The sequence below is a fragment of the Lissotriton vulgaris genome, chromosome 1_1 (assembly GCF_964263255.1).
Source record: "Lissotriton vulgaris chromosome 1_1, aLisVul1.2, whole genome shotgun sequence".
Classification (NCBI taxonomy): domain Eukaryota; kingdom Metazoa; phylum Chordata; class Amphibia; order Caudata; family Salamandridae; genus Lissotriton; species Lissotriton vulgaris.
Window position 1 is genome coordinate 1,714,520,266 of NC_141685.1, and position 72,089 is coordinate 1,714,592,354.

Consider the following 72,089-nt stretch of genomic DNA (forward strand, 5'->3'; position numbering starts at 1 on the left):
ATAACCTTAAAAAGAGAGCAGAACAGTTGCGCACAGAAAAAAAACCCTCCCACCGATACTCGTATTTTACAAAAGTACGCGGAGCCTATCCATAGCTTTTAAGACTTTTATTTGTAGAATTATTCAGTACGTAAAATGTGAGAGCGCAATTCATATTTTGGCCTGACATGTCGTCGATGGAAGCACATACAGTAGGGGGTTATTTTGTAGTACAAGAACATGTAAAAAGGTCTAATTAATTATTTGTAAGTGACCAAAAACATTTCATTGCGTGACGAAGGAATCAGGGGCATTTCAGTTCATAGATGGAAACACAGTCAAGCTCATCGTAATCACATTTCCTAAATGCAAACCGCGGGCGTGCATCATGAGCGACGTTATGTATCAGTTACAACAAATATCAAAAATAAATTGTTCATTGAAATCAACATTTTTACAGAACCCTTCTTAAATGTTTGCCAAGTGAACCCTCCTCCCTTTAACATCGAGTGCGCAATGGTTCATATATATACATATATATCTTAGTACATCAAGTTTCATTAGCTAAGGAACACCACGAGGCACCCGTAAGTTCCATTGATACCAGCGCCATTTTGGGCGAGGCTGGTTTAGTCCGGAAGTAGCATCAGGGGCAAAATATCCCCGACAATTGGCGGTTGGACCAGAGTCCCTTTCGGTAGTCCAAAAGAAAACTGTGCTAACAAAGGGGCTGGTGGTGTGGACCGTCAATCAAGAGAGGGAGGGGGTAAAGTCTCTCTTACCGGGTCATGTTGATGTTCAGCCGGAACTTGCTCGAGTTCGTTAGCCCATAATGTTCCTGGGTGGTTCAGACGGAAGCTGATGCAGACACGAGAGCACCGCCATCTTGTTGCTGTGCCGTGGTTATTTCATTTGAGATCAATGCAGCTGTTCCTCACCGGAAGCCTGAAGGGGCCGAGGGCTCTTGGGACTTTGGTAGAATCTTCAAAGTCGAGGGGATGTTTTGTCGATGGTGGGGGCTTGCGCCCAGGTGGGCAAGCGCCCGAGTTGCGATTTCGGACAAAGTTACTCCAGCGGCCTAGACCCGCCTTTCAAGGGCCCGGACGCCATTTTGAGGCCCTGCAGCAACCTTTGCCGTATCCATCAGGAGCGGAGGAAAACTTCTTGTGATGGCGAAAAACAGAGCATCATGCGGTTGGAGCAGGACATTTTGGTTCGGGGCGCCAGGGTGCAGTAGTGGAGCCTTCATCTGGGGAGGTGAGGGAGGCCCACCGTGCCGTCTTCCTCTCCCGGTGCATCCTACGCCGTCTCTTGGAATCAGGGGCGCACATGATGACCACCCTACACCCCTGATTCCGACTCTTGGGGGACCACTGTACATCCGGTGCTCCGTAAATATGCCCGTCGGACATTGTATGTCCTGTACTACGCAAGTATACCAGCCGGGTCTTGTATGCCCTGTACTGAGAAAATATACGAGTCGGGCATTGTATGTCCTGTGTTGCGGAAATATACCAGCCGGACATTATATTTCCTGTGCAGCGTAGGTATATGGCCGTCGCCCGGCTGGAGGACATCGGCGTCGGGCCAGGGCAGGGGAGCCTCCTACCTGTGGAGGTGGAAGAGGCTCGTCCGCGTCGCCTCTTCCTCCCTGCCCACCCTGCATCCGTTCGATGGAGGAATTCGTGATGGCCGGACCAGGAGATATGAGGGAGGGGGTCATTTTCATCCGCCCCCTCCCTACTCGCGGCCCGGGGGACGCCATCCCTGGAAGGGCAGTATGGGAAGACCATTTCATTGCCTGCTTGGTGGAGTCTCCAGTACCTTCTCGCCAGCGATCTCTTTTTGGCCTATGGTTGCTGGCAGGCCCCGCCCCACACGTGCTATGTGTTTCGGATGGGCGGGACCATCGAACTGTTACGTTTCGAGGACTTCCGGAGTGAGCATAACATGTTTTGTATTTTCCTATTAGTCAAGTTTGCTTTTTAGAGAGTTCTACTAGTTATTCTATTTACTGTTGGTTGTGTGTTTTACCGTAATTAAATCCTAAGTTATATAATAGACGCTTGGCTTTCTTGAATCTTTTCTCTAACGGGGGGTTGTTTACACTGACCTGCAGTTGTGTTTGTTTTTCAGAGTGGGGGAGCAACAGAGAGCAATCAGTCCCAGAACTCTAACATGTCGTTAAAATTGGTCTGACGAAATCTGTGCCACCGAGCATAATCGAACGGGGTGGTCCTGTCTGTTCTGTCTGCACTAGTCTGATTGGTTTTTATCTCACGTCTTTTTCCTTTCAGTCGGTCCGTCCTTTCTGTCACCCCTCCATTCTTACCTATGCTTTGCAGAGTCGGGCATTGGGCTTTCCAGTGTCCAAGACATTTACAGAAAGCACATTGGTTTTGTTTTAAATCTGTCCGTCCTGTGCGTAATGTCGGGGGATTACCTTCAGGTCGTTGTGTTCCGGGGTTGGCTTGTCGGCACGACCCCTTACACCATTCGCTTGTCATGTCTACTCCTCGGGGCTGTGCCATCGCTGGCCCTTCCCTTTGCCTACTAGACGTTTGGAGGTTTGTCCGTCGTGTCCCTTCACCTTTTCTAAATTCGTCGCTTTCCCTTCGTTGCGTGGCTTCTTTGCGCCACATACCGAGACTATCGAGCATAATAGGTGTTGTTTCATTCCTACGGAGGGCTATTTCTACTGTTTCTATTTTGTCGAGATCAAAGGATCCTCTCAGTGGCCACTGTCTTTCTCGATCCTTTTTCGTATATTTATGCCACAGCTCACTATAGGCTATAGCAATTAATCCATGCTTCATGAACATGTCCTTATTAGGGGTGCCTTCCAGCGGAGCCGGATGGTTCATCTCTAATAAGCGGTCCGGGTAAAACAGGCTATTGACCAGTGGGGAGAAGACAGGCATGACGGATCACAATGGGATAATAGTCAGCACTACCTATCTTATCACTGCGCGCAAAGACTAGACAGAATATTTCTATTCTACGTTGTTTGCACGTAGTGAATACCTCATGAACCAATTCTGAGCAATCAATCGATGTTAGGTCAAAAATAAAAAATCAATATGGTCAATGGGGAGAATAAGTAGGCTCGCAAAGGTTCGCGTCACCTACCCTTTCACTATCTGCAAAGAGGGGACCTAATCTTCCCTGTTTGTAGACAGAGAATCTCCAGAAAACAATCTATAACAGTTAATCAATGGGGGGAAGGGGCAATTGTTCAGTGGGGGAGAAAGATAGGTCCGACGGGTGCGTACCTCTCCTTCGCTGTTTATAAAGGGAGAGCCTGTTGTTTCTCCGTTTGTAGACAGTGAATCTCCAATAAATTAACAAAAAGTAATACTAGTATTTTCTCAACAATTATCAATCACTTTCGATTATCTATCACTTTCGCTATTCGTCGTGTTTACACGACCTTACCCGGACCGTATGGACAGTTTCTCGTCTTCCGAATCCAGCGCCCGATCGTCCTCTTCTCTTCGTACTTCTCGTGGCACTCCTGATGGTTCCCAGTCAGGACCGCAGATCACTCGAGAGAGGTCTGTTCGGAACCAGTGAAGTTCGGATGATCGGCTGTCAGACAAGGGTCTATCGGACAGGGTACCTTCCGATCGTTGCAGTCGTTCACTCTGTCGTCGGGACCTCTCCCACTGGATCCACGAGTCGCTGATGGGCCCCACGTTTGGGACGCCAATTGTTAAAAAGGGTTCCAAAGACAACCGGTAACCAAAAACCCTTTTATGTTGCCCGGCGGTATCGCCTCTATGACCCACCAATATTAATCAATGAAGAAGCAGGCGCTGGAGACTGGAAGGCGGGAAACGAGGATTTTATTCTCTCCGGAGGAGAACACATCAATTCAGACAGCAAGTATCGTCACGAGGTGCTCTAACCACATCTCTGAGGCCGGGCCTCTTATACTAGAGTTTACGACCTTTATTGCACATAACACATTCTCGCAATATTTTAATACTTGAAAGAACATCCTCCGAATCTCCCCTCCAGACCCGTTCCCACATACATTTACAGTTGGATTCCCCACCCCGGTCACAACAGGTGATGGTGGTTGCACAGCAGGGCATTCCGCCGATTCACGGAATGCATGGGGTTGATCGGATCTCATGGGGTGGGGGCTTTGATCGGTTCGGGGGTCTTTTGATGGGGAGGGGAAGCTTCCTACTGTACGGGGTAATAAACAGTATCCGCAGGGTCAGGTGGCGGCCTGGGAACGAGGAAGACAAACGGGGACACAGGAAAAGGGGGTTTGCATCAAAAGGGTTTGAGGCCATGAAAGGAATGAAGGGAGGTGTCGCGCTGGGAACAGGATGGGATTCCGTGGTGAAGCTGCGCTGGAGAGGGGTTTATGACCCAAGGCATGAGAGAGCGGGGGTTGTCAGCGTGCGGGGGGGAATGCTTGCGAGGTTAAGAGAGAGAGAGACGCGCTGGCTATTAGTGAGGGGCAGGGAGGCCATGGTGCTCAAAATGGCTGCCGCTTACGCGCACGAATGGGCCTGGAAAGGGGCAAGATGGCGCCGATAATGTTCACCAAGTTTGTATTTATTTTTCACACTCTCATGATGCACTCGGCATCCCATGTTCCTGTAACGGGCCACCTGTGTCTCTCCTCTAGGTGCTTGGTATAATCGGCCCATAAATCTAGGTACAGTATGGCATCTAAGCCATGCTTATGGTACATAAAATTTCCAGGAGTGTCCCTAGGGGGGACAGGAATTTCTTCCTCTAGTATCCCTTTCCTAGTTCCTATCTGTCTTAATTTATTGAAAAACGGCATCTTGTTACTTAGTACTGGATACTCGATACTTGTTACTTACTCTGAACACAGCTAGTTACACAAAAACACAGTAATGTACATCAAACAATCACTCATACCACGACATTAATCACATGAAAACATTTTGAACACATATGACTACCCTTGATACTAGATGTACTGCTAAACAGTACAGATACACTGTTGAGAACAGTGCAAGAACTTGAATGCCTGATGTACTGCTAAACAGTACAGATACACTGTCTAAAACAGTGCAGACCGTGTTTGTGTACCCAAACCCGTCTTTACCGGATACATAATAATGCACCCGTCTAGATGCGTCCCCAGCAATGGTACTCACCGGGAAGCACGGAACAGAAGGCCTCGGAAAACTCGACTGGACTGGACCGGACTGGACTGGACTCGACTCGTTACGTGAATACTTCGGAACTGGTGGGCCTCTTGACACCTCGGACCTTGCTTCTTTCGGCTAGGCTCTGGTCGGGATCCTCCGCACTCCTCACCGCCTCGTCTGGGTGCTGATCGCAGTCTCCGTCACCTCCGTAGGCCTGAGGGAGATACAGGAAATCCTGCGGGTACGCGTAATTGTCCGTCTTGACTTATGGCAGGGGGCAAAGGTTGCAACGCACCAACCGGCGCGTGGGGTGGGGGAGGGGTCCCTGTTCGGGCGCCAAAATAATGTGGTAAATATTTAATTACCGTCCTAATTTCTATGCAGGTAAGTACTAAGAATAAAATAACTCAATCGGAAAGAAAGACGCAGAGTCCGTGGTGTTAGAGTTCTTAGGGGTTTTATTCCTTAAAAAGGAATGGTTCTTGAACCGGATATCGGGTTCCTGACACCACTGGGGTTCAGGAAGGGATAGAGCAATGCTTTATTGACAATACATAACTTTTATACTCAAATCATATAATGAAAACCAATACAGTAGGCGTAACAGCTGAGAGAAACAAGATAAGAGCACACACGTGTTAGCAATACGTAATCAGAAGGCGTGAACTAGGCGTGAACACAGAGGTGTGTGCTAGAAACGTCACATGAAAGTGTCACAAGTGGGTGGGTACATAGCAGAATCTTGCAATGTCAGCAGAAATCTGAGATCTGGATGCGCGAGCAGCTGCATGACGTGTGATTGACGTGAAGCTGGAGGGTGCAGGGGACTTGACATTTATACTAGAGAAAAGAGACAGAAGTCTGGCATGTCAGATCAACTCGTTCCTATATCATATCTGATATCTGATGTTTGGGAACCATATTATCTAGAGGGAAAGGTCTCTTGGGCAGAGGCTATTCTATACTGACTGTGAGTGCGTGTATAAGCGTCTACGTGTCTGCATGAGATGCGAGGGGGCATGGGCCTACCATGGTAACAGGAGCTATGAATTACTTGCACGGAGACAGTGAGGCCGGGCCCTTTGCTCTGCAGCTGGAAGGATGTTTACTTGAACTAGCAGACAGGAATGTATTTTTGAGGAGCGGAGCAGATAATTCGAAGGTTGAATACAGTCTTGGCAGGCAACAGGCTGAGCTAAGCGCCGTTAGCCGCGCAGGGAGTAAGGCAGAGGTCATGGGTACAGAGGCAGGCCCAGGCTGAGGCATTCAGAGTCAGAAGGCAGGAAAAGGCTCAATGGCAGAATTCAGGGCCTACTTCGCCTGGGCTGAAAAACGTGTAAAGTACACCACATAAAGACGTTGGCAAGGCATAATTAGGAACGGAATATTCAACCCGTTCAGGGTGGATCTGAAAGAGGACATGTTAACGTTGGACGCAAATGTATGTGCGTCTTCATAGCTGGCACAGGAGGGAAGTTACATGCACTTTAAGCTCGTACATGGAGACGGTGGGGTACACGTTAGGGAACATTTCTTGACCATAAAATTTATATTTCCTCACAACAGGGGGTGGTGATGGACAGAGTTACTGAATTAAGCAGAATACTCTCACCCAGTCAAGAGATCAGGGCTTAATCCAACACCGTTTTTTAGCTCACTGCACCATCCCAGCTCAGAACCTGGCTATATGCAAATTAGTCTGTCCCTGGCCCAGTGTATCATGGGAACAGGGCAAACCAAACTACCAAGCCAATTCTTTCACTGGGAAGGAAACAAGCTTCCGCGGCCCTCAGCTGGTTCCCCAAGCAAAGCCCCTTAAGATGCATTGCAGCCTCTGTCCATTTGCTTATGGGCTTTGTGCCGGGTTGTGGAATTCCCCATCTAGAATCCTCCTCCTCTGTTAGATTGAGGTCATCGAGTCCTAGTGGCTCGAAAGTTGTATTAAAATCTCCCATGATCAAAGGGAGTACATTGGTTGGCAGGGTCTCAATCAGAACTTCCAAGGATTTTATAACATCAGAGTTTTTCCCTCCTGGCATAGACATTGAAAATATCAATTTTTAGACTATACGGGAAGCTGAATCTTACTGTAAGAATATCACAGTTTGACACCGGGAGAAGATGAGTATTACATTTTAGATTCTGCTTGACCCATATCACCAGTCCTCCTACTGGATGACCCTTTTGCCTTTTCACAACAGGTACATAGAAATTCAAGTAGCTGAAATAAGCAGAGAAGGGGAGAGACGACGATATCCTGGCTGGTTGACAGCGGAAAACCCTGGGCGCCGTGAAAGGAAAGCTAGTTTAAGTCAAGAGGTGCTACAAGGGACTTATTTAAAACAGATTTGCATTCATTAATGAGTCGTACATATGTAACGCACTCTTGTGTATCCACAGGATAACCGTCTTGTATCAGCTATAGCAAATATATTGGTGGAAGGCAAAAAGAAGGAACATATAGAGCAAGAATCGTATTTAGTATTCAAAAAAATTCTTTATACTGCATCAAAAGAAGGGAGACAGATACAAATGAAATAGGGCAGAACGGTCATGAACAGAGATAAATCAAATTTTCACTACAGTTCATAACTATGAGCATCAACTCCAGGTATTCAAAAACACAACCAAAATTAATTAATAAAAAAGGGTTGTGAATTGGTGACAGAGCAACGTAACAGGAGATGATGGGGTGTCGACGTTTCGGTCTAGGTAGCAGTCGTCAGATAGACCATCATCAGGACGGTGTTTTTCTATGCAGGAAAAACTCCCTATGTAAAATGATACAACATAATCAACAAATGTCCTTCAAATTAGAAATACATTAATAAAAAGTACATGCTCTATAAGTCAAAATAAAACTTATATAACCATTTTTTCTCAGTGGTCACTCCTTCCTAGTGACCAATGAGAAATAGTTTCTTCAATAAACATGAGGCAGTATAGCTCAAATGGTCAAACTGCGTGTAATTTACAAGATAAAAATAATCCATTAAAACAGTAGTGAAAACGTATCTAGTTATTCATTCACAAAAGAGGAACAAATGTTCATTAAAAAACTTCATTTGAAATAGGCGAAAGTATTTACAGACATTTAAAGGTTACCTCACATTCAAAATTAACCATTCAAAGTGCATTACAAACATTGGTGCATTCCTCAAAACATAAATCTGAAAAGGTTGGTCTGGTTTGTCACCTTGAATCCTAAAGTGGATCTTTAATGGGCACGGAAGAGCAATGGCGTGTGGCAAAGGTGTCCGACACAGAGCCTTAACTAAAAGAAAAATGTGGAGTCCTATGAGGAGCTAAATTTAAACAACCAAAAGCTAAATTTGTGTGATTAAATAAACAAAACATCATACCTGAGTTTAGGCAGTGCGCGCTATGACTGATAGTCAGATTTCACGTAAGGCTATGACGTCAGAGGTTCCTGAAAGGAGGGGGATCATATTGAGTTGTTTTAGTGGTTTGCACAATATTACGAAAATAGGCATTTTAGCTGTAGTAACGTAGCGCTAGGTACTAATTTGAGTGTGGCTGAAAGGCTCTGCTGGAAACTGACATGCGTTTAAAGTGCACGCATTGTATGGTAAAGACCGCTAGTCAGGATAAGATCTGTTTCAAAGCGTAACAGCGCTAGTGAGTTGCTTGGCTCAAATGGCAAATGAACCATTTTGGATTCAACTGAATGCTAACTCCAGCTATGGAGCAGTGTTAATTTAACATTCTAAATGAAAAATAAAAATAAAGGCTGAATTTAAAAAAAGGGACGAATACCTAAATTCACACGCGTTAATTACATTACTCTCATCACGGACAAGGCTACTTACTTTTAGTAGTATTGTGAACCGACAAAAGGGCGCGTAGTCATCAGATTGTTTGGAAACACTGAGAGGACACCAGTCCGAAAGTTATATGTCCGTGAACCGGAAGTCTTACGGACGGAAACCGGAAGTGATTCATCCTTCGATCATTGCGTTTGTTATTTAAGTCATTAAAAACTTGTATGTTAAACGGAATCAAAAAATTAAAAAACCTATATGTAAGGATTCATTGTGACAGAACAGACAATGTCAGTTATAGTATATATCAGTCTTTGTTGTTGGTACAGAAGTGGCAAAGTCTATTAAATACATATGCATATTTCGCAACTATACCAGTAGTATTTTGATTGAAACACATATATATTTTTTAACCAAATGAATCCGTCATTCTTGGCAGACTTCGAATGCCATCCCTAGTTGACCAAAGATTTATAGTGACTAAAGACATGCCAAGGCATGCCATTCTGTACATGAATTTAGACCATATCTAACTGAGTCTGCCAGGCAGATCCAGCGTTGCTCTTTGAGAGTTAGTAAATGGTCGACATTAGGTTGCCTGATTGTGGGTTTTATCACTTCTACTACATACCAAAGGAGATCCTGTTCATTGTGATTTTTTGACACATAATGGTCAACTAATGGGGCATTTTCCGTCTGGCAGCGAATTCTTGACTGATGTTGTAGAATTCTACAACATCAGTCAAGAATTCCTTTGGTATGTAGTAGAAGTGATAAAACCCACAATCAGGCAACCTAATTGTCTGTTCTGTCACAATGAATCCTTACATATAGGTTTTTTAATTTTTTGATTCCGTTTAACATACATTATTGTGTGTAGCTAACTGCAACCCATGGACAACAGTGACTCGTTTCTTAAATGGTTCCCAATCCAAGATGGCGACCGATATAGTCTCTTCGTACTAACAACACTTCAAAATCTCTAGTAGGTGTACAGATGTACCCAGATATATGCCATTTGCCTGTTTTCAATAATCAGGGCATACAATATCCAGATTCAAGTTTTTAATGACTTAAATAACAAACGCAATGATCGAAGGATGAATCACTTCCGGTTTCCGTCCGTAAGACTTCCGGTTCACGGACATATAACTTTCGGACTGGTGTCCTCTCAGTGTTTCCAAACAATCTGATGACTACGCGCCCTTTTGTCGGTTCACAATACTACTAAAAGTAAGTAGCCTTGTCCGTGATGAGAGTAATGTAATTAACGCGTGTGAATTTAGGTATTCGTCCCTTTTTTTAAATTCAGCCTTTATTTTTATTTTTCATTTAGAATGTTAAATTAACACTGCTCCATAGCTGGAGTTAGCATTCAGTTGAATCCAAAATGGTTCATTTGCCATTTGAGCCAAGCAACTCACTAGCGCTGTTACGCTTTGAAACAGATCGTATCCTGACTAGCGGTCTTTACCATACAATGCGTGCACTTTAAACGCATGTCAGTTTCCAGCAGAGCCTTTCAGCCACACTCAAATTAGTACCTAGCGCTACGTTACTACAGCTAAAATGCCTATTTTCGTAATATTGTGCAAACCACTAAAACAACTCAATATGATCCCCCTCCTTTCAGGAACCTCTGACGTCATAGCCTTACGTGAAATCTGACTATCAGTCATAGCGCGCACTGCCTAAACTCAGGTATGATGTTTTGTTTATTTAATCACACAAATTTAGCTTTTGGTTGTTTAAATTCAGCTCCTCATAGGACTCCACATTTTTCTTTTAGTTAAGGCTCTGTGTCGGACACCTTTGCCACACGCCATTGCTCTTCCGTGCCCATTAAAGATCCACTTTAGGATTCAAGGTGACAAACCAGACCAACCTTTTCAGATTTATGTTTTGAGGAATGCACCAATGCTTGTAATGCACTTTGAATGGTTAATTTTGAATGTGAGGTAACCTTTAAATGTCTGTAAATACTTTCGCCTATTTCAAATGAAGTTTTTTAATGAACATTTGTTCCTCTTTTGTGAATGAATAACTAGATACGTTTTCACTACTGTTTTAATGGATTATTTTTATCTTGTAAATTACACTCAGTTTGACCATTTGAGCTATACTGCCTCATGTTTATTGAAGAAACTATTTCTCATTGGTCACTAGGAAGGAGTGACCACTGAGAAAAAATGGTTATATAAGTTTTATTTTGACTTATAGAGCATGTACTTTTTATTAATGTATTTCTAATTTGAAGGACATTTGTTGATTATGTTGTATCATTTTACATAGGGAGTTTTTCCTGCATAGAAAAACACCGTCCTGATGATGGTCTATCTGACGACTGCTACCTAGACCGAAACGTCGACACCCCATCATCTCCTGTTACGTTGCTCTGTCACCAATTCACAACCCTTTTTTATTAATTAATTTTGGTTGTGTTTTTGAATACCTGGAGTTGATGCTCATAGTTATGAACTGTAGTGAAAATTTGATTTATCTCTGTTCATGACCGTTCTGCCCTATTTCATTTGTATCTGTCTCCCTTCTTTTGATGCAGTATAAAGAATTTTTTTGAATACTAAATACGATTCTTGCTCTATATGTTCCTTCTTTTTGCCTTCCACCAATATATTTGCTATAGCTGATACAAGACGGTTATCCTGTGGATACACAAGAGTGCGTTACATATGTACGACTCATTAATGAATGCAAATCTGTTTTAAATAAGTCCCTTGTAGCACCTCTTGACTTAAACTACCTTGTGCCCAAGCCTACAAGGGTTTATTGGGTTTCCCCTGCCTTTAACAGTGAAAGGAAAGCGTCGCTTGCTGAATTGTAACTGACACGTCTGAACTGAGAGCGAGATACAGTTGCAAGCTCCAGCGGGAAAGCTCTGGGCGCCGTGAAAGGAAAGCGTCGCTTACTGAATTGTAAGTGTAATTGACACGCCTAAACTGGGAGCGAGATATAGTGGCAAAATACACGACTACGTGCTGAAATAAACAAAAGAAGGGGAGAGACGCCGATATCCTGGCATGTTAACCGCAGAAAACCCTGGGCGCAGAGAAAGGAAAGCGCCGTTTACTGAATTGTAATTGACACGTCTAAACTGGGAGCGAGATACAGTTGCAAGCTCCTGTGGCAGCATAATAATCCGATACTGCTACAATGTATTAAAAACCCTCAAACGCTGTGATATACTTGATACACTTACTTTCTGGTGGAACCCGGCTCCTTTACGCGGCGTTTCCAGGGAAACAGTGTATACACAGTCAGCAGCTCTACGGAAGCCGTGTCAGCTTCAGAAATTAACGTGGCAAAACGCCAGCTCCTCTCTGGACGGCTCGGTTTGGCGTTTGGAGAAGGTTTTGCGGAGCGAGACGCCAAGGGGGAAAGACACAGTGATGCCGCCAAAAAGTGCCTCAGCTGCAGCCACCAGAGCCAGGATTGCAAAAGCGGCGAGGGTGTTGCGGAAGGAGGCAGAGAGACAGCAGCGAGAAGGGCTGATGGATGATGAAGACCAGCTACAGGTAAAAATGGCAAAATCTAAAAAGCAAGTAACTGCAACTGGCTCTCCCTTGGGGTCCTCAAGACAGGAAATTTTAGCGACCCGTAGAAGAATAAGCAGCGCAGGAGGGAGGACTGTGCATGAGCTAATGTTTAGAAAGACCCCAAATCAGAACAATTCACAGTTAGAGGCTGATCTTGAAACCGAGACTGTATCTATTCCAATATTGAATGGGGATCAGAGTCCTGCAATTGAGGGACAACAGAATGCTATTTCTGAACCAGAGGAGGGAACATCCAATTCCCTTATTAACCCTGAAAACCCCGAAAACATAGCAATTATCGATGTTTTGAATGTGGAAATTCCCGATACGAATAACATCATAATTGATGAGGTCTTTAAAAACAACTTAACTGATCAACCTAAAGTAATAATGCTGGATGAAGAAAAGCAAGCTGAGGCTGGCCGGGCAATGTCATTCTCGGGACCTGGGGGCAATATTCTAGGAGTGCAAAATGAACAGACTAATCCTGTGCCTGAAGAGTCTCTTCCTACAATAAATAATAACCGGATCGAACCTAACGTAATAGTGACAACTTCAGCGCTAGGTAAGACAACTACTACGGAGGAGGAGATATCTAGTGCACCTAAATCACCCCAACGTGCAATCTCTAACCAAACTATAGCAACAATTTGATTTCAAATATCACTTTACAATTGCCTGCACAACCAGGACAGCTGCAAGAGGGGGAAAAAGACCTTACTGAGTTCTATTCTTTTTCCGATGACACTGAAGAGGTTGGAGCTGACAATTTAGGAGAATGATCTGAGAGCTTTGAATCGTCTGAAGATGAATCAGAAATAAATATATATTCCTCAGAAGACAGTTATGATGAGGGAAGAAAGATATCCAATACTGTGAAAACTAAGCCTAAAGGTAATACAAAAACTATGTTAAAGAAAGTAACAACAGGCCAACTTGAATATAATCAGGCTTCTTCCTCAGACATGCCAGGTGATTCAGAGGTAACCCCCTCTGCGCTAGGGACCATCGTCCAGGTAATAGCAGCTCACAGGGAAGAGACTGCCCAGGACAGCAAAAGATCTCGTATAGCCTTGCGTAAAATGCAGGGGGTTGTAAAGAAACTGTCTAAGACATGCACACGGATTGGAGAGCGTGTAACTGAGATGGAACAAAGGGTAATGGCAGCAGAGAAAGACTCTTCTGAAAATTGTGAGAAAATTAAACTACAGGAAACAGAACTGGTGGATATCAAATGGAAGCTTGAAGAATTCGAAAACAGGCAACGCCGCAATAATCTTCGCATCCTGGGAATTCCAGAGAAAGCTGAGGGAGAGAACATACGAGCTTTCATTATTAAACTTTTCAGTGAAGCTATGCCTGAACTACAGAGCTGGAACTGGGAAGCTGAAATTCAAAGGGTACATCGTTTCCCTTTTAATCCTCCGCCGAAACCAGGACTATATCCAAGAGCTGTTCTAGTGTACTTTGGTAATTTCCTACTAAGGCAGGCGATAGCAGATAAAGCGAGACCAGACCGGAAGATAGCTTGTAATGGTTTTTCTTTTTTTTCGAGACCTGATTTTTGCCACGCAACCGTCGAAAGACGACGGAGGTTACGAATGCTGATTAAATTGTTTCAAGAGAAAGGTGCTCAGGCCTATTTGAACAACCCGTCGACTCTTAAGATTGTCCACCATGGTCAGACTAAGTTTTTTCAGTCAGAGATAAAGGCAAACGCATACTTAGACGAAATTTCATAGAATCTAATTCACTTGGGTCATAATACTCTAATAACCTATAGTGAGATATGCCTTCTTCTTCATGTTTTTGACGGGTGAATTAAAGGTGCTCTTCTTTGTGGAGATAGTATATAAAATAGGGAAGGTTTAACCTAAGGATGTATGATATAGACTATATATAGTTTTTTGAGATATAATATGATATACTTGAATGTGATGTAGAATCCTTGTAAGAATCCTTTGTCCTTTTTTTTCTTTTTTTTCTGCTCTTTTATGTTATATTTTGGTAGCTCAGTAGAAGTGCAGCAACTTCATCACACAGACTCTGGGTGAGTCTGGAAGCCTCAGCAAGAAGGGAGGAAGCGGAGAAGGGGTGGGCAAGAGGGAGGGACGACGTAGAGGGAGGGGGGAAGGGAAAGGAGAAAATGGGAAAAAGGGGAAAAAATCAGGCATAATAGCAGGAATAGAGTTAATTTTGGAAAATATAAAGCAGGGTATGTATATGGAATATGATTTGAGCAACACTAGTCGACAAAACTACCATATCAATAATGGGTAAGCTTAATATACAAACCTGGAATATAGGAGGATTATTGACTAGAGATAAAAGAGTACGACTTGAAGAATTATTAAAACTATACCCGGTAGACATTTTATGTCTACAGGAAACCCATATTCCATGGAGCAAAAGAGCATTATTAAGACTGAGGGGATACAATCTGATAGTAGCTTCAACTCAAACGACAAATATAAGGGGGGTTGCAATATTGGCTAAGAGCTGTCATGGACAAGGAATACGCTGTGCGTCAGATTCATATGGAAGATGGGCAATTGCTAAATTAGCTAATGGAATTACGATATGTACTGTTTATGGATCCAATCAGGATGATCCTACAATTTTTGAAAAATTAGAAGCAGAAATAGCCATTTGGCAAGGTCCATTAATTTTCTGCGGTGATCTTAACATTTCTTTAATACCATCCTTGTCACCGCATGTAATTGGATTAAAATATATTGGTCGGAAACCAAAGGTTTATCAGGCTATTCGTAATTTAATTTGTAGCCTAGGGCTAACTGATATTTGGATGCAAAATAGCCCAACAGATTCTGGCTACACGTATTACTCACACCCCCATCAAAAATATGTACGATAGATTACATTTTTACATCTAAAGATTTAATATCCTCTTCACAAATAAAGAAACTTCCGAAAACACTATCAGATCATAATCCCCTATTATTATCAATTGATTATCAAACTAATTATATTCAAAAAACAACATGGTCCTTCGATAGGAAATTACTATGCGACCAAGAATATATTGATTTTATTAAAGCCTGGACTGAGGAATTTTTTAGCATGAATCGATTTAGTGCTTCAAGGAATATTGTTTGGGATACTTATAAAGCCGCTCTAAGAGGGGAAACTATTAAGTATCAAACTAAAATTAGGAACGGGGAAAAACAAGAATTCGGTGTAAAAATAACTGCTCTAGCTAAAGCCGAAGAAGAACATATCAGTAAAATCAGGCAAAGACAAGATACAAGCCAGGTGATGATGCAGGTAGCTATACTAAAATCTAAACTCTAAACTAAGTCAGAAAGCTGCTGAGACATATCAATCACATAGGAAACAAGTTTATGAAAGCGGAGAGAAAGTGGGCAGACAACTGGCACTTAGTACGCGTCAGAAAATTACAAAAAGGGACATAGCTACTATAATAGAAAATGGGCAGACCTTCACTCATGCAGCTGAAATCAATTCCCAGTTTCAAGGGTATTACCAGAAATTATATACAGAGGATATTAAGAGATCAGAGAAAGAAATAGAAGCTTTTATAAATAATTTTCTTAGTAACTTCGAGGCTATGAAAACATTGGACACTGATACAAGGGAGGACCTTGAAAAAGAAATAACAATTGCAGAAGTCAGGACCGCATTATCATTATTAGCCTCTGGCAAAGCAGCAGGTCTAGACAAGATACCGATTGAGCTATTTAAGATACTTAGCCATCAGTTACTACCGATTCTACATGATTTATTTCTTGGAATACAATATAATGGTGTACCTCCAACTTCTTGGGAGGAAGCTAATATAATCGTCTTTCCAAAAAAGGGAAAATCCCCAGAGCTTCTCACGTCATATCGTCCTATATCCTTTATTAATTCGGACTCCAAATTATATGCAAAGGTCTTAGCACTCAGGCTCAGTGGGGTCATTGAACAGCTCGCTTCCCCATGGCAGCATGGTTTCATCCCTGGAAAGGGAACCACTGAACACATCCGTAGGGCAGTTGCCTTATTTGACGCCACGACAGCTAGGGGGGAGCGAATGTCTATGATTCTACTGGATGCTGAGAAAGCTTTCGATCGTGTCACCTGGAAATTTCTATGAGAAGTTATGGCACACAATAATTTTGGCCCCAAATTTATTAACTCAATAAAATCAATGTATCACCGCCCCAGAGCGAAAGTTCTCGCGGCCGGATTATTCTCTGAATGTATCAATATAACAAGAGGTACTAGACAAGGTTGCCCATGTTCACCCCTGCTATTTGCTCTATATATCAACCCTCTTATCTTGAAACTATTAGAGAGCACTATTATTAAGCCGGTTGTTAGTTATCAGTTTGAAACGAAAGTACTGGCATATGCTGACGACATTGCGATAGTCACACCTGATCCAACAGAAGTTATTCATGAAATAGAGGTAATTACTTCGGAATTTGGGACTTACTCTGGGTACTCTCTTAACAAAGGAAAGACGATTATAATAAGCACACCCGACACAGTTTGTATGGATCCACGAAGAGTTGAAAAAGCTACTTATCTGGGCATTGAACTCTGTGCAAACACTAAAACAATCTCACAAATTAATTTTGATCCATTACTGAAAAAAATTGAGAACGACTTTAAAAGGGTCAATAGCCTTCATCTGTCCATTATAGGGAGAGTTAATTATGTTAAAATGAATACGCTACCCAGATGTCTCTATTTATTTAGAGCAATACCACTAGCCATTAAAAAGGAGACTTTAACAGTGATTAATTCACTTATATCTAAGTTTGTGTGGCAGAATGGGAAAATTAGGAGATCTATTGAACTACTGTCTCTTCCTATTGATAAAGGCGGCCTTACTATACCTAATATGGAACTATATTATTGGGCAGCACAACTAAAACAGCTTATGCCTTTCCTCAGAGGTTATAGCGAAGAGAATTCAGAGGGGCGTGTTGAAATACCGTCAATATATGAACTTATAGTCGGGCGGGAGGAAAAAGGCTTGTTATTGCCAAAAACTGAGACAAGGAACTATAAAGATTTTAAAGGTGAAATTATGATTAATGGTTGGAAAATTTGGAGTAAAATTGCTAAATATAGTCAAGTTGAGAAAATTAATCGCTATACACCACTTCTTTATTCTAACCCTATTCAAGGACAGGATTCAGATGCTTTTTTAAAACATTGGGCTAAGATAGGAATTAAGACAATCGGTGATTTTCTAATAAATGACTATGACACAACTTTTTTAGATCTAAAAATTAAATATAAATTACCGAATGGGGATTTCCTGAAGTTTGCACAGATATTTGCTACACTAAAAGCTAAGGAATCATTAATTTGCTTGCATAAGTATGAAATTATGGATGTAATTTTTAGAACAAATATTAGAATTGGAACCCTATATAATATTCTTTTAAGCATGAAGAAAGATGATCTTGATAAAACGGAAAAAAAGTGGTGCTTAAAATTGAATAATCCAAACGTGGACTTAGACCAGGTGTTAAATATGAGTCAAAAGTTATTGATGGCAAGAAATCTTAAGGAACAATTGTACAAAACTATCTTTGACCTTTACTTTACCCCTGCTAAACTATTCACATGGGGCAAACAAGAGAATGATTTATGCCCAAGATGTAGTCAAGGGCCGGCAACTCTTACTCATATGTTTTATACTTGTCCTAGTTTGACATTAGTGAAAACTATGATAAATTCCTTTTGGGAGGAAATTTTTGGACACATAATACCAGAATCCGAAACCCTATTTCTCTTTGGCCATGACCTTACCTTAAATCTGGGAAAAGCTGAAGAAAGATTAGTTTTTATTGGCATGGCTGTTTTCAGGATACTCCTATCTGCGAGATGGAAAGATGCAGAGCCTCCAAGTTTTCAGATGTGGTTAGCACGCCTTTTGGCAGCTTATAGATATGAATCTGCAATATTTAAAACAAGAGGGATACGATCTAAATTACGAGGAGATGCGCTTTGGTGTCCAATAACTGAATGGAAAAATCGCATTGTCCCTGGTGGTATTGGATGATTCTTGACCATATTTATAATTGACTTAGAGTGTGTTTATACTGTTGTGTAATCTATAACTATCTAAAATGTTATCTATGTTGATTTTTCTTTTTTTTCGGATCTCAAACCCTGCGATTTATTTATTCATAACATTGTATTATTTGAGTTAATTCTGAACTGATGTACTGCTGTAATGATGTCCTACTTATTATGCCTAAATAAAAATATTTAAAAAAAAAAAAAGAAATTCAAGTAGCCCAGTTTAAACAGAGGATCAACAGACCAAGTCTCTTGAAAGAGGCAAATATCGAATTTATCAATAAAATCCGACCAATCTGGCGAAGATAGTTTGGGCCCCACGTCCGCCAAGTTCCAAGATATTAATGTTGTCAAGCTGACTGAACTTGGAGACCTACTGATATTCTCAACCTCCAGTGTAAGAGAATTTTGTGGGCACAATATGATCGAATCGGGTGGAGGCGAAGGAATTGTATTACTCAGTACATTCAACAATAGCTCTTCGCTACTCTTCTGTGCAGTAACTACACTTTCTGTGTTTTGCCTTGGGCAAGCAGCCCCTCCCTCGGAGCATTCATTATCAACCTATAGGCCTGTACTCCTGACTACATCATCATCATTAGATGCAGGTACTGTACTAACTCTGGTACGCCAGTCAAATACTTGCTGTCAATCGCAATCCCCCAACCCTGATAGAACATCAAATCTGTTGAATAGCCTTATATTCCCTATGGCACAATGGTTCACTGTCCCTAGATTAATTTCCCTCCGAAGAAACTGCGCAAATACATAAAAATGAGACAGGGGTAGTGTTTGGATTAAGGATGATAGATCATTTTGGGGGCAGTTACAAATATATTCAACACACCTCCTGTCCCAAAAACTAATAATGATGCAGTCCCTCACCACAGACTTTGGCCTCCTACCCACCCAATTCACTCTCCTAGCGAAAAGAATTTCTGCACGTATGTGGGTTGGTAGTGGTCGGTTAGCATTAAGCCAAAAGATGCACTTATTCTTGAGTTCCATATATGTCTCCCTTTTTCCCTGATCCAGGGGTGGAACTCCCACCAAAACCACCACATAAGGTGCTGATTCAGGGGGAGTTCTATGTTTGGTAAACTGACTGCAGTATGAACAGGAAGCGATTTGGACAGTGCTTGGTTTTTTATTGCAGGTCTACTAACTTCTGCTCGATCAGGCCTGTCCCTCTGATTTATTTGTTCAGCCCCTGTCAGATTGGAAAATGAAGATGCGTCACAGGGCACGGAGGGATCTTTTTGTGTGGTGCTATCACTACCTTTAGATTGAACAGATGGATTAGTGTCAACATCACTTTACCCTGTCACATTTAACTGCATGCAATTCGGACTACTACCCCGATTTCCCACCCGCAGCTGAGCTGAGGCAAGTGAAAGTTCAAGGCACACAAGTCTATTTTTAATAGAGTCCAATCTATCGTATATTGGGTGACATAACATGCATTCCAGTCTTTTCCAAAATGACGGGTCCAGCTCGACCGATGCTTCACCACCCAAACATGACAATGGATTTGCCCCTTCATTAGCTGATAATAATTGTGTAGAGCTAGGGGAAGTCCTTACCGTAGGATCCTCATTAGGCACATGCGTTTTATTCGTTTTTGCTTTTCTTCCTACTGCTTGGGATTGTACCCCCATATATTTCCTTTTTGATGCTAGACCCAGCGATTGCTGTACATTTCCCATTTTGGCATTACTTGCTGATCGAGTCTTAATATTAGGTGAAGGCAAACTCCTCGAGGTGATATTGAGGATACTCGTGTCCTTTAGAGTATTAGGACATGGATCTCTTATCAAATGGAGTTTTGAGAGATAGTCGCTTTTCAGTTAATTCTATATCTTTGGCCAAGGCTGTTGATACTCTAACAAGGAAGTTATCCAAGGCGCCCATTAACGATCCTCCAGTAGATTTTCTATTATTCCCACCTGAAATTAGAGAGGTTACGAGTAGTGGGTCTGCCTCCTATTCCCAAATGATAATTAAGGCTCAAACAAATGTGTCACTCAGGACAAGGGTACAATCACTCACTGACCTTAATTGCAGATGTTAAAGGGGTGGTCCCGTCGTTGACCAAGCTTGAACGGGCTTAAATGGGCCCGCCCATGGCCCGAGCTTCGCCCCGCGCGCCTGCGCGCGTCCCGCACTGCGGTGGGCGTAGATAATTATATACACGTAGAGGGAGGGACGGAAAGAGGCACACAGCTGAGGATTGTGGAGGGTTGCTTGTCCTCGCTGTCCCGTCCCGCAGGAATGGCCCAATCCGCCAAAACGCCAAAGTCCACTGCTGCGAGCGGCTCCCCCGCCAGGGTTCCTTGAACCGGAATCAAGCATACTGGGACCGGTTTCTGGGTGACACCCTTCATCAGCCAGGCTAGCTTGAATCCATTGGCAAAGTGAGCAAGGGATCCACGTCTGGGTATACCCTACCAACTTAGAGTGAACAAAGCAAACACAAAGAGATTATGGATGGAGAGCTTAAACTTTTCTGACACTCCTCCCAGTCACAGATCTGGTTTGAATACATCATCATTCTTTAGCTCACTTCGCCACCTCAGTTCAGGTACAGCTATATGCAAATCAGTCTTGACACTATGCCTCATGGGAACAGTCCAGCCGGATCTGCCATGACAGGTGTTCCCTGAACTGGAAACAAGAATCCTGGGACCGGTTTCTGAGTAACACCCTTCATCAGGCAGGCTAGCTTGAATCCAGTGGCAAAGTGAGCAAGGGGCAAGCCTGGGCATACCCTACCCACTAAGGGTAAACAAAGCAAACACAAGGAGATGATGGATGGAGCTCTGAAACTTTTTAGACACTAGCCTAAAGTCACAGATCTAGGTTGAATCCATCATCATTCTTTAGCTCACTTCACCACCTCATTTCAGTCCCAGCTCTATTCAAATCAGTTTTGATACTGTGCTGCATGGGAACAGGCAAGCCCAAACTGCCAAGCCAGGTGTTCCCTGAACCGTAAACAATCATCCTGGGACCAGTTTCTGGGTGACTCCCATCATCAGCCTGGCTAGCTTGAATCCAGTGGCAAAGTGAGCAAGGGACCTACTTCTGGGCATACCCTGCCAACGTAAAGGCGAACAAAGCATAAAAAAGGAGATAATGGAAGGAGCGCAGATACTTTTCAGACACTCACCCCCAGTCACAGATCTGGGTTGAATCCATCATCATTCTTTAGCTCACTTCGCCACCTCAGTTCAGAATCAGCTATATGTAAATCAGTCTTGACACTGGGCCTGTTGTAAATATGACACATCCTTGCACTTTCCTAATGACGCAGCTCGTGCTGCAGGATGTTTTGCAGTGCCATGATGTGTCATTATCTTGCAAATCTGCTCCAGAATTTCTTACAGCTCTGTGAATTCTTTCACCACGGAACACTATATTGTAAACACAGCGCATTCATGGCATTGTTAGGGCATTTGCGGCAGGCACAGGAAATGTGATGCATTGATGCATCAGTTCTTGTAAATATGCCCTTTTATACCTGGATTAGGAATAATGTGAAGGCAGCCTATACAAACCGACGCAGTGAGCCCAATGTGTCAGTTTGTAAATATGGAGCAGTGTCGAGCACTGATTGCGTTGCTGCTGCATAAAAAAAATAAAGCTGCACCGGGGCTAGCTCCTTGTATATATGCCCCTAGATTCCATATATACCCACTGCATTGAAGAAAATAATTATAGTGACATATAAATATAATAATACAAATTAGGTGATGTGGTAATAATTACAAAGTTGGGCTCAGCTGAATGCCCTTGAAATCACTTGAGTTCAATAGACTCGAGGCTTAAATGTTTCAGGTTAAATACTGTTATTTATGCTGTCGTTTTATCCAATGCGCTCACATACGCCATGTTCATATAAACGTCTTTTTATGCAATAAAAAATGACACTTAGTTGAGGAGTCTGAAAGGAACAGGCTAGTTTGAATGTAAACCTGCAGATCAGAGAAATACCACAGCAGGAAGTACTTAACTCACAGCGCTAACAGTAAGACATCTGAGTTAGTTGCAGTTGCAGAACAAATCCCGAACTTATCTGTCCGATTCAAACGTTGCTGCTTCAAGTTCACATTTTGGTAACACGCGATAGCTTTTCTTGTTCACACTGTCATCAAAACAGCACAGACCAAGACATTCTCATGAAATAAATAGAAATCTCTCAATTTCAAACAAGGGACCCAGTATATATAGATGAAACTTGGATTCAAATTATTGGACAGTATTTTAAATATGGTAAATGCGTTCACTCACGTCTCCGATGTCTGCCTCCACCGACCTGTACTGTTTTCACTGCCTCTAAATTCATGAGTTTATAAACGTTGTCAGGCACGAGGAACACGCTACATTGAAATTTCACTGGAGTTTGACTGACTACTTCGTTAAACTTCCTTAAAATACTAACATTCATTTATAGGGATTAGCAGATTGGGGTGTTCTAACAGCTTCTTGTAGTGAGAAGGGATTTCCCCTCAAAGATGCTCACGATCAGGAGAAAGCTTAGTACTTTTTCGTTTCAGACTGCATTTGTCAGCTTTTCTAACATTGTTACTTTTTAAATTGATTGATAGCTTATGATTTGTCCGTTTTTTTCTCAACGTTCAAAGTAAGTGTACCTACACACAACCTTCAGAATTCTTTCACAGACTGACATCACGCCAAAAAAAACGTATTTGAAATCAAATTATAGCAAACAGATGAACTGATGTAGACGGATGTGTACGCTCTCACAGATTTTAAAATGCATCTACTGCCATCATGTGGATATAAAAGGAACCGCTCGAGCACACATTCTGAGTGAACGTTTTTAGAGATACATTTAAGTTACCGGAGTTGATGCTTGGTAAGGAGCTGAACAAGTTTAGATTGATGACCAACAGAGAGGTCTTACTCCCGTGGCCATTGTTTTGGGGCTAAAATGCTTATAATTAGTTAAACTGGGAAAACACAGAACCTCAGAGCGCTCTCATTGTTAAGGAGCCGCCACTGAATGTACCTTTGAAGTTCAATACTCCCACATCGGAACATATTTTAATCGGGATCAGGATTTGTAGTGACCATTTTTTGTGATACTCCACATCTGAGGAGGGCAGTAGCGGTCGGCAGTAGGTGTTTCTATAGGGCGGTGACGTGGGCAGGAGGAGGGGCAGGGTGGGGGGAAATAATGTATGGATTACGGAGTTTTACAGGTAAGTAAACATTTAAATACATAAAACGAATTTCGTTGCGCGCACTGCATCACATTTGGTGATGCAGTGCGCGCAACGAAATTCGTTTTATGTATTTAAATGTTTACTTACCTGTAAAACTCCGTAATCAGTAGCGGTCGGCAGTAGGTGTTTCTATAGGGCGGTGACGTGGGCAGGAGGAGGGGCAGGGTGGGGGGAAATAATGTATGGATTACGGAGTTTTACAGGTAAGTAAACATTTAAATACATAAAACGAATTTCGTTGCGCGCACTGCATCACCAAATGTGATGCAGTGCGCGCAACGAAATTCGTTTTATGTATTTAAATGTTTACTTACCTGTAAAACTCCGTAATCCATACATTATTTCCCCCCACCCTGCCCCTCCTCCTGCCCACGTCACCGCCCTATAGAAACACCTACTGCCGACCGCTACTGTCCGTAATCCATACATTATTTCCCCCCACCCTGCCCCTCCTCCTGCCCACGTCACCGCCCTATAGAAACACCTACTGCCGACCGCTACTGGAGGAGGGGCAGAGGGCTTGATTTAAATTTGCGTGCGAATTGAAGGAGATGTCCATAGAGATTATGAAATAGTATGGGCCAAACTCCTTCTTAATTGATGGTTTTTTATTTGAAATATACAACCAAATACAATTGATTTAGAGAATTACAATGGTGTGCACAGAAGATAGCTGTCATAGTCATTCCATCTATAGACGGTGCGAATACGGTAAAAATGGCTATTAATGTAAAGTGAGGCCAATATTTTGCCGCAATTAGCAACGTACTAATATTTGATACTTAAATATTTCAAAAACACATGGTAAATATTATCGCCAAAGAATGGATACCAAGCGTGAGAATGTGTGCAACAGTCCTCCAATGTGGAATGTCGCAATGTTTTTGCAGGTACCATGTGGTAGAGTTATCTGTTAAGTGCACGAACTCTTAATCAGTGCATGTGAAATGAGGTAATATAAATAGCAGCAAGACGTTTTAGACTGCAGTGTCAGTTACTTATTTACTTAGCTATGTTTTCTGCTAGCACCGAGTGATGGTTTTCAAATGAACCTAACGGCTAGGGCTGTAGACATCCAATCTGGGGAACTGGGGAGCATATTACCAAGAATAAGCGATAATTATCGCTAAGCTTGGTTAGCGGCTATAATTTTATCGCCGTGCTTCGCCTATTTTTATCTCTTAGAAACCTTGCTATTATCAAGGTTTATCTCCTAAGCGATAAAAATCGTCCGAAATGCATGAATATCGCTGAAAAGTCAGCGATATTCATGTATTACCAAGCTAATGCTCTTAGCCATGTTATCCACCTACCGTTGGATAACATGGCTAGGAACTGCTCTGGGCAGGCGTTAGCTTTTGAAGATAATCGCGCTTAGCGCGAATATTTCCAAAAGTAGGTAATAGGAGATAGCGATGTTAGCGACTGTTTCCAGTGACTAACATCTTGGCACGTCCACTTTGCATGTCTTTAGCAATAATTATCGCTGACATGCAAAGTGGGCCCCAAGATGATCGCTATCTCCTACTAGCTGTCGCTAACTGATGTTAGCGACAGCTAGTTAATAGGGCGATAAAATTATCGCCGCTTTAGCGGGAAAAATTCCAGCTAAAGCGGCGATAAGGCCCTTGGTAATATGCCCATCGGTTCTACTCTCGGCAATGATGCCGAACATTCTGTGATTCTGTACAAATCACAATCTTCCATTGACCCTAACAAAAATGAATGTGTCCTAATGTAATCAACTGCTGCTATGCAAAGCGCTCTGAAACCTGACTCAGGTCAAGTTTACGCTTTATAAAACTCAGTAAAAAAAAAAAAAAGATTTTCTGAGCTGAGAAAGCGTGTTCCTTTTTTGAAAATAAATTAGTCATCATGGAGAAAATAGCTACTGCCATATTCAGTAACCAATGATCAAGCCTTAAAGGAATATTCATCAATAGATCAATGCAGGGCAACAAGCAAACTTGCTACACTATAAAATACAGAATCGGTAAAATTCGGTATTTTAGAATCTGTAAATCTGGATTATCTACTTCTGGCCCTAAATCTACTATGATCTTCAGCTCCCTTCCTATGCTGGCACACGTGTGGCTGCCTAGGTCCAACGTAGGCACCCTTCCACCGTGGTGCCTGGGTCCCTGCGTTACAGGCAGAATTGTTTTTTGTGCAGGCAGGCATACCTTCCTGAACAAAAACAAGCCAAAGAGAAAGTAAAAAGGAGAAATGAACATATTTCTCCTCAATAGGCCTCTCTTTAGTAGCCACACCGATTTCACATAATTCCATCTTTACAAACCTTAGTAAATCTGGAATTTCATGAAATCCATGTGTGGATGGACAGGAACACCCATGCTCCACCCATGGAACACCTACCACCAAAAAATGTAATTTAACGAGGTACAAGCTCTTGTGTCTCATTACATTTTGTAACAGAGCTACCTAACACCACGCAAATCAGGGTTTTTGTGGCTTTATAAATCCAAAATAAGCCTTCTCATTGCCCTGCGTCGCCTTGCATGACACAAGGGTGACTGATGCAAAGGCTTAGTGAATCTAGGCCTTTATTTTTCAAAATATCACTGTATGCTTCTTTCTGCTATATACAATGTAGGGAATATTAGCAGTTTGATGCTGAAAATTAAAGGCACAGCAATAAAAATGTTGACAATATATATAAAAAATGTTTTATTATATTTTCAAGGTATATTAATTTGGCAGAAGCGTAATGTAGTGGCCGTATTCGTACAACCACATGATTTTATTAATAATTTACACTAGTATGTACATTCTGCTATATGTGTTCACTGCAACATTTTTTGACAATGTATTAACCTAGTCAAACAATCATGGTTAAATGGATCAAGAATTTAGGGTAAGGTAAGCAAAGGGTCATAGCAGCAAACCGGCGGTATAACGTTATGGTTGCCTTCAGTTAGGCCTCACTTTTTAGCAAATAGCTGTTAGATTGTGGGATTTATATTTTTCCTTTCCTCAGCATAAGTAGGTGTCTACAAATACTAGCACGCTACATGCTGTTGCATACTTATGGCTACAAACTAATACTGTATTCCTAAAAAGCAACATCCAAATTCAGGTTCCATTTAAATGCATGCATTGACTGGTTCACACAGAGAAAACACACATCTCAAGGTCCTTCCAGAATCTCTCCCTCAAGATATAGAAGACATTCTTAGGCCAAGATGCCTAACATCTGTCAACCGATCCTGATTAATTTGGGTCTAAGTGGACAGGTTGTATGACATTACAATGCATGCTTTTACTACGCATGCCTTTACACCGCAGGTTTTACAACGCATGCTGTTACAACGCATAGTGTTGAGGGGTGCTGGATAGTGAATAGTTTAATTTACTATTCCAACTCCAGTCCCTGTGGATAGTAGGGAAGGTGTTGGATAGTAAATTAAATCTATTCCCTATCCTAAAGCGCCTCCCAGCGCAATGCGTTGTAATAACATGCATTGTAAAACTTGCGATGTAAAGGCATGCTTTGTAAAAGTTGCGTTGAAAAGGATGTTCCTCAAGTGGACATCTTATCACTCCTGGGAGTGCCACAAGGGAAGCTCCATGAGGTGGCATGAGTACACCTGTCATTCTAGCTGCTAGATCAGGGCTATAGGAAACCTTGTTCAACTTCTACCACAAAATGTGAAATGTAATTGAACATTCATCACCAGGCACAGAACAACTGGCATATGTCTTCAAGCGCGCGAGGTTGAAAGCGCGATGCTGGGGTTGCTCTTGGGGAATATTACGGCCCAGAGTTTTGGGCCACACCAGTTGCACACTGCCTCTAACATTGATGCTGGGACGGCCGGCTGATTAATGCAACACCTGAGGCCCGTCCTGCCTGGTGAGGAACTTTCTGACTAACAGCCATTTGGCTCTTCAACCCGCTTGCACAGAACACCAGGCCCACGCAGTTGCCAGCATCCCCTCAACCTTGTTGGGCGCTGTTCACAATATTGTTGGTGTGAGCCTGTACCTGTGTCAATATATTACCTATTTCTGCACCCTAATACCTCGTGGAACTTGACTATCTATAATATGGCAATACAAAACATGTACCCTCTTGTAATACCGAGTAACACCACCCCACCTTGTGGGTCACCCTCCCATGTCCCTCCCATTAATATAGGACATCTACAGTGAGGTGTCAGTTGCCCGGGGATTCTGTTGAAGTGGACACTTCTTGTGACCCGGGTGAGTTACATTTTTGCCACACTTTGGGGTTAATGAATGAATATATCTTTTTATCTCCCTGATTTCAATCCTCAGGCTTTTTAAATATTCTCTCCTTCTTTTAATCTAATTACGTTGGAGAAGATATACTTCTACCCTTTCCATTTGACAGTTGTTATATTCTATGTGAGTATTTCTAGGGTGACAGCACTATTCTATGTTTAGGTCCTCTCCAGGTTTCAGCAAAACAGGACCCGGCAAACACTGAATAAGTACTAGAGCATTAACACCCAGTAGTGTAGATAGCTTCTATTTGGTCCTGAAGAAATGCGTAGTATCACTTTGAACATACCAGCATGAAACATGTTGACCACCATTTTATAGAGTAGGACTTTGCTTTCCCAGACCCTTAAGCCTGAAAAGCAACCACTCTTCTTGTTTTAATGAGGTGGGTTACCACTTCATTAAAGGTTTGTTGTGGATTACCCAACCTCTAAAAGTCACTAGCACACATCTACACCGTTCACAATATTCCCTAGGGCCCTCAAACCCACAACACCATAGGGCAGGAACAAAAGATCCCTGCCAAATAGCCCCTTTATGGGTGCCCGTCGGGTATTGTACCGCCGACCCGATGAGGGGCGAGCTCAAATGATGAAGCATGACACCTAGCTTGCTCAGTGTGTGAGGACTCTAGTTGCGAAAAGGAGGATCCCCTCCTTTGTGCCTTCACTCACTTTTGTTTCCAACTCTCTCCGTTTAACTAGAAATAATTTTACCCTCTAGACCTGCTTAGGGGTCCTAGAAGGATCCCCAGGGCCCATATTTTTTTTTAAACTGGGATGCATGTAGGGTGCGTGGCTGTGCCGTAAAATAAATAAAAGAAATAGTTTTTTTTATAATTTGTCTCCGGGGGAGGGGTAAATTCCGGGGGCAAAATTATTACATTTTATGTGGGGCCCAGAAGGCCCATCCCAGCCTTGGGGATCGACAGCGTACGGGGCTAAAAAGAAAAAAAATGGTGGGGGGAGGGGTTGAAGGTCCTGAAAGCCACAGGGACTATCATCTGTTGGGGGTTTATATATTGTGGGAGGGGGATTACGTTGCTCCCCTCCTGTAGCACTCTAGGGCCCGTTACCCACTGGGGCTACAAAAAAAAGTATGGCTGTAAGGTCTCCAAAGCTCCCGGGACCACCACTCCCCGGGGCTTTATGTATTGTGGGAGGGCCGGTTCCTGCAGTGTTCCGGGGTGTCCATCCCGCCCTCCCATAGCAAGGAAATCTGTTCTCTCTTTGAAATTCAAAATTAGATTGCTTTTCCACATGGGGAGTTGAATGTTAGTAGCTCGTGATGTGGAAAAGTAATGCCGAGTCCCAAACGCATAGAAGTTGTGCATCAAAGGCACTGGAGTCGCGCACCCTACAGATTATGAGTTGGGCATCCAGCGTGTGCACACCAGGGGGAAGCACTGAGCACTGCGCTCGGTGTGCGACTTGTAATTTTAGCCCCTATCAGTAATTTCTAATATCTCTGGTGACCCTATCCCCCAGGTCTTATAAAAAATGTTGCGGACCGTGAAGGGAGCTACAATGCCCCATGGTCCCCCGTTCTTTGGGAGTCTGCATTGCTTTTCTGCAAGGGGAGATGCTAACTTGTAAGTGGAAATGGAATCTGCTTTTTATTTTGAAAAGTGAGAACAGATTTCTCAGCTCTGTCTTTCAAAACGCAAACTTAGTTTGCTATGGGAGGGCAGGAGCCGTAAGACTCTCGCCCTCACAAAGCTAAAAGTAGTGTGCCGGGGGTAGGCACCCCGGGACGCTGCATGAGCTAGCCGTCAGGTGTTGCGGTCTCCAGGGCTCTCGAGGACTTTAGGCATGGGTCTGTCTCTCACAATACACAAATTTCCCGGGGTGGTGGTTACCGTGCTTGAGGGGGTCGTTGAGGCCCACACACCTCTAATTTTGAAGGGGTGGGCCTTGGACGTGAAAGAGGTGCAAGGGGGTTGTAAATCTGGTAAACAGTGTTTTGTTTTACTTTGCTTTCCTCTTTGGTCTAGTAGAGGATCCAGGGTTAATATAACGGTTTTTGTACAGTCAGTACCTTTCAACTCTACCCCAAATGGCTTTCTGCCTGTTACCATAGTAACAGTTCATGGAACACTTAAATGAGCACAGAGGTTAGAAGTTCACAACACTATGTTGTTGGTAATTGAAAAAATTACTGTGCTGGAGTTTTTGAACTTTTCCATAGGAACCGTTAGTTTCAGGTATAGACTCTGGTAAAGATCTGATAAAAAGTTAGCCTCAGAATTATACTTCAAATTATAAATATCATTTCTATTGGGGACCGCTTACCCCCCCCATTATTAAAACAAAAGAAACCTAACTTAAAGAAAACAATACAATAAATAACTAGAAACATAACTTTAACAAAACAATATAATAAACAAAATGTGATATGGAGTCCAATAAAAGTATGGTAGGTCATCTACAAAACAAAAAAGAAAATTTGTGTTTAAAATTAGATCGATGGTACTAAATGAGGTCAAACATTAAAAGTCAAAATAACAGTTGAAGATATTTCCTTCTTTTAAAGTGTGCAGTGTGCCTGATACATTTCACGTGACTTATAGGCTTGCATTCAAGCGGTATCTGTATGGCAAAGCCTACTGAATCAGATTTACATTACAGATCAACAGATCTTTAAAATGATTCAGAGATTAGACAGAATTAGGTGAGAGATCAAGTCACTATGCAGGACAATATTCTGAAGGGCTTATTTACAAGATTGTTGCACCAGTTTTGTGTTACTTTTCTCATGTTGAAAGTGACGCAAAAGCGGTGCAAGGGGCTTGTAAATAAGGTCTTTCATTTCTAATGCATTTAATCGGAGGCATTGTATATCTAGGTAGCTCTGCTTAGCTTGTGTAAACACTGTGGCCAACAGAGTTCACAACTTGAGCTCAGCTTTGGTTGGTCACGGCAGAGTGGACAGCAGCGTCCATAACTTTAAAAGAGAAAGAAAAATTATGTCAGAGCGAGAGAAAGAAAGAGAGAGAAAACAACATTAAAACTGTGAAAGAATGAAAGTTATAGATGCAGCAGTTAATAGCTCACCGTTTGCCTTCGTTGTGCTGGTTCATAGTGCACCCTCCAGTTTAGTGATCTGAAATATAGTATATAGAGTTAGTCATAGTATAGTACATACACAAGTGGCATAAGGGCTTGTAGATTTGCCTCTCAGACTGTTGTAATCTATCTATTGTCACTGCTTGGAGGTAATTGTACATTCATACCAAGTGAGGCTGCTGCACACTACCCACTCTCTCCTTTCACAGATGACTTGTCGTTGTTTCAGAAAGAAGCGTTTTTGCTCACCTTGAGCCATTGGCGTGATTCAAAGAGGGTGCACCACGTGTCGTAGCAGCCTTCTCAAACATTGTTACAATGGCCACGCATCATCGCAGAATCCTCAAATGTTGAGTTTTAGAGGTGGTGGGGGTCGCCGATTTGTGAAACACAACCTGTAAGATAAAAGGGAAGTAATTTTTTTATCAAAGGAGAAAGGAAGTGAGAGAGTGACTGCAAAGAATATTCGCAGCTCAACTTTCTGTCACCAGTGTGTTTTTCACCACGTGCTGGGACATAATGCACCCTGAAGCTCTACATCAAAAAGACAGTAAAAGAAAGATGTTATGTTTGGTAATTGTTACTATCTTAATGTGGTGTTGAATACCATCAGCCTTTCACACACGTTCCCTTTCATATTTAAAAGAACTATTTGTATAGTTTATATTCCGGACGTTTGAGCGATTATACAAAAGTTCCTGCTATTGAAAAAAAAATGTACATGTAATTTGATACACTATATAGGACTGCGTTTGTCTAAATCGCTGCGTTGCTTTTTTGTATCCAGTGTGCTACAGCCCTTCGACTCCCTCCGATGCACACCCCGGCCTCACTGCTCACTTTTTCGTGCACAGGACACTTTCTGCATCTTGTAGTCCCGATCTGCCACTAAGAAGTCTCATATATGGTGCTGAGTCTTAATATGACTATGGCTAACGACAAACTCATGCTCCCATCATTATCGCATGTTCCTCACCCGCTCAGTGCTTCTGATACCACTAACTCAGTGACCAAAGAGGCCACACACGTAGTGGTGAGCCCCCCTACTTGGTGGTTGGGGCCTACATGAGGAGTTTGAATCACTAGGACAGGCCATCACAGCGCTTGCGATGGGAGCAACTAAAAAATGGCGTAGAGCACGTGTGCCCCGTCTTTATTATTGGTATGGTCACGTGTGAAGTGACGGATGCTCTGGATGAGTGTGGTGTGGGTGTTTACCAGCCATGAGGGAGTGTGTGTGTGCCGTTCTGCCAACTAGACCTGGAATTAAGAAATCACTACAATTAAATCTGGGCAATGTTTCCTTGTTGTGTCTTCCTGGAAGCGTAAGTGGAGTGGGCTGGCTTGCCGTATGCCAGTTCTGCGTGAGACTCTGAACCATGATTCCGGAGCTATGGGTGTGGTCCCGTCGTGAGCTATATGAGAAATCAAGTGCGGAGGTGCGCCAGAGGTAAGCCCGTCTGCGCCCGTCCGCGCACTGGCTGGGCGCAGGGCCAAGAACCCTGCTGGAATCAACAACAACGGGAGCTATAGTAGACAGGAACTGCTAGCCCTAAAACCGGATCCCAGTTGCGACCTACACAAATTAGATCCCTCAGATTGGACAGGCCCGGTGAGTTGTCAAAATTGCCACTGTACCTTCTCGTGGTCTCAGGTCTCCACCCTCTTAACATCCTATAATATTCTAAAGGCAGGCTTAATCAATGCCAGATCTTTGCAGAAGCATGCCCAGCATATTCAGGACCTACTAATCGATGACAACTTAGACTGTCTCTTTATCACAGAGACTTGGCTTAAACCTTGGTGCACCCCTGATGTGGTACATACCTTACCTCCAGGATATGGTATCCAAAGGGTTGACAGAGGAAACGAACAATGGGGGGGAGGAGTGGCCATCATATATAGGGACACACTTGGCTGTTCGGTGACAGAACTTCATGAGTTAAAAGATGCGGAAGGGATGGGCTTTTGTTTTAAAATTCATGATAACTTCTCCTTTGCTGGGTCTACCGCCCACCTGAACCATGCACAGGCTTTCTGGGGAGTATCGGAGATGCGCTAAGTCCACTGATACTTAGATACTCTAATTTTACTATGCTGGGGGATATAAACATTCACCTAGAGTCTACAACGGAAGCATCCACTGCCTCCTATAGGGAAACCATGGACGTATTGGGTCTCACCATCTGTGACACTCAAGCCCCCCATGAGGGGGACACACGACAGATTGCATTGCCACTAATCTAGATACTTTAACAACAGACCGCCCTAAACCTCAAACGTGGATGGACTACGCATTGATCCCTTTTATGTTTCCTCTGGAGATTAACAGAAAGAATAAGCACGTGGAAGAATGCAACCAGGCCAGACGAAATGATTGGAAAGCTATAATGATCCATCCAGAATTAAGGGCCAGACAATGCAGACCTAAGCTAGTAGGACCTCCAAATTCAAACACCTTTTGGGCATGGATGAATGAATTGAAAGGCATGGCTGGACAGGGAAGAAGCAAAATTAGACTCAGGAAAAGAAGATGTCCGTCCCTTGGTTCGATCAAGAACTTAAAAACAAACAGGGGGAGCTACGAAGAGCTGAACGTAGCTGGCGGAAAAACTATTGTAGCACAGAGCGCGGTAAATACAAAAAGATTAAGAGTGCGTACCACGCGCAAATCAACCAGGCAAAAAAGAAGTATTTTATGTCAGCAATAGAAACAGCTAACAGCAAACATAAAGCGATTTTTAAAATTGTGAATGATTTTAATAAACCCAAATGTCTAGTGCCGGACGTTCCGCCCTCACAGATGCTCTGTGATTCTATCTTTGAGGAAAGGGTTCAGGGTTTGACGAAGGACTTCGAGATCCCAATACCAGGTTCAAGGAAAGAGGATGACAATACAAGGCAGGAGGTAACTCAGCTAACAGCCTTCCGAGCAATCAGCCTGGAGGAGACTAAGCGAGAAATTTTGGCAACAAAATCAGGATCACCATTTGACCCGTGCCCCATTGGACTCCTGCACCTTATTGCAGAAATTGTCAACCCAGTAATAAATGACATTGTCAATAACTCACTGTCCACGGCCAACGTCCCCTCAGAGTGGAAACTGACAGCAGTGAAACCTCTGCAAAAAAAACAACTTCCCGACCCCACTACACTATCAAACCTACGACCCATCTCACTACTTCCGGCACTGTGTAAAATCACAGAGTCGATGGTAAATAAACAGCTCACACGCTTTCTGGAAGATAGTGAAGCATGGCATCCTAATCAAGCAGGTTTTAGGACTCAACATTCCACAGAATCAGCTCTCCTGTTCACTACTGAAACTATCCGCTCAGCCCTAGACCAAGGCAAGAAGGGCGTCCTGATATTACTAGATCTGTCGGCGGCCTTCGACACGGTCTCACATGTTATCTTTATAGACCGGCTAGTAACATCTGGCATCACAGGCACAGTCCTGGAGTGGATAACGAACTTTCTAAGTGACAGGAGACAAGTGGTGACCTTGGGGGAATTCCGTTCCAGTGAGAAACCACTGTCGACGGGAGTACCTCAAGGTTCCAGCTTGAGTCCGACATTGTTTGATGTCTACACAGCACCCCTGATAAAGTTGATATCGTCATTTGGCATGGATGTAATAGCATATGTCGACGATACACAACTTATCCTGGTAATGGATAAAGATAACCAGGTATGGGAGGAAAAACTCAAATGTTGCCTAACGGCCACTTTTGACTGGATGCAGAGAAATCATTTAAAATGCAACACAGGCAAAACTGAGATCATGCCAATAGGCCCAAAAAATGATTTCATTCCCAGACTATGGTGGCCTGAGAAGGCAGAAATACCGCCTCACACTACCATCTCGGCCCGCAACCTTGGGGTACACTTTGACGCCGACCTGTCCTTCAAACAACAGGCGTCAAAAGTGGCAGGCACTTGTTTTGGGGTAATAAAGGGGCTCAGGAAGTTCTTTGACTTGCTGCCCTTTGAAGCAAGGAAAACAGTCACGGTTGCATTAGTGACATCACGCATCAATTATTGTAACAGCCTGTAAGCCGGCACCAATAAAGTGGTCACCCATAAACTCCAGATGGTGCAACATGCAGCAGAAAGGCTGGTTTTAAAATGGCCGGAAAAATCCTCAGCAACCAAAGCCCTTAACGCACTACACTGGCTACCTATAACAAAAAGGGTCCTGTTCAAAGTGCTGATAATTACCTTTCGAGCTGTCCACGACCTAGGCCCACTATACCTAAGAAAAAAATTTGTGAGAGGCTGTCCAACTTGAGCATTACGATCCTCAAATGCCAAATTACTGACCGTCCGAGGGTTCAGATTCAAAACCCAAGGGGGCAAGTCCCTGGCGGTACTAGGTGCAAAAGCGTGGAATATCCTCCCTCCACACCTGAGAGCATTGGACAGGGAATCAGAATTCCGTAAACAATTAAAAACCTGGATCTATAACCTTCAAGACACAACTGCCAGAGTCCTAGTGTGATTCCGGTCCTGGTTAAGCCAAGCAGTAAGGCAACATGACACCAGGTTGACCATACATGGGCACCGAGATGCTCCTTGGAGCGATTGTTGCGCTGTATAAATGGGCAATTACATTACATTACATTACATGTACTGTTGATGTATTTGGAGTTTTCTGTTTCCCAATCAGGTGAGTTGGTTGTCACAATGATGTTATTTCCAACCTGGCTCGAACAAAGCTGTGTTTCTCAGCTCGATCAAAGCGGGATGTCTTCCCCCTCTAAATCCCTTCCTACACGCGTTCACATTTTCGCGCTAGTGGCATTCCTTGGTAGGCTGAACGAGTGATTGGGTCATGCCCCTCCTTAAAAGTTCACCGCAATTTCTCCAGTTCTGGGACCCCCGACCCTATAGGGCGGCCTCACCAATGGGCACAGAGCGGCCCACCAAATAAACACAGTTCAAAAAACGTAAGGCCCACTAATGAGGACACAGCTTTTATTCAAAGTCCCAGCATCACATTCTTCCTTTTCCTTAAGTTTCGGTACAGATTAGCCTTGGTCACAGGAGGAAGTAGTTACCACCGAGTGATTACAAGCGTGCTTTTAAAGTTCTCATCACGTGACCGGTCATGTTAAAACTACGGCTCCCACAGTGCATTCGAACTGGAGGAATTGCTGTGAAATATATATATATATATATATATATATATATATATATATATATATATTCACTGAAAAAACCATTGGTTATAGACCATATATAGTTAGGGATTAGCCTTTTCAAAACCCAAAACCTTATTTTACTCACACAAAACCATTGAAATTTCATATATAGTTAGTTCCACTAACTATATATCGCGCACCCGCAATCCACTGCTGATGATGTCACATATTACATCATTCATGACATGGTTAGTGACATCACTGATGACATCACTGATGACATCTCAAATGACATCACTGATGACAACATCCAGTTACTGTATGTTTCTGTAAAGTTAAAATATGTCTTACATATTGAAGAATGAGTGGATGTATAAGTGTCTGGATGAAGGATTTAGTAGGTGCATGACTGACTGTATGAGTGAGTGATTAAATGTGTCTCACTGAGTGCATGGGTTAGTGACTAAACTGTTTTAATTTGTGCATCATTATATCTGTTGTTCTACAAACTGCTGCATATGTTGATCAGTAGCTATATGAGTAACTGTATGGGTTATTCATTGGTTGTCCAAGTATTTGTATGGGAAACTGAGTGTGTGTGTATGGGTGGCTGGGAGGTGTGTGACTCTGTACATAGATGTGTGAGTAGTTGATTCACTATATGTATGAGTTCAAAAGTGCATGTGGAAACAGCTGTATGGGCGGTTGACTGTGCATGAGTGTATTAGTGAGTGAATGGATATCTCAGTGCTACATGTCAAAGTAAGTACATATGTAAAACACAGTACATGTGAGAGTTGACATATATAAATAACTGTGCATAAGAGCCAGTGAATGTGTGAGTGGCTGTATGGATCATTGTGAACATGTATCAGGGATTGTATAAGAGAGTAAAGTAAATATGTGTTAGTATATGTTTGAATAAGTAAGGTGTGTATAACTGTATAGTTGAGAAAATGGAGGTGTGATTGATTTTTTGCATAACTGACTAGGTGTGTGAGTAACTCCATGGATGAGTGACAGTCTGTGACTGTCTGTTTACACTGATTGTATCTAAGGTTATATTAGAGTCTGAAGAGGTTCATGGTATTATCACATGAATGATATCATCAGTGATGTGATCAGTCATGTCAAATGAGATGTTATCAGTGATTTTATCAGTGATGTCATTTGAGATGTCATCAGTGATGTCATTTGAGATGTCATCAGTGATGTCATTTGAGATGTCATCAGTGATGTCATCAGTGATGTCACTAACCATGTCATGAATGATGTAATATGTAATATGTGACATCATCAGCAGTGGATTGCGGGTGCGCGATATATAGTTAGTGGAACTAACTATATATGAAATTTCAATGGTTTTGTGTGAGTAAAATAAGGTTTTGAAAAGGCTAATCCCTAACTATATATGGTCTATAACCAATGGTTTTTTCAGTGAATTTTCAAGGTTTTGTAAATGCAAATTCCTAACTATATATGGCCTATAACCTATGGTTTTTTCAGTGAATTTCATTGGTTTTTTAATAGCAAATATCAAAAGCTGTAAAATGTCAAGTACGTGATAGGTAAAAACTTTTTCGTGTTTATGCACGCTGATGTGCTTTGAACGCTGCCCCCCTCCCCTCTTTTCTCTTAGTAGTACTCTTTCTTTGCAGATAGTGAAGAATAGCTAACGCAGGCCTTTACCCCCGTTGTAATCCGTCGTGCCTGATTGTCTCTCCATTTGATTGATTGTTATCCAAGCATTTACTGTTTTACAATTGATTCTCTTTGGTTCATTCTCTATTTACAAACAAGCACAAAGTCGCAATACTCTGTTTAGTCTTTGCAGATAGTGAAAAATCGTGAAAAATCGTGTAAAAAAATAAAATTAATCGAGCAAAATCAGTAGGCCACTAATTGGATCTCTTTTTGACCTCGCTAAAATAGAAATATTAGGAACAACCCTTCATGAGAAATACGAAAATAGTGAGATGAACTGAGCTCCACACCATGAGGGCTGCAAGACAGCTCGGCTCCGTCACCCACCCCGCCCAAAAAAAACGACAAACCCTATGCAAATATTAAAAATATATACAACACACCAGCAAAGAAACAGGGTAAAACATTTTATTAAATAACTATTTACATTACTATTTTATACTTTTTATTGCCCGATCTGGCTAGCTCCATCGATCGAGCATGAAACTCATGCACTCTGATAGCAAGCCTTGCTACTGATGCTATGCAGACCAAAACTGGTTTTCAGTTTGTACATTTTTCTAGATTTTTCCATCCAAGGTTGGTTGAGTTTGTAGAACGATGGCTTCAGATTTTCAACATACGGTGTGGTGGCGCGGACTGGGAGGGGGCGCTTCGCTCCTGCCCCCTCCCCAAGTAAGATTTTCATACGTGAAAGTACGTTAATGGTTTTGGTCCCTGAGTTGCTTCTATGTCACTGCCTTTCTCAAATGGCATAAGTTCTGGATGTTGGGTGCCATAGTTCAGAGTTCTGAGCAGCGCTTGTAACACTGTCTGAAGCTTATTTCCACCTACTGCAGCTTCACTATTCTCAAAGTAAGTGAGTGTCGTTTGTGGACCTGACTGCATTTGAAAACAATGTGATATGGTACCTCCCTAAACCGCTTGACGGAGGCCCCCGAGGGGCGGTGTGATGGCACGGACTCGGAGAAGACGCTTGGCTCCGACCCCCTCCCCAAGTCTTATAGCACCGGTTTAGCCTGAGATCGCCCCCGACATAGGCGGCCGGCTCCCGGGGTCCGGCGGAACTTTTTGCCTTTTGATGACTCTTCTATTCTGGACCTTGTCCCACAATCCGTTTGACCTGAAGACACGCTGTAGTGGGGCGCCCCTTTACCGTTTTAGTTGCCATTCCGCCCGCTTTTGCTACACTGTGCCTCTTCCGCCATTCAGCTGTTTACCGCCCGCTCTTGCGACTACAGCGTCTCGCTCACCATGTAGTTGAGTTGCTCCCGCTCTTGCGATGCAACGATAAGCGACTGCCACAGGACTCTCAAAATGGCGGCCGGCTCTTCAGATTTGGACGTGGTCCACTAAAATGGCCCTGGGACACCTTGGAACTCGGACGCTTCCCTGATAGGGCTTGGGTCCCATTCTCGAAAGCGTCCCCTCAGCCGTGAAGATTCTACAAAAGTCTTGGGGGCCCCCGACTCCCGCAGGCTTCTGGTGGGGAGCGGCTGCCATGTTTGCTCGTGGAATGGCCACGACGGACCTACGAGATGGTAGTGCTCTCATGCTGACGCCAGCTTTAGTCTGAAACATCCAGAAACACTGTAGACTACCAATTCGATCAGTTCCGGTAGCGCCCCAACATGACCCGGTAGAGAAGAACTTGCCCTCCCCTCTTTGACTGATGGTTCTTGTTGCCTGTCCCCTCTGTTGTCATTTTACAGAACTTTTTGGACTGCTGAAAGGGGTTGTGTTCCGAACGCTGGTTGGTGGAGACATTTTGACTATATTCTTGACCTACGTTGTCGCGTAATGCGTTATATGACACGCCGCGTTAGCGCACCCGGAAGTGATCCGGGGCGCGGCGCGCAGCGCGTAACGTAGGCATAACAGGTCATGTGACTTGTTAATAAAACTTTTTATTGGTTCATTTTACTTTTGTTATTTTAATAATGTAAAGCTTGGTCATATGACCTAAAAAATACGCTTTTTATTGATTTCGAACTTTTTTTTTTAAAACATATATGTTATAATATTCCAGGATAATGTACTTTCCCGGAAAATTTACAACTGTCCTGCAAGTAAAATATATTCCTTTTTCGATAAAAAGGGCGTTTCTTCGTTCCATGACGGAACCGTTGAGTAAAAGAGACTCGGCCTGCTGTCTTAGTCGCCGATACGCCTGATTATCAGATTCTTATCGATCACTTTATGTTGCAGGAGTGGAAAACACAACTGCCCTTGACCATTTATCTTTACTGCGTTCCTACATATTATACTTTTATCCGTCATGTAATTGGACTGCTTTATTTCACTTGCCTTTTACTGATTCGAAAACAGTGACTAAAAGTAAAAACTTTACCAATGTAAATACTACTACCATGTTTTGTTTTAAAAACCTTTATTGTGAAAATGTCAGTATACAAATACGGGCCTATAACCACGTGGGCCGGCCACGGAGCAAACTGAAATCGTATATGATGAGGAGACATTTACATTATAGAGGAACGTAACGAGCGAGCCATTAGGTTGCAAGAACTAAGGTGTCTAACAGTTGCGGAATCGGTGGACGTACATTTTGTAATTAAAATACGACAGGGCCACTTACAAAAAAGTTATCTAGATATACATTTGCGTGCAAGTACCATGGGTGACGTTAATTCGAACTTTCAATAGTACAGTAATCAATAACACATCAGAACTTAATATCAATAGGGAAATATTCAATCAATTCTCGTCCCCGCCCGCCATGAGCATCAAAACTGCATTCATATCTCGTGATATCAAGGTTGTTCAACCAGTACACAACAAGGAGTTACGAGTCCCATTTATACCGGCGCCATTTTGGGCGAGGCCGGGCAGGTCCAAGATATAGTCAAAATGTCTCCACCAACCATCGGCCAGACCAGAACCCCTTTCGGCCCTTTATGCTACAAGATGGTGTCTTCCATTCAGAAAATATTGTTGGCAGCATTTTGAAAGGAAAGATAAACAGCCGTTCTTCTAGTGAGTCTCACATTGTTACATTTAGGAAGAATGTTGAAGAGTAATATGTGGAAAATCTGAAGCCATTTTTCTACAAACTCTCAATCAGCCTTGGATGGAAAAAAAAATCCTGAAGAATGTACAAACTGAAAACCATTTTTTGTCTGTATAGCATCAACAGCAACGCTTGAGTCAGTTTTGTGTCAAGCCGCCATTTTCATTCAATCAATAGCGTCCCCCTGCACACATTCAGGGACCTGGTCGTGTCTTCAGGTGAAACGGATTGTGGGACAAGAAGCAGAAAGGAAAAGGAAAAAAGTTCCGCCGGACCTCGGGAGCCGGCCGCCTATGTCATGGGCGATCTTTGGCCACACCAGGGCAATAGTGAAGCTGCAGCAGGTGCAAATAAGCTTCAGACAGTCTTACAAGAACTGCTTTTCTAAACATTTTTTGATTTTTTGTATTTTTGCACAGTTTTATATATTTTTTTGTTTTTGATGGAGGGGAAACAACAAAAAACAGGCATTGAAAAAGGCTCAACAGTGCAGGGCACCTTGTGCTGGTTCCGACCTATTCACACATCGGTCCACTACTGACATCACCTCATAAACCATCGGGGCACCCCACGCCGACTTTCGGCGCAGCATTGTAGGATGGCCACACCAGTGCGGCAACTTGCTGGACACCACCTCGGTGCCATCCGGATCTCGGCTCGTTCGAGTCACTGTACCGCAAGAGTGACCGGAACTCAGCTGGACACGCCGTCTTTCGGCGCAGCATTGTAGGATGGCCACACCAGTGCGGCAATTTGCTGGACACCACCTCGGTGCCATCCGGATCTCTGCGCGTTCGACTCACTGTACCGCAAGAGTGACCGCAACTCAGCTGGACACGCCGTCTTTCGGCGCAGCATTGTAGGATGACCACACGAGTGCGGCAATTTGCTGGACACCACCTCGGTGCCATCCGGATCTCGGCGCGTTGTGCTGCCTTCGGCCTACTGTAGCCGCAAGTGCGGACGCAACTCAGTTGGACGGCGAGTGAAAAGACAAGGGGCGCCCCACTGCAGCCGAGGAGCCTCCATCTTGGGGGAGACGCACAGCCCCCACTGACTGACGCGACCTCACAGGCCAATGGGGCGCCCCACGCCGATTTTCGGCGCGGCATTGTAGGATAGCCACACCAGTGCAGCAACTTGCTGGACACTAACTCGGTGCCATCCGGATCTCGGCGCGTTGTGCTGCCTTCGGCCTATTCGCACATCGGTCCGCTACTGACGCCGCCTCACGTGCCAACGGATTTTCTACGCTTTTTGTAGCCCTATTCCGCATAACAGGTCATGTGACTTGTTTATAAAACTTTTCATTGGTTCATTTTACTTTTGGTTTCCTAAAGATGGAAGGCTTGGTCATAGGACCTAAAAATAACACTTTTCATTGGTTTAGAACATTTTTTTTCCCAAACGATGAAAGCCCCACCTTGTTTCTGGATGTTTCAGACTGAAGCTGGCGTCAGCATGAGAGCATCACCATCTCGTGGCTCCGTCATGGTCATTCCGCGAGCAATCATGGCAGCTGCTCCCCACCGGAAGCCTGCAGGAGTCGAGGGCCCCCAAGACTTTTGTAGAATCTTCACGGCTGAGGGGACGCTTTCGAGAATGGAGCCCAAGCCCTAGCAGGCTAGCGTCCGAGTTCCAAGGTGTCCCAGGGCCATTTTAGTGGACCAGGCCCAAAACCGAAGAGCCGGCCGCCATTTTAAGAGTCCTGTGGCAGCCGCCTATCGCTGCACTGCAAGAGTGGGAGCAACTCAACTACATGGTGAGCGAGACGCTGTAGCCGCAAGAGCGGGCGCAACTCAGCTGGATGGCCGCCACCTGGGGAGGCCCTTTCACGCCGCCTCCCCCACGCCCCCCCGGGCCGCCCCACGCCAATTTTCGGAGCAGCATTGTAGGATACCAAAACCAGTGCAGCAGTTTACTGGACATCACCTGGGTGCCATCCACATCTCAGCGCGTTCTGCTGCCTTGGGACTATTCGCACAACAGACCGCTACTGACGAGGCCTCCCCCCGCACCACCCGGGACGCCCCACGCTGTTTTTCTGAGCTGCATTTTAGGATCCCAAAAACCAGTGCGGCACCCAGGTGACACCACCTGGGTGCCGTCCAGAACTCTGGGACTATTCGCACAAAAGACAGCTTCTGACCATTGTTGCTTTTTTTTGTCAAAAATGTTTAAATGTTTTTACAGTTTTTGTTCCGTTCGTTATATTTAAAAGTTAATAAAGTTTTATAATCCTACTTTGTTGGAGTGCTATATATTTTTAAAAAATCGGGTGAATGGGGCCTTGAATCGGGTTATTGTCATGTGTGGGCTTTGCAAGTGTACTGCTACAGGATCGGACATTTCAAACTCAAATGCACGTTCTTTTTCTTACCTTTCCGAAGCATGGAGCGCAATAGCAGGCAGAGAAAGGGTGATGCAAGTGTTGAACACTGCCTGGCCTGGCAAGTTGCTGGCAGTGCCCCCCCCCCCCCGCCCGCTCCTGAAAGAGGACACACACACACCGCCGCCCCGAGTACTTCACAGATCTTTAAAAGACCATGCGCTTGTTCATGAGGCTTAAATGGTTTATCACCCCTTCTAGAACCCCTGCATCGACCCTCTGACGTTTCCTGGAAGAATTACCACGTAACACAATACCAAGCCTTGTCAGCTGAAACCCCCGAGGAATCGTGGGGCATATTATCAAGGGGGTTTATCTCCGCTTTTTTGGCTTTAAAAGCCAAGAAAGCGGAGATAAAATTATCTCCCTATTACCAAGCTGTCGCTAACACCAGTTAGTGACAGCTAAAAGGAGATAGCGACCATCTTGGGCCCCGCTTTGCATGTCAGTGATATTTATCACTAATGACATGCAAAGTGGGCGTGCCAAGATGTTAGCGACTGGAAACAGTCCCTGACATCGCTATCTCCTATTACCAACTTTTGGAGATATTCGCGCTAAGCGCGAATATCTCCAAAAGCTAACGCCTGCCCTGAGCAGTTCTTAGCCATGTTATCCAATGGGAGGTGGATAACATGGCTAAGAGCATTTGCTCGATAATGCATGAATATCGCTGACTTTTCAGCGATATTCATGCATTGGGCCGTTTTTTATCGCATTTGCAATAAATCTTGCTAATAGCAAGGTTTATCTGCGATAAAAATCGCCGATGTGCGGCGATAATTTTTGTCTCTAAACAAGTTAGAGACAAAAATTATCGCTAGTTGTTGGTAATATGCCCCCGGGTTTTTGCTTGCAGAAATCGGGAGGCGGGAGACTAGCACTGAAATCAGTAGTCTCACGCCTGAATCGGGAGGGTTGGCATGTCTGGATTCTCTACAGCTGGGGCCATAAACTATATCCGCAGGGCTAGGTGATAACCTGGGACCGGCCTGGCATCTAAAATGGCTGCCGTGCACGACAAAATTGTGGCATTGGAAAAAAGGCAAGATGGCGCAGACAATGTTTATCAATAAGGATTCATTTATAACAAAATATTTTATCGCACTGACAAATTGGCGGTCAACACTTCCTGATTTCCATCGAATCGAACGTTAACAGACATCACGCAGCAATAAAAAAAAAAAGCTCACGCACAGCCGCTGGAAGACATGTATCAACATATATGAGCCTCCTCAGCCACCCTCAGAAAACATAAGGGATTAGGATACGTCTCCCGCACCCCCTTATACCTAGTAATTTAATTAAAACGAAGCACAAAATGGCGAATTCCCGTTTCGCTACCAGTTTGCGGCCCCGTTCGCGGCCCGGGAAGCGCTTCTACCATGAAAAATATATATTTTTTTATTTTCCCCATGGGAACCTTTAATAACCCCAACAACATTCCTAGGGGGTCAAGAGGGGTATACCTTGCCCCCTTTCATTAAATTCCCCCTTCGTTTTTCACCTCTTCTTCTCTCTCGATCCTACCGAGAGATAAGATGGCGACCGCTCCGGACTGTTTAGAATGTTGACAGACACCGGGGAGCCAATGAGCTTCGCATCGCAAAGTTCCGTTTCGCGAAAAGTAAGCGGACCGGAGCGCAGCCCGGAGCGCTGTTACAGATATATATCTTGTTTTGAACGTTAATTTCTCAAAATCCACTGGAGCACATATATTGAGACCTAGCAAAGGCACATCGGGCTAACAGTCCCTACAATTTTGCCAAGTTTCGTGCAAATCCATTCAGCCGTTCGAGCTAAAAGTGAGGCCAAAGGCCCTATGGAAATTAACATGGGAAAAACGAGTTTTGGGACCCCCCTTTTTTCTCGGCCCCCCCTTGACGAAACCCCCCCAAATTTTCAGGGGCTGCTCAGAAACAAAATGTGCCATTTTCCTGAACATTTCAGCCGATTCCGTCCACAAACGCCAAAGTTATTAGACATAGAATTTTCAAAAGTCCCATAGACAAAAAATCCTAACTATATATACCTACTGGCGAGACGCCAGTAGGTAATATATATATATATATATACCAGTAGGTAATATATATATATATATATATATATATATATATATATATATAACCTACTGGCGGTCGCCAGTAGGTAGTTATAGTTAGGATTTTTTTCAATGCAAAATCTCAAAATTCTATTTGGAATAACTTTGGCGCCGGTTGATGAATCTGCCTGAACATTTCCTCAAATTTGCCCCGCGGAGCTCCGGTCCTTCCTTGAAAGTTTCGGGGGGATTCGTCAAGCGGGGGCCAAGATAAAAGGGGGTACCAAAACGTGTTTTCCCCATGTTAATTTCCATAGGGCGGTCAAACTCACTTTTAGCCAGAATGGCTGAATAGTTTTCCACCAAACTTGGCAAAATTGTAGGGACTGGTAGCCCGATGTGCCTTTGCTATGTCTTAAGATATGTGCTCCAGTGGATTTTGAGTAATTTAGGTTCTAAAAAATATATATATCTATAGGCGCGCCCCGGTGCGCGCACCGGAAGCGCACCAGGCGCGACACGCGACTTGCACATGGAAAGCTGATTGGCTCACGGGTGTCTGTAAACATTCGAAACAGTCCGGAGCGGCCGCCATCTTGTGTCTCGGTAGGATCGAGACACAAGAGGTGGCCAAAAAAAAGGGGGAAATGACCATAAGGGGGCAGGGTAGACCCCCCTGACCCCCTAGGTTTGATGTGGGGGCTATAATAGGGTCCCGCGGGGCAAAAAAAAATATATATATTTTTCGATTTGCGCGTGGGGAGCGCCCGGTATGCGCTCCGGGGAGCGTAGCATGGGGAAAAACCAGTTTATTCACTGTGTGACCTCTATGACCCTTTCTTGCGTCAATACGTCCCTTTTGCATACATTACACCTGACGTAGGTATAATGTGGCGCAGGGGCTTACAAAGTGACGCATTTACCTAGATGCGTCACTTTGTAAATATGACTGAATAAGGTTCATTATTTACAGCACTGGTGCGTCACAAAAAGTGACGCACCTGTGGCGTTAAAGTGACGCATGGCCTCATAAATGAGGCCTTCAGTCTTCTAGTCATGTGTCATATTAAATATATGACGTATTATGTCGGAAGTTCTTACAGATATGTCAGTATTTCAGACGTATCTGTAAGCGCAAAAGTGATGCATTGCTGGAGTGTGTCTCAAAAATGATGCAACTCCAGCAATGCATCCTTTCACATGGGGCCAGGCCCCATGTGAAAGGGCCTGCACGCCTGCTGTGAAACAGTTGTAAGATTTGGACGCAACAGCGTCATAAAAGTGACGCAGTGATATCTCATAGATTTCACTGCGTCACCTCAACAACCCTTTCTTGCGTCAATACGTCCCTTTTGCATACATTACACCTGACGTAGGTATAATGTGGCGCAGGGGCTAACAAAGTGACACATCTACCTAGATGCGTCACTTTTTAAATATGACTGAATAAGGTGCATTATTTACAGCACTGGTGCGTCACAAAAAATGACGCACCGGTGGCGTTAAAGTGACGCATGGCCTCATTAATGAGGCCTTCAGTCTTCTAGTCATGCGTCATATTAAATATATGACGTATTATGCCGGAAGTTCTTACAGATACGTCAGTATTTCAGACGTATCTGTAAGCGCAAAAGTGATGCATTGCTGGAGTGTGTCTTAAAAATGATGCAACTCCAGCAATTTATCCTTTCACATGGGGCCAGGCCCCATGTGAAAGGGCCTGCACGCCTGCTGTGAAACAGGCGTAAGATTTGGACGCAACAGCGTCATAAAATTGACGCAGTGATATCTCATAGATTTCACTGCGTCACCTCTACGACCCTTTCTTGCGTCAATACGTCCCTTTTGCATACATTACACCTGACGTAGGTATAATGTGGCGCAGGGGCTAACAAAGTGACACATCTACCTAGATGCGTCACTTTGTAAATATGACTGAATAAGGTGAATTATTTACAGCACTGGTGCGTCACAAAAAGTGACGCACCGGTGGCGTTAAAGTGACGCATGGCCTCATAAATGAGGCCTTCAATCTTCTACTCATTTCAGACGTATCTGTAAGCGCAAAAGTGATGCATTGCTGGAGTGTGTCACAAAAATGATGCAACTCCAGCAATGCATCTTTCCTTACCCTTCCACACCCCCGTTCCTTTTCAACATTTTCTTTGAATATCCACATTCCCCATATTCACTTTCCTTCTTCTTACTTTCCTTCCCAACACTCACCTTCTTTCAGTCCCCCTACTTCACTTCCTTTCTCCTCTCATACCTTTCTGTTCTTTCTTACTCATTTTCCTTTCCATTATCAATGCACTCCAATTCACTTACTCTTTTTCATTTTTTTAAGAATATAGCTCTTTGATGAGAATTGGAGGTAGTTCTGAAAAGAACTTTTTTTTCTTCTTTTTTCTTTTTAAAAAACAGAAACAAAAACAGGGAATGGAAACTGCTCAACAGGAGCAAAAAAAACCAAAAAAATTAGGGCTGGGAACGGCAGCGATGGTTCTCCAATGCTGGAACCATGAGCAGGACACTTTGCTCCCCAAAGGTAAGGAGTTGATCGCAGTATCTGTATTTTAGGACACCTTTGTTGAATGCAGGTTGAATATTTGGAACCAGCTCCTGCGATCGCCCCCTCACAGAAGTAGTTGCTCCTCCGGTGGATGTAGAGGCCCCGTCACTGGGAACCTCTTGTGCCAGAGCCCTGACACTTTCCCGGGCAAAATTCTGGGGGTGCCTCCTCTCCACATTGCGTATCATTGTGAAGTCTCGAAAAGAATATTTCTTTTTGGGGTCATCCTGTGACAGGACTTTTTTGCAGATCCTGCACTCCACTTTTGGAGCATTCACCTTTTTCAGTCCTTCTGGTATGGAAAAAAATTTCCAGATGAAATGCTCTTTCACCTTTGGCTCAGGAGGCTCTTCATCGATGAATTCAGGCTCATCTTCACTGCTGGATGGTCTGGCAGCCATGATTAACCAAGAAATATGCAAGAGCAAAAAGTCAGGTCTTTCAGTCACAAAAGTGAAAGAAGAAGTGAAGGAAATGGGTGGGGATTTCATTCTTTGTAAAAAAAACTGTTAGCAACCAATGAAAAGTGTTATTTTAAGGTCACATGACTTGACGCGCTGACGCTGTGCGCACCGGATTGCTTCCAGGGGCGCATACGTGGCGCGAATGTAGGTGCTTCCGGGGGTGCATACGCGGCGCGAACGTAGGCGCTTCCGGGGCGCATACGCGGCGCGAACGTAGGCGCTCCCGGGGCGCATACGCGGCGCGAGCGTAGGCACTTCCGAGGCGCATACGCGGCGCGCCGAAGTGACGTTTTAATAGTTTCACGGAAATGCTAAATTATTTTCATTTCTTTATTAAAAAAAACTGCTTTTATATGTATGGTACTAAATGTCTTGCGTTATTATTTACTTTTCATTCATATTTTTTTACACGAACGCAAGTAGCGCTCTGGGTGCGCTTTCCGGAGAGCTTACCGGTGCGCGGACCCAGAGCGCCCTCAAAAAAAATGCTAAACTTTTTTTTTTTTAAATATTATTACAAAAAAAATAATACTAATTAATACTCACACAAATCAGCAAATTAAAAAATCGTAGGTTACAAACTCGACATAGAAAGGAATTAGCATTTAAAAAACCTATGAAATACACTGAAAAAACCATAGGTTTCACACCAGTTATAGTTAGGAATTAGCATTTAAAAAACCTATTAAATTCACTGAAAAAACCATAGGTTTCACACCAGTTATAGTTACCTGGAAATTTTACTGACATAAAACCATTGAAATTCCCACGTTATAGTTAGTTGGACTCACTATAACTTGCGCGCCTGCAATGCACTGCTGATGATGTCACATATTACATCACTCATGACATGGTCAGAGACATTACTCATGACATCACTGATGACACCATCCTTGTGACAGAGTGACAGACCTCCTTTCAGTGTAATGTAACCCTTAAAATACATATTCAAAAATAGAAATTAACATTTTCAAAAAAATGGAGATACCCATACCAGTTACAACAACCAATTCAGTAATTCCACCATCTATATACACATCCACTCATTCACCAACAGTTCTATATAGTCACTCATACATATACTCACTAATCATATGTAGTGATACACCTATACATCCAGTTACACACCGACAGTCATCAAAAAGTTACTCACACACATACTCACACATGCAAATAAACTATTGAACATCCATTTATTTGCATATAGAACTATACAAACACTACCACTTTACTTCTATGGAAATTTACACATACTTACTCTCTTAAACAATCACTTATAGAAACACATACTTATTTAAACAGGAACTCTTACAATCTCTCAATCTGAATATATACTCACTTATATACATCAAAACTCACATATAATAGATTAAAACATATGTAGTTACTGATAAAGACACTAGTGAGACAGTCATTCACTCACTAACGCACACATATACATACTCATCCACCCATACAGTCCTGCACATATGCTGTCTTCAAAACACATACAAACAGTGAGTCAGTGACCAACCCATGCAGCTACTTATACACAAAGTGAAACACTGATACATATATTTCAATATTTAAAAGTTACTCGCTAATATATGTATTCACTAAGATACACTTAATAAGGCAGTTAACTAATCATTTTTTTTTAAAACATCCATTTACACACTTATTTAACCATTTATTCTTCCATCGACCTTGTTGTTAGAGTTTCCTACCCAACAAGATTTTCAAAAGCACAGGAACATCCTTTGTGATGCACAAGTAAAATAATGAACGCATGCCTTGCCTGACACGTTTCAGAGTCCACACCCTTTCTTCAGAGGCAGCATGCCGAACAGTGTTCTTTCCGGTATTACTCCAACCGGCAAATCCCATCTAATTAATATCCTGCCCACCTGGACCTGAATGCAATGAATCACGGGAGTTGGAGTCTTTGTAAACCCCAAGTGGGATCGGAGACATACAACATGCTTGTAATAAAGTTTGCATATTTTCCTTTTATTTAGCATTGCTTGTACACACACAACAGGTTGCTCCATAAATCAAACGCAGCTTGTTGCTACACAGCGCCACTCACAGTCTGAATGCCACTGGATTTGCATTTGGTATTTGCAAAGGTGCACTCCCCGACCTGGCAGGCCTTCTTAAATACAGTTTCACAAGTTGCCCTTTTGGAGTGCACTCCCAACAAGATTATCAATAGCACAGGAACATCCTTCGTGATGCACAAGTAAAATAATGAACGCATGCCTTGCCTGGCGCGTTTCAGAGTCAACACCCTTTCTTCAGAGGCAGCATGCCAAACAGTGTTCTTTCCGGTATTACTCCAACCGGCAAATCCCATCTAATTAATATCCTGCCCACCTGGGTCTGAATGCAATGAATCATGGGAGTCGGAGTCTTTGTAAACCCCAAGTGGGATCGGAGACATACAACATGCTTGTATTAAAGTTTGCATATTTTCCTTTTATTTAGCATTGCTTGTACACACACAACAGGTTGCTCCATAAATCAAACGCAGCTTGATTACTCCACAGTGTCACTCACAGTTTGAATGCCACAGGATTTGCATTTGCTATTTGCAAAGGTGCACTCCCGACCTGGCAGGCGGTCTTAAATACAGTTTCACAAGTTGCCCTTTTGGAGTGCACTCCCAACAAGATTTTCAAAAGCACAGGAACATCCTTCGTGATGCACAAGTAATGAACGCATGCCTTGCCTGACGCGTTTCAGAGTCAACACCCTTTCTTCAGAAGCAGCATGCCAAACAGTGTTCTTTCCGTTATTACTCCAACCGGCAAATCCCATCTAATTAATATCCTGCCCACCTGGGCCTGAATGCAATGAATCACGGGAGTTGGAGTCTTTGTAAACCCCAAGTGGGATCGGAGCCATACAACATGCTTGTAATAAAGTTTGCATATTTTCAAGGCTCAATTATGGTATGAATTTGTTTGGTAATAACAAAATGAAATTGTGTACAATGACAAATAATATTGCACAAATCAGTATGATTGCAAGTTCCATCATGGCGCCGTAATTGTAAAACATTTTGAGGCGAAGTCCTCTTTCTACAATGATGGACGGACAGGAAACGCTGAGGCGATTTGTAAATAAAAATGCGATTTTGTTTTACACATTCATCACAGCGAGAATAAGGCTTTTACGCCGAAACGCTTTCTGTGTAAATAAATATTTGATTTCACTTTACCCTGAGAGTGCGACCATGCTTTCCGTGATTGGGGAGGAAGTTGGAGCGTATATACTCACTCCTCCATTTTCCCAGGGGCCTCCGGTCCTGCAGGGCGTGACTCAAGCCAGGAATGGAGATCCTGGAAGAAAGCAGTTTTGCCACAACAAACAAAGAGCCCAACAGCTTCTTGGGAGGCAGCAGACTTTATTCATCTTTTACCGAGTGCAACAGAGCTCAGAATGTCCTTACGTGTTTCGGCATTCCCTAACGCCTTGATCACAGGTGAGCTTATTTACAATCCCAGTGATCACGTGCCTGAAGCAGGGATACTACCTCCGGTTCCATAATGCACCATTCCCTTCAATGTCAACGTGCACTGAAAGTTCCATTAGTGCTTAATAGCGTCAATTAATATCATACTGCACTGTTATTCTTGTTTGGTGCTGAGTACATTTGCATAGTGCCAAAATGTTGCTCCACGGTACTTCTGTTAGCGCTGACCTCTGCGTTGTTACCAGAGAGAAGGGTAGTCTTCTCTCATCTCCCTTTCTCATCACAACTGCCAAATCGTTGCGGTTTAGTCAATTTCGCTGGCAGACAGTGACGAGCGGTCCATGCCCCCTCAAGCAATATTCAGACTTACTCCTCTATTTTACTGGGGGCCTCCGGTCCTGCAGGGCGGGACTCAAGCCAGGAATGGAGATCCTGGAAGAAAGCAGTTTTTCCACAACAAACAAAGAACCCAACAGCATCTTGGGAGGCAGCAGAATTTATTCGTCTTTTACAGAGTGCAACAGAGCTCAAAATGTCTTTACGTGTTTCGGCGTTCCCTAACGCCTTGATCACAGGTGAGCTTATTTACAATCCCAGTGGTCACGTGCCTGAAGCAGGGATACTACCTCAGGTTCCATAATACACCATTCCGTTCAATGTCAATGTGCACTGAAAGTTCCATTTGTGCTTAATAGCGTCAATTAATATCATACTGCACTGTTTTTCTTGTTTGGTGCTGAGTACATTTGCATAGTGCCAAAATGTTGCTCCACGGTACTTCTGTTAGCGCTGACCTCTGCGTTGTTATCAGAGAGAAGGGTAGTCTTCTCTCATCTCCCTTTCTCGTCACAACTGCCAAATCGCTGCGGTTTAGTCAATTTCGCTGGCAGACAGTGACGAGCGGTCCATGCCCCCTCAAGCAATATTCAGACTCACTCCTCTATTTTACTGGGGGCCTCCGGTCCTGCAGGGCGGGACTCAAGCCAGGAATGGAGATCCTGGAAGAAAGCGGTTTTGCCACAACAAACAAAGAGCCCAACAGCGTCTTGGGAGGCAGCAGAATTTATTCGTCTTTTACAGAGTGCAACAGAGCTCAAAATGTCTTTACGTGTTTCGGCGTTCCCTGACGCCTTGATCACAGGTGAGCTTATTTACAATCCCAGTGGTCACGTGCCTGAAGCAGGGATACTACCTCAGGTTCCATAATCCACCATTCCGTTGAATGTCAATGTGCACTGAAAGTTCCATTTGTGCTTAATAGCGTCAATTAAAATCATACTGCACTGTTTTTCTTGTTTGGTGCTGAGTACATTTGCATAGTGCCAACATGTTGCTCCAGGGTACTTCTGTTAGCGCTGACCGCTGCGTTGTTACCAGAGAGAAGGGTAGTCTTCTCTCATCTCCCTTTCTCGTCACAACTGCCAAATCGCTGTGGTTTAGTCCATTTCGCTGGCAGACAGTGACGAGCGGTCCATGCCCCCTCAAGCAATATTCAGACTCACTCCTCCATTTTACCGGGGGCCTCCGGTCCTGCAGGGCGGGACACTATATATATATATATATATATATATATATATATATATATATATATATATATATATATATATATATATATATATATATATATATATTTCCACATACAATGTAATAGCAAAATATATTAATTCATTTAGGCAATTAATAAACTATATAAAATGTGAAAACCCCCAAAACAAATTTACTAAATATACTATAAACATTGAAACAAATTTCTAAATATATATATATATATATATACTTTACTTATATTTTGGAATTTGTGTATATATATATATATAATATATATCGATATATATAAAACAACAATCAAATAATACTATAAAATCTATTTAACTACTAATAGGAAAACTATTGACAGCTAAGAATGTTAAATATACTATTTACCCTCCAGTTTATGCAACAGTAGGTAAAGTATTGGACTTCAGGGGGTTTAGTTTGACTATTTGTACTCTAGTCAGTGCAATAGTATGGAAAGTGTTACATTTGGGGGTCGATTCCAATTCGGGAAACTAATCCGTACGACTATTCAAATTTGTAGCCCTTTCCGTACGAATCGTACAAATCCGTCCAAATCGCGTAGTACGATCCGTAGGAAAAAATACGTCCGAATCTTTGAGAACCGTACGAAAAGGAAGGGTAAATCCATACGACAAGGACCCTCACAGTGAACTGTAGGAATCGTAAACATGACGTACGACCCACCAAGCACGATCCGGGGAATGAGTACGCGATTCGTACGGTAAAGATCGCGTATGAGCAATTTGTATGGAGAGCCACACAATCACATACGCACCATACCCCAACGATCATGGGGTGTATGAACCGTACCCCTACGATCATGGGGTGTACGATCGGTACCTCTACGATCATGGGGTGTACGAACCGCACCCAGGGGGGTCCGCCTTGTACGCATTTCGAGTCGAATTCTACTTTTCCAGACGTTTTGAGCTCCCGTAGAAAAAGAGTCATACGGAGTGCTGACTAGACGAATCGTAGTTGCTGGGTCAGAAAATGTTGCTACGATCCGTACGGACATCGCGTACTACGTGTTCCAAATGCCATTCGTACTGGTTATTGAGTCGTACTGGCTTTGGTACGATTTGGACGGAGAACTGCTTTGTGTACGCATCGTACTACATCGTACGTACGGGGAAGTTCAAGGATATGATTCGTATGGGAAAAATGCTCCGTACGGCTATTCGTGAGGGATTTTACCAAATCGGAATCGCCCCTTGGTGTTAGATTAACTTGTCATCTCTCCAGTCCGTGCAGCAGTAAGGAAAGTGTTGGACTTCAGAGGGGTTATATTTACCATTCCCACTCCTGTCTAAGCAACAGTAGGGAAAACACTAAACATTTGAGGGGTTAGATTTTCTATTCCCACTCCAGTCTAAATAACAGTAGGGAAAACGTTGGACTTCAGATTGGATAGATTTACTATTCTTACTCCAGTTAGCTGAAGAGTAGGGAAGTGAGGGACTATGGAGGAGTTATATTTAGTACTCCTACTACAGTCCATGCAACAGTAGGGAAAGCGCTGGAATTTAAAGGGGTTACATTTACTATTACTACTCCAGTCAGTGCAGCAGTAGGGAAAATGTTGCACTTTGGAGGAGTTAAATTATACATAATAATATCAACTTCAATATTAAATCATCATATATCTATTTAATTTAAAATACTGAATAAAACAATAAATCATTTGGAATAAAAAATGTCATCTCAAAAACAAATTCTCACAAAAACCGTTAAATAAAATAAGACTTTTAGAAAATACAATACATATAAAAATAATACACATAGTTAATTTTCCAACTAATAACTTACATAAATACATAAATTAAAAAACACATCATATATATTATTTTCTTACCAACCTACACAGCTAAAAATATAACACATTTAATGAACATATAAAACAAACACACATATTAAAATAAATAAAACATTACAACAGTTACACAATAATGAATACAGTAAATAACATACATAAGTAATAATATATTTAACTTTAAATTAAAACATTAACATTAAATAAAAAAAAATAATTTAACTTAATTCAACTACTCACCATAACCTCCTACAGACCAAGTGACCCACAACCTTAAATATAGCTTTAATATGTCAGCAGTAAACTATTTAGATAATTAACAAGCAATTAAATAACTAATAAAAAATGTAAAACAAATTAATATTAATTAAAACAAATTTAAACTCATTAAAAGACCTACCCTGAACCCATACATATCCAGCTGCCAACTAAAAATGTATATCATAAAGAAAAAGATACTGAAAAATTTAAATAATTAACAATGCATTATATGATAAATTAACAATAAAAAACAGATTACCAATATATTTTAATTGTTTATACCTTAATTAACTTCCCACCCTGTTCCCCTACAAGCCCAACAACACACTCCTAAAATATAACTAAAAATAACTCATAAGACTAAATAAACGTCTTAATTAATAATAAATTAAAAATAGTAAACAAATTTATCAGTTCAAATTGCAAGCTATGAAGCTGATTACATTGTCAGTGAGTATGACAGCGACAGCACGTTGGTGTCGGACCCACCATCATCTGCCCCTACGGTCAGCCCACTGCATTACAATGCGGCGAGCGGAGGCATCGGGAAGAGGGACCATCTGTTGGGTTTCTGATTGGCTCAAGGAGCCCTATGGTGCATCGGAAAGACACCATATTCCCCTAATGATGGTAGCTAAGCAGTTGGGATTATGATGTAATTTTCTAACAGCCTTTCTATTTTGGCCTTTTTGACATGGAAAGGCTGTTGGAAAATTACTTTGGAGTCCCCAGCAGGGCCCCCTCTGCGCCTGGCCATCCGCTATAGGGTCTGGGGGCCACCTATGGTCCCTCTAAACATCCAGTGCCTGCTACATGGCACAGGGATGTTTACAGGTAATTTGTATTTATTGTTTGATTACTTAAAATCATGACAGTTAGGATAAAAAGAGGAGGAGACACAATTCATTTTAAACACAAAAGAAAAAAGGTGAAAAGTAATAAAAGCTAAACATTAATACAAGATGTTTTTGCAAAAAGGTTACTAAAATACATTGGTGCGTAATATCCTTATTGTTGAATATATAACCCAGCCATGACTTTCAGAAAAAACAAACAGGAACAGCATCAGTGAGTGTCTCAGAATGGAATAGAGAACACAAAAGACCAAGTATGTTCGTGGGTGTACAGGTTACGATGCTGATACTTGCAGTCCTTCAGTTGTGATATTTTTTTACCGTTTTATTGACAAATTTAGTAAACCTGATGTTGAGCATTGGGTTTTTAGGATTCATTGCTGCTATTCAGACTTGCTGGCATGAACGGGCTCCATGTTTAATCCATTCGTCCTGCAGCAAGATCCTTCTATCATTAGGAAAGGTGGGACAGACACGCACCACATGCTCAATTGATTCTAAATACTGACCGCACCCCCTACACTTGTTGTCGTCACTTGAGTGGAGCCATGCTGGCAGGTGTTTTACAAAGATCCATTTGCCCATCCTCCATGTCATAAATCTTTTCTTCCAAAAAAGTGCATACATGCTTGAAAAATAAGGAGCCTCTGATCTCGATTTGAGCTCTGCTATTATGGACCAGGCGTGTTTTCTTTTGGAAAATTGTGCCCCGTTAAGACGGAAAGACAGTTTTGATGCCTGCTGGGGTGGGTTAGAACCCCAGTAATCTACAATGTCAAGCAGTTGCAAGGAGTGTTCAATGTAAGGTCGATGTTTTTGACTGGTTTTGCCATCTGATATTCTGTGGCACAACTTTATGAATGCACTGGCTCCGACACCCTGATGAACCAAGAGACCAAAATCGTGGCTGATCTGGGCTGGTGATGCTGATTTCGGCAAGTGTCAGGCTTGTTTAAAAATTCTAGTTGTTATTTTATTCAACATTGTAGAATTGCTCTCCAACATTATCTCTTGACCATAGGTTAAATAGTTTTTGACCTTAGCCTTCATAACTGTCAAAAGGGGAGATAGGCCAGGGCCGAGTAGCTGTCTTGAAAGTTTCTTTAATGCTGCTTTCAGAGATAGTGTTTTTGCTTTAAACACTTCTTTCTGTTTTAGGAGGGAACCCTTAGAGTCCATATAGATGCCCAAGTATTTGTACAATGTCACTGTTTTGATATTTTTGCAATTAAAAAAACACTCACTATTCTGTTGCTTCCAGTTCCCAAAGGTGATGGCTTTAGTTTTTGAAAGATTTAGTTCCAGGGCATTACTCGTTGTATAAGAAAGCAGCTGGTCAAGTAGTGTCTGTAAACCAACCCTTGTATAGCTGAATAGGACGAGGGCGTCTGAGTATAGAAGATTGCTAATTCGGGATCAACCAAGTTGGGGGGAGTGTGAGTTGACATTATACAATAGGTGAGATAAATCTGAAATAAAAAGATAAATAGGGGGGCCAACAGACCTTGTTTAACCCCACAGGAGATCTGTATTTTTCTTGAAACATGTGACCCCTTACCCAGCTTTATGCGGATCCAATTATTTGAGTGAAGTTCGATTATGGACTTTAGCAGGTCACGGGGTACTCCCCATTTATGCAGTTTGTGACATAACGGGCCCCTGGGCACCCGATCGAAGGCTGCTTTAAAATCAACAAAGCAGCAGTGTGGTGACATTTTTGAAACTGCTGCTTTCTCAATAAGTACAGATAGGGTTAGTAAGTTACTCGTGGTGTGGTAAATAAATTTACCGTATACTGAATTTCTATGCGGTATAAGTTCAATAAAATAGCTCAATCAAAATGAGAGGCAGAGTCCGTGGAGGCTGAGTTTATAAGGGTTTTATTCCATGTAATGGAATGGTTCGAACCATGGTATCATGTTCCATCACCACGAGGGTTCAGGAAGGGATAGACAATGCTTTATTAACAGTGCACATTATATATAGTAAATGCATACAATGGTGATGGATACAGAAGGCGTAACAGCTGAAAGAAACGAGATAAGAACACATGTGTGTAACAGGAGGCGTGCACTAGGGCGTACACGGAGGTGTGTGCTAGAAACGTCACAGGAAAGTGTCACAAGTGGGTGGATTCATAGAGGAATCCTGCAGTGTCAGCAGAAATATATGGCTGGATGCGCGCGCAGGCAACATGACGTGTGATTGACGTGGAACTAGAGGGTGAAGGGGACTTGACATTTAGCACTATATGGGGAGACAGAAGTCTGGCGTGTCAGAACAACCTAAACCCAATCATATCTGATATCTTGTGTTTGAGGAACTGTTTTATCTAGAAGGAAAGGTCTTTCGGGCAGAGGCTATTCTATACTGACTGCTAGTGCGTGCATATGTGTCTACGTGTCTACGTGTAATGCGAGGGGCCATGGGCCTACCATGGTAACAGGAGCAATGAATTTCCTGCACGTAGACAGAAAGGCCGGGCCCTTTGCTCTGCAGCTGGGGAGATGTTTACCTAAATCACTAGACAGGAATGTATTTTCGAGGAGCGGAGCAGATAACTTGAAGGCTGAATTGTCTTGGCAGGCAAGCAGGCCGAGCCGGGCACCGCTCGCCGCGCAGGGAGTAAGGCAAGGGTCATGGATGCAGATCCAGGCTGCAGCTTTCTGAGGCAGAAGACAGGAAGGCAGAAAGGGCTCGATGGCAGAAATCAGGGCCTAACTCAACAGAGCTAGAAAAACGTGAAAGTGCACCATGTAAAGACGGTGGCACGGCATACTTAGGAACAGAATCATCGATCCATTCATGGTGGATCTGAAAGAAGACATGTTAACGTTGGACGCAAATGTATTTGCGTATTCATATCTGGTCATGGAGGGAAATTACATGTACTTGAAGCACGTACATGGAGCCGTTGGGGTCTACGTTAGGGGACATAATTGACCATAAAAAATTCCAATTACCTCATTCCCTCCTTGTCCCCTACGGACCCTTCATGATATATCAATCTTTATTAATCCATCTATTTGTTCATATAACATCATTTGCTCTTCCTTTTTCAGGCGGGATTTAGAACGTGGACTTGGATGGGGAATACATGATGTGGCGCACAAGCCGCAAATCGCCGGCCCACATTGTAAACATAGGCAACAACTGAATACTATGAGAAGGGCTATTCCGAGGAAGGATAGGACCTTCCATCCCCAGGCTGATAACACGCTCCAGAGCCAACCGGACCAAGTCCAGGAGCCTGGATTCTGGTGTATCTGACTGGCAATCTTGTGGAGACGGGTTATGGCTCTATATACAGATGGTGCATTTTCTGGAATGAAAACACAGCAACTCGATCCGATGACTCTACAAGCTCCGCCCCTATCGGCCAGGATGACGTCAAGAACAAGACGATTCTGAAGAACAACAAGTCTCATAGCAGACTGTTCCTCTGTTAGGTTGCCTAGGGCGGAAGTAGTTTCATTCACTACTGCTTCAAGGGTTCTTGTTAATTTACGTATCAGCTTACTATTCGAGACAGTGCCTAAATAGGGAAAGAAACCTTTATTAAAGTCTGTGTATTGCTCCCATGCTGTTTCAGTATAGTCGACAATTGGGAGATCTCTCTTGGGTCTATTGTGTACTAGATGGGAGTCCCTATGATAATCAGGTGGGGCTAGGAAAACAGGTGGCAGAAGGAAGGCAAGGTAACAAGTACCATCCCAGTCTAGAGGTAAGCGAACATAAGCTGTATGACCACAAATGAAATAGGAATGACGGGAAGCTTTGAATGTAGACTTGCCTTTATCACTGAATTCAATCACAGTAGTACATTTACTATGACCTAGATGAACTGAACCATTCTTTCTAACACATAATTCACCTTTGACTGGTAACACTGACATAGCGGGCAAGTCTGGTTTTGTATCGGACTGGACATTCAGAATCATGAGGTTAAGTGTAAAATTACCTAATCCATACACTTCGTTTTCTAGATCGGTCCCTGTCCTTTGTGGCAGACCCTCCTTGTCAGGGAAACATACTTTATGCATAACTGTGTTCAGATTTCCCCATACCCAATTGCCCTGGTAAACTATGGAATCAGAATTTAAAGAATTCATTAAACTAAACCATGCACCACAGGTACCGTTGTGTGTAAACGGGTACGGGAAGAGGGGCAGAACTCCCTTGTATTTCTGATAGGGAGGGAGTCGGCCACATATCCAACAATTTGTAGCGTTGCTGGTCTGATGAGAATGATGTAACATACTGATGAAAGTATTGTTGCGCAGCGCAAGTCGGTAAGATAACTCGTGAGGGGGCAATTCACTGAAAGTATGCTCGACAGTGTCGTTTGAGGAAGAATGTGCACGTACGGAGATAGGAAAGTACATGTGTAATAATATGCTTGCAGCAATAATCGTAAGACTCAGAAAAAACATAATCAATAATGTAACAATACAATGGCTACGGAGAGATTTACAATATTTCTCTTTCTTGATATGTTTCTGTCTATCTCTCTCTCTATTGGGGTCTAACTGATACATGTCAGGAACCTGTCTAACCGCTTCACCTAGGGGAGGACTTAAACAATTAAACTGTCTGACTTGCTAGACCTCAATTTCAGTTTGTACTCCTGCTGAGGAGTTTTTTCTACCAGGGGGAGTTTAGTATCAGTCTCTGGAATGGGGCAGGGCTGGGAGTCTGTTTTTGGCGGCAGTCCATGGTATTTCTTAATATGACTCGAGTGGAGCCAGCCTTTGCGGCCCTCCACCTTAACAGCGGTCCTTGTTGTGAGAAGAACAAGCTTCGGCTCCTGCCAGCGGGGCTCCAGCGGATTCCTCCGATCAAAATTCCGGATAAGCACTAGATCTCCAGGGACGATCTCGTGTGGCTTCACCTCGGTGTTGTCGGGAAAGGCTGCGGCTACCTGTGAACGACATGATTGTAGTGCAGACATCAAGGAGGCAAGGTAATCTGTCAGCATATTACAGTCAACATCTGTGATCTTACGAGGCAGAGGCGTCCCCCACATATTCGGTGGCCTACCAAAGACCACCTCGTACGGGGATAGCCCTGTTCTTGAATGGGCTACCATTCTCATGTAGAAAAGTGCAACTGGTAAGGCTATAATCCAATCTACGACTTTCTCTTTACATACTTTGGCGAGACGTGTTTTCAGGGTCTGATTGTGTCTCTCTACGAGACCTGCTGCCTCGGGATGTCGGACACAGTGGAACTTCCACTGATATCCTAGCAGGAGTGATACCTGCTTCATAAGCTCGGACGAGAATGGCTGACCATTGTCTGAGTACACGATACGGGGCAAACCATACCTGGGGAAAAATTCACGTACCAGCTGCTTGGCAGTGGTCGGAGCAGTGTAATCTGGGACTGGATATGCTTCTGTCCATCGGGAGAGTGCACATACAACTACGAGGACATATTTGAATCCTCGACAACGTTCCATCTGGATATAATCCATCTGGAGGACTTCAAAAGGGTGTTCGGGAGGATGAAATCCGCCTTGCTCTACGGGAATGCCTTTACCTGGGTTGAACTGACAACAGATCATGCAAGTACGCACTTTCTGTTTTGCTGCTGCTCGTAAATGCTTATTGAACCAAAGGTTTTGAATACTGTCTAGCATGGCTTTTTCTCCTAAATGTGCAGGACTATGTGCTGTGTTAATGATAACTTGAACCATAGAGTCGGGGAGAAACCATGTGGCTTTTCCCTTCGTCATCCATCCCTGTTCTGTCTGTATCCCTCCTAGTTCAGTCCATTTCTTGATTTCGTCTGGTGTAGCATGTGTCTGTATGTCAATTACATCTAGGGCGGGATCCCTAACTGTCATGCAATGTGTCGGTGTCGGGACTACTGTCTTTGTCATATCAATTGTGTGAGTATGAGTCTGAGCTGTATGTTTGGCTGTTCGATCTGCCAGGTCATTACCCTGGGAAATGGTATCTGTGACTTTCGTATGTGCTTTGCACTTCATGATGGATATCGCTGTAGGCAAATGTATTGCGTCTAACAGAGCTTGAATGAGGGGACCGTGCTGGATCTTGGCTCCGTGAGAGGTCAAGAAACCTCTCTCTCGCCAGAGTACACCGAAGTCGTGTACAACTCCGAATGCATAACGTGAATCCGTGTATATGTTAACTCTCTTGTTCTTTGCTTGTATACAGGCTTGGGTCAGAGCAATGAGCTCTGCTGCTTGGGCTGACAGTGTGTCAATGCGATGTGTTTCTATGACTTCAGTTTCCGTTGTGACTGCATATGCGGCCACTAACTCTCCTGTAGTTGTTCTCATACATGAACCATCCACATAAAGTGTCAGGTCTGGATCTGGTAATACGGTGTCTGTTAAGTCTTGTCTGGGTTTCGTCGTAATGGTAATGACTTCAACACAATCATGTGCCAAAGGGTCTGTCTCGCTTATTGGTAAAAGTGTAGCAGGATTCAATGTATTGCAGCGTCTGATATCTATATGTGGCTGAAACAATGTCAATTCATAACCTGTCAGTCGTGCTATAGTCAAATGTTGAGTCTGTGTTCTGTTCAAAAGAACTTCCACGGAATGTGGAACTTGTACTGTCAATTGGTGTCCTAACACTATGGAATCACTTTGTCTGATCGCTAGAGCTGTTGCTGCTACAGATTTCAAGCACGCAGGCAGAGCCTGGGCTACTGGATCCAATGTACTAGAAAAATAAGCACACGGTTTGTGTGAACCTGCTTGATCCTGGGTGAGTACTGACAACGCAGTACCTCCACGTTCGGTGACAAAAAGTGTAAAAGGCTTGCTGTAACATGGTGTTGCTAAAACTGGTGCTTGACATAAGGCTTTCTTTAATTCGTCAAAAGCTTGTGTATGTTCCTGAGTCCAAGGGAGGACAGTCGAAGACGCTGCCTCCTGAGTTGTCAACTGTATGAGTGGTTTAGCTAGGAATGCATATTGTGGAATCCATTGTCTGCAATAGGAAGTGAGTCCAATAAAGGCTCGTACTTCTTTCTGTGTCTTGGGTTGCGGAAGATGTGCAATTAACTGTATTCGTTCAGGTGTAAGCTGCCTACCCCACTTGGTCAGCAAGTGCCCAAGGTACACCACTTGCTGGGCACAGTATTGTAGCTTCGAAGGAGACACCTTGTGTCCCTTGTCCGCCAGGAAAAGCAAAACTGTCAATGATGCTTGTTCACATTCTGGTTCACTACGGGTGGTAATCAGTAGATCATCGACATACTGGAGTAGGGCAGTGTTGTCAGGCATGTGGATACTGTCAAGTTGTCTTTTCAATGCTTGGCTGTAGATACTGGGGCTCTCTGTGAATCCTTGAGGTGCACGTGCAAATTTGAAGCTTCGGCCATTTAAACAGAATCCGAAAAGATATTGGCTTTCCGGGTCAATAGGAACACTAAAGAAGGCGTTCTTGAGATCTATTACAGTGAAGAACGTCGCTACGGAATCAATGGCAGTCAATAGGGACGAAATGTCGGACCACGGGATATTGTGGTACAATGCATTTATTCAATTCTCGTAAATCGATAACTAATCGATAAACTGGGGGTGCATTTGGATCAGTACGTTTAAGAATTGGAATGATAGGGGAATTACATAGATTGGAGTCGGTTTCTACAACCACTCCTTGTGCAATGAGCTCGTCAATGATTTTCAGTAAAGCCACTACAGCATCTGGTGGTAACTTGTATTGTCGAATGCGTGGTAGTACAACTCCTGGCTTGAGTGTGACACGATATGGAGTAATGTGCATGCAACCCACATCAGTGGGACCTTGTTCCCATAAATGTGCAGGAACATTCTGTAATCTGGGATCAATATCTCTCAACACGTAGTGACCCTTAAAGTCACGCAAAAACAATCTTACTCCTTCCGGAGAACAACAAATTACAGCTCCTAGAGCTTTCAGAGTCTTAATTCCAAGTAAGTTTTCTGGACATGATTTCGTGAGCAATAAATCTGTAGTGCGGGACAATGGACCAACTGCAAGGGGAACTGGTTTCGATACTTCATTAACAATAGGTTTTCCTGAAAATCCAAGGGAAACATTCTGTGAGCCTGAGAGGGGTGCCCCTGGAACCTCGTCGTGACTGATTGTTGTCCTGCTTGCCCCTGTGTCAATCAAAAACTTTCTACCTTTCCCTACTACCTGACTATGTACATAAGGACCCTCTAGATCTACAGGAACCTCAATAAGAGGCAAGTCAACCTCCCTCTCTAGGCTGTTTCATGTGTATCGCTGATAATCAGGATAGTCAGTTTGTGCATACTGGTACATCTGCTGGGTTGCATGTTGTGTTGCGGCAATGGGTTGTGGCTGTTGTACCGCTACAGTCTGTTGTGTAGTCTGCATAGGCTGAACATTCTGTGGAACGTGCTGTGGGGCCTGGTCCTGTCTAGGTGGACGCGGTCTCTCTTTAGTTTTACCTGTAGATATGTTGTGTTTCAAAACTGCACAATCGTTTACATAGTGACCTGGCTGTTTACAATAGTTGCATATCCCTTTAACGGGAGCTGCTGAATTTGAATTATTGGCTTGTGTAGTACCCCTTTTATGACCGTCAGCTGGAACTGACTGAGCAACTAGCATTTTCATTTTCGTGTCTTTCATACGTCTCTGTTCATGATCATGTTCTTCCCTGATCCTATTCTGGTGATACTGTAACATTTGTAACATTTGTGAAGGCGAATTAGCTTGCCATGTGCTCTCGACTTTCAGTACACGGTTCTTAACCTGGGGCAATGAATTCTCGACTAATTTGGATACAAAAAGGTGTGGGTATGACTCGCTACTTGCTTTCAGGCCACTATTAATAATAAAACATTTCTCAAATCGGGAATAAAAATCACTAGTGTCTTCATCGGGTTTCTGTTTGCAGGCTGAGATTGCATCCCAGTCCTCCTTTTTAGTTGCTAACAAACGTGGCAAAACCTGTACTAACAATCCTGGTAATGCTTTAGTTTTATCCCCAAGACCCAAACCTGGGGTTCGAGTCGTTTCTTCATTTTCTAATGCAGCCCAATCAATCTTTTGGTCTCCCACCTCCCATTCTTTTTCTTTGAGTTTCTCGTAAATACCGGCAGGCAATAAAACTTTCAATATTTTCATAATGTCGGGATAGGTGTAATCTCCCATGAGTAACATGTCTTTTATTTCATGGTGAAAACCTGCAGGGTCTTTATCATGACTGGGCACTATTTTCTTCATTTCTAATAATTCCATTTTAGTTATAGGCGTGTATACGTAAACACGTGTAAGGGTATCATCAGCATTCCTGACTGGATGTACTTCTCGTAAAGGATTCTGTTTGTCAAAGTCAAAGTGAAATGGTTTCCTGACTGGGGGTGGAACAGAAACAAGATGTGGAGCCAAGAACGTTCTATATTTGTGGCGTTGTTCTAAAATCGTTTCAATTAGTTCAGTACCTAGACCTCTCCATCTTCTCAGGAGTAAGTCCTGCAGTAAGTTATATAACGGACCTGGGTCAGATGCTCTATTTTCATACTGTATAATGAGGTGTTGTGTCATGTATATACCAGCTAGTCGCTGTTCTTCTGGAATAAGACTTAAAAACGTTTGCACTACTGAATCATCTTTATATATGCTGTCATCTCCAGCCCACTGTACTGCGGACCGAGCTAGTTCCTGATCACGTAGGGTATTGAGTTCTTGATAACCTACCCTTTCTTTTAGTACTTTGTCAGTAATTTGGAATACATGTTCAAGGGTACATCGCTCTGGTATCGGACAAAGGTAACGTTTCTTGTTTTCGAACGTTTCTTGTTTGCGAATGGGTCTATCAAAGGGCCTATCAAAAGGATGCGGTCTAGGAAGTTTCTCTCTGCCTACATATCCTATCATCTTTTTGTCTGACTGTTGCGAGGTTTCTGCTAGATCCTCTGTATCATCCTCCTCCTGCGAGGAAGTTGGCTCGTCTGATTCGAGTGGCTCTTCAGGTTCTCGCTGGGCATGTATTTCTATTATTTCTTTACAGATCTTTCTAACCATGGCATGTACACTTTTTTCTCTATCATGTTTACCATCCGCTATATTCTGGCTCCATCTGTTCAATCTATCCATTTCACTCTGTGGAAAACCTGCCTGATCTTGTTCTCTTATCAAACAATTAACCAAAAATCGCATGATAAAACCTTTGTTCTCAACTTTCTGACGTGACATGGCTTCAGCAACACTCTCCGGTCCTTCTCCTGTTCTAATAAAATAATAAATTTTGTCTAGATGTTCTGGCATTTCTGGTAGTAATAGCAAATACTCTGTAACACGTCTTAAACGTAGTGACGCTAACAACATGGGTCCTGTTTTACCAGGCACTGTGTCATATCTGCAATCTGTAAGTTCTCTTCTAAGCTGTTCGGCAGGGGCACCTTTAGGTGTCCGAGCCATCGCTAATTCTCTCATTGTTACTCGATGTATCTCTGGTGGAGTTCGATAACCTTCTGTAGCACCTCCTGAGGCGGAGGCTTGAGCATAACCTGGCTGTAGGGTCGGTACCTGCTGTAACTGGGTTAGAACCTGGACCATGCCAGTCCCAAAAGGGTTAGATGGATGCAGTTGTTGAATACCAGGGGGAACACCGGGAGCGGGTGCAGGAAGCGGACCTGGAGGGGTCTGCTGTTGCGGACCTGGGGGCTGATGATCATGGGGTAGGTTACCGTCAGCAGGTGGGACATGGGCAGGTACATTAGTATATGCGGGAGCTACATCGTCTAAATAGGAAGAAAGGAAAATGTCCGCTGCGGTCTTATGACGTAATTTAGTCGGAACCAATGGAGGGGCAGATTTTTCGGTGTTTCCGGGGTCGCCTTGGGCAGGCCCTCGGCCAGGACTGGATACAATCCTGTCAAAATGGCATTACTCTGTCTGTCGTGTTGTTCCATTCTAACTCGTTCTCCTTCTTCTAGTAGTTCTTTTTCTTTGGCTTTTTCAGAATCCTCTCTACTTTTCTCTGCTTTTCTAAGTGCTTTCTCTGTCCGGCTGTGTGATTCTTTATGCCATAATTCAATGGCATCTTTCTGTGACTGTCTGGCTTTCTTTTTCCACAACGCTTCTTCTACTCTCATGATGCACTCGGCATCCCATGTCCCTGTAGCGGGCCATTTCTGATTCTCTTCTAAGTCCTTAGTATAATCCACCCACAAGTCGAGATATAATACGGCGTCTAAGCCGTGCTTGTGGTACATAAAATAACCGGGAGTGTCCCTGGGTGGGATGGGAACAGCTTCCTCAAGTATCCCTTTTCTAGTTCCTATCTGTCTCAGTTTAGAGAATAGAGGCATCCTGTAACTCGATACTTGATACTTGATACTTACTCGGACTCGGACACAACTAATACAATGAACACAGGAATGACGATCAAACAATCACTCATACCACGACATTAAAATACATTTAAACATTTCAGAACGAACAATAACTAGATAACTGGATACTGGATATACTGCTAAACAGTACAGATACATTGCTAAAACAGTGCAGACCGGGTCTGTGTACCCAAACCCGTCTTGACCGGACACAAATTAATGCACCCGTCTAGATGCGTCCCCAGCAACGGTACTCACCGGGAAGCACGGAACGGAAGGCCTCGGAAACTCGACTGGACTGGACCGGACTGGACTCGACTCGACACGTGACGTAGGTACTTCGGAACTGGTGGGCCTCTAGACACCTCGGACCTTGCTCTCTCGGCTGGGCTCTGGTCGGGATCCTCCGCACTCCTCACCGCCTCGTCTGGATGTCGATCGCAGTCTCCGTCACCTCCGTAGGCCTGAGGGAGATACAGGAAATCCTGCGGGAACGCGTAGTTGTCCGTCACGGCTGTGGCAGGGGGCAAGGCCTGCGACGCATCGCCGGCGTGTAAGGTGGGGGAGGGGTCCCTATTCGGGCGCCAATTATGTGGTAAATAAATTTACCGTATACTGAATTTCTATGCGGTATAAGTTCAATAAAATAGCTCAATCAAAATGAGAGGCAGAGTCCGTGGAGGCTGAGTTTATAAGGGTTTTATTCCATGTAATGAAATGGTTCGAACCATGGTATCATGTTCCATCACCACGAGGGTTCAGGAAGGGATAGACAATGCTTTATTAACAGTGCACATTATATATAGTAAATGCATACAATGGTGATGGATACAGAAGGCGTAACAGCTGAAAGAAACGAGATAAGAACACATGTGCGTAACAGGAGGCGTGCACTAGGGCGTACACGGAGGTGTGTGCTAGAAACGTCACAGGAAAGTGTCACAAGTGGGTGGATTCATAGAGGAATCCTGCAGTGTCAGCAGAAATATATGGCTGGATGCGCGCGCAGGCAACATGACGTGTGATTGACGTGGAACTGGAGGGTGAAGGGGACTTGACATTTAGCACTATATGGGGAGACAGAAGTCTGGCGTGTCAGAACAACCTAAACCCAATCATATATGATATATTGTGTTTGAGGAACTGTTTTATCTAGAAGGAAAGGTCTTTCGGGCAGAGGCTATTCTATACTGACTGCTAGTGCGTGCATATGTGTCTACGTGTCTACGTGTAATGCGAGGGGCCATGGGCCTACCATGGTAACAGGAGCAATGAATTTCCTGCACGGAGACAGAAAGGCCGGGCCCTTTGCTCTGCAGTGGTTTACCTAAATCACTAGACAGGAATGTATTTTCGAGGAGCGGAGCAGATAACTTGAAGGCTGAATTGTCTTGGCAGGCAAGCAGGCCGAGCCGGGCACCGCTCGCCGCGCAGGGAGTAAGGCAAGGGTCATGGATGCAGATCCAGGCTGCAGCTTTCTGAGGCAGAAGACAGGAAGGCAGAAAGGGCTCGATGGCAGAAATCAGGGCCTAACTCAACAGAGCCAGAAAAACGTGAAAGTGCACCATGTAAAGACGGTGGCACGGCATACTTAGGAACAGAATCATCGATCCATTCATGGTGGATCTGAAAGAAGACATGTTAACGTTGGACGCAAATGTATTTGCGTCTTCATATCTGGTCATGGAGGGAAATTACATGTACTTGAAGCACGTACATGGAGCCGTTGGGGTCTACGTTCGGGGACACAATTGACCATAAAAAATTCCAATTACCTCAGTGGTGACTGATCCGGCCACAAAACTAGTCTAGTAAAATGGCAAACACTGAGTTTTTAACACCCAGGATGACAGCTGTTCCAGCAATAAGCTAGCATAATATTTAGAGTCTACATCTAAAAGGGCTATCATCCTGTATTTTTTGGGATCAGCTCTTGTTAGACCTGGCACAATTGGCGTGGGTCTCCATTCCATTATTGCTGTTGCCTCATGCATTTTTGCTGGTGCTAGATGCTATGGGCACTGTGCCACTGCTATTCAGTGCCACAGTGCAAGTGCTCCCTATTGTAAATTGATGTACTAATCAGTGGTTCCATGTTTGGCTATTTGGTTTACTTGTCAGACCCTAGTGCAGTGCACTGAGTGTTCCCAGGGCGTGTAAATCCAAATGCTGCTGGTGGGCTTGCAGCACTGGTGGTGCCACCCACAGAAGCAGCCTGGTAAAATGTGTCTAAGGTCTGCCATTGCAGAGCCTGCGTGCATTCTGGTACTGTCATGCTGACTGGGCAAGTACACCCACTTGCCAGTCCCTAAACCTTCCTTTTCCTTCATATCAGTCACCCCTATGGTAGGCCCAAGGGCAGGGTGCATAGTAAGTATAAGGTAGGAAAAGCCCTGATGTGTGTAGGCTGTCCTAATAGTGAATTACAGACATTTTGGGTTTTTCACTATTGCATGGCTACCTGTTCGCCATAGGCCAGAATGGGCTGTTAGAGTTAATTCATTTTATAATCCTAACTGTCTCAGAGAACATGGTAGAAATTCGAGTTTAGTATGCCTGAACTTACAATAATAAAATACCTCTTTTATTAAAGTTTATTTTAATATTCTGTGTTTTCAAATACCACTTTTAGAAAGTAGGTATTTGCTTGTCTAACCATTCAAACCTGCCTCTGCTAGGTTGTGTATTCCTATGTCTCGTTTTGAGAGTGACAGGTCTGAGGAATTCCAGGAGACAGGCTGAGTCACCCAGTGATGAATAGAGAGATCTGCATCTAGATGGGAGGGAGGAGTTGCACCTGAACCATGAATAGGGCTGTGCCTGCCTTCCACAATGCTGGCTCCACCTCCTGGGGAGCGGCTGATGTCTCTGCCCTGCACACTGAAAGAAGAGAAGGAGTCCTGTAAACAAAGTGCTCCAGGACTGTATTTGTCTTCCACAATGCTGGCTCCACCTCCTGTGGGGCGTCTGATGTGCATGCCCTGCACTGTGAAAGGAAAGGAGAAGTCTCGTAAACAGAGTACTTCAGAACTGGTTTGGACTGGGCAAAGGCCCCTCTCCCCTCAGAGAACAAAGGATTTTGGGGTATAAATATTGGGACCCTGATCCCAAGAAATTAGATCACTTTGGACTACAAGAAAAAAACTTTACTGAGGAGAGGAACCTGAAGAAACTGAGGAGAGACTATTCCCAAGCTGAAGTGCAGCTTGGGGGATTGGCCTGCAGTGGTTGCCTTACTGCCAAAGGAAGGAGAAAGGAACTTTGTGTACTTTGCTTTCAACGTGTGAAGGATCTCCAAGGGCTTGGAAGAGAGTTTGCCTCCTGCTGAAGTCTCAGGGACAAAAGACTTCACCCCCGAGCTCCCCAGAGTTCTTGTGGAAGTGCATGCTGCTGCTTTGGGCCTTCTGAGGAACTGCGTGTCGCAATATGGCCGGGATGCCCGTCACCCCCTCCCAACACAATCCCCAATGATGGGAGACGAACGCAGTTCTGAACTTTTGGAAGGCGGGAGGGAGTTACCCTCCCGGCCGTATTTATTAAAATATGAAACAAAATTAAAACATTAAATAAAAGTTTCATATCATGCACAATTTTCATTTATTACATTTCGATGAAGACATGTTCATTAGCTAACCTTAACAAATCTCAAATACAAAGGTTTTCCTAGCCGAGTCTAACATCCTGCAAATGCATACTTTCTAAATTAAAATTGTACATCCTAGCATTACGGGCCAACGGCAAGGTCGCAACCGGTGTCAGATCCCTACTACCAAAACTCTCGCCCTCACGGTGTCAGTGGCGCATGCGCAGAGGACTGTACCCTCTGTGCCAACTCCAATTTCCCTTGTCTTGTTGGGGGCCCCCCATTTAAACTCGACGCCATCTTAAAGGTCCGAGGACCCGTGTGAGGCGTCTGTAAGAAGGCAGCGTGGACTCCCCCTCCCACCCCATACTGTCTATCACATCCGCCGTCGCGGATATCCGGGCCCCGGGAAATTCGTAGGAGGGGCATATAGCCGCCTCCTCCCCTGGAAGGGGTCTATGGCCGTCTTCCCCTAGGCGACCCATACTTAGTGGGTGCCGCCTCCCTGTGGGAGGGGCCAATGGCCGCCTCCCCCCAGGCGCTCCCATCCATAGTGGGTGGCGCCCCCCTCTAGGGACCTTGAAATTACTGCTCACCGATCATGACCTTACCGCCACAGGCCGGATAGTGGACCGGCTATCCGGCCCCCCCACAAACTCCTCCTAAAGGTCATGCTTTCTTAAACCCCTTAGCCATGCTATGAAGTCTCCTATGAGTAAGACATTCCCCTCCCGGACAAGTGAACCCCATCCTTGAGATACATGTGATCACCCCGAATACACCCATGC